Source organism: Dermochelys coriacea, chromosome 5 (assembly GCF_009764565.3).
Source record: "Dermochelys coriacea isolate rDerCor1 chromosome 5, rDerCor1.pri.v4, whole genome shotgun sequence".
Taxonomy (NCBI): Eukaryota; Metazoa; Chordata; order Testudines; family Dermochelyidae; genus Dermochelys; species Dermochelys coriacea.
This window is the reverse complement of record NC_050072.1, coordinates 44620137-44692225: the sequence shown is the minus strand read 5'-3', so window position 1 is coordinate 44692225 and position 72089 is coordinate 44620137. Positions and strand designations below refer to the sequence as shown.

General features: G+C 41.4%; 2 long non-coding RNA genes across 2 annotated transcripts; one reads left to right on the top strand and one right to left on the bottom strand.

Moving 5' to 3' along the window:
- Window positions 1–12421: 12421 nt before the first annotated feature.
- Window positions 12422–34086, bottom strand: LOC122460283. The gene is made up of 3 exons (XR_006281513.1): window positions 34016–34086; window positions 32346–32391; window positions 12422–12467 (listed from the first exon to the last, which is right to left on the bottom strand). It is a non-coding gene; the product is annotated as an uncharacterized LOC122460283 (long non-coding RNA).
- Window positions 34087–34314: 228 nt separating this feature from the next.
- LOC122460230 lies at window positions 34315–36044 on the top strand. The gene is made up of 2 exons (XR_006281397.1): window positions 34315–34445; window positions 34571–36044. It is a non-coding gene; the product is annotated as an uncharacterized LOC122460230 (long non-coding RNA).
- Window positions 36045–72089: the final 36045 nt, after the last annotated feature.

Genomic DNA, 72089 nt, shown 5'->3' with positions numbered 1-72089 from the left:
CTTTTAGCCTGTCTCACTTTATCCCTACATGTTCTGACCTCAATTAGGTAGCTTTCCTTGCTGATCCCTCCCATCTTCCACTCCCTGTATGCTTTCTGCTTCTTCTTAATCACCTCTCTAAGATGCTTGCTCATCCAGCTTGGTCTACAACTCCTTCCTATGAATTTTTTTCCCCTTTCTTGGGATACAGGCTTCCGATAGCTTCTGCAGCTTTGATTTAAAGTAATCCCAGGCCTCCTCTACCTTTAGATCCATAAGTTCTTCAGTCCAATCCACTTCCCTAACTAATTTTCTTAATTTTTGAAAGTCAGACCTTTTGAAATCAAAAACTCTAGTTGCAGATTTATTTTTGTTAATCCTTCTGTTCAGTTTGAACGGAATTAGCTCATGATCACTTGAGCCAAGATTGTCCCCTACAACCATTTCTTCTATGAGGTCCTCGCTACTCGCCAAAATTAAATCTAAAATGGCATTCCCTCTAGTCGGCTCAGCAACTACTTGATGAAGGAATCCATCAGCTATCGCATCTAGGAAAATCTGAGCCCTATTATTATTACTAGCACTGGTCCTCCAGTCTATATCTGGGAAGTTAAAGTCTCCCATGATCACGCAGTTTCCATTAGTATTTACTTGATTAAAAACATTAAAAAGGGCTCTATCCATATCCAAATTAGATCCTGGAGGTCTATAGCACCCCCAAGCACTATCGTAGGAGAGGCTTTACTAGTTATCTTCCCTAATGTAATTTTTGCCCAGACGGACTCTGTCTTATCCATTGCATCGCTTCTTATTTCTTTACATTCTACCTCATCATTGATATACAATGCTACTCCACCCCCTTTACCTTTGTTTCTGTCTTTCCTAAACAGCACATACCCTTCAATACCTGTAGTCCAGTCATGACTACTATTCCATCATGTTTCTGTTATCCCTATAATATCTAGTTTCACTTCCTGCACCAGTAGCTCTAGTTCCTCCATTTTGTTACCTAGGCTCCTTGCATTGGTGTACAAACATCTTAATTTTTGCTGTTTGGCCTTGCTCACATTTTGTACCCTATTAGGCACAGTCATTCTACAGCCAGTATAACCTATTAGACTAGTATCCACACCGCCCTTGCTCCTTATATACATTCTCCTACCCACGGCTGTATCCTTTCTTACTTCGTCTTCTTCCCTCTCAATGCTAAAATCTGGCGTGGAGATTACCTGGACATCTCCCAACCATCTCCCCCTAATTCCTAGTTTAAAGCTCTCTTTATCAGTTGTGCCAGCCTTGATCCTAGAAGTCTATTTCCTTCCCTACTCAGATGAAGTCCATCCTGAGAGAACTGTCCTCTGTCCGTGAATGCCTCCCAGTGGCCATACATCCCAAAGCCCTCCTTATAGCACCACTGCCTAAGCCATCTGTTGACAGTCATAATCTTGTCACACCTTTGTTGCCCTTCTCTAGGAACAGGAAGGATTAAGGATTTCTCTGGGAACAAGTCTGATTTGTCATCACTTGTGGGGGCATGTCTACACTTACCTCCGGAGCAATCGATCCAGGAGGGGTTGATTTATCACATCTAGTGAAGATGCGATAAATCAACCACTGAGCGCTCTCCCGTCGACTCCAGTACTCCACCGGAGCGAGAGGCACCGGCGGAGTTGACAGGGGAGTGTTAACAGTTGACCTACCCAGTGAAAACACCGCGGTGAGTAGATCTAAGTACGTCGACTTCAGCTTCGCTATTCATGTAGCTGAAGTTGCGTAACTTAGATTGATTCCCCCCCCCACGCCAGTGTAGACCAGGCCTGGGATAGATGGGAGCAGCTTCTCCCTGCAGCACAGAAGTCAGCATTCATTTACTACCCAGCTTACCAATGTTGTTCCTCCTAAGCTAATGGTGTCACTACTTCATGCTTATTAAAAACACTTGCAATAAAGCAGACCATGGGTGAGCAAAAGGGAGGTTGTTTCTTTATTTCTCTATTTAGACTGCAAGCCCCATGGGGCAGGGATGGTGTCTTCCTCTGTGTTCTGTGTAGTTTCAATCAGGCTGAGGTGATGCAGTCTAGATGCTGCATATTGAGCTGAATCTCATGGTAAGCTGTGTGAGAATGCGACAATGATGGCTGTGAGCTTTACTGTGCCACACTAGCTTCCTTTCGGCATTTTCAGCTGTGCCTCTCAGGGTTTCTGCAGCGTAAAGTGAGGGTGAGGAAAGCCTTCAGGGCCTTGATTCATCTCAAAGTATGTTTAATAAATGGAGGCTGTAGTATAGGCCCTTCATATATATGCTATAGGATTGTCCCCATTGGAAGATGTTTTGTTACTTGTTCTTAAATAGAATTAATAAGCTGTACTACATCCATCCAACTGAGTTTTCTTTTTTAGACAGCATCACACCAAGTTCAACCCTATTGCTTAAGATTTATATAGAAATAGTAGTAAGATTTTATTATTTCTGATGTTCTTCCTGACATTTTGGAGTCCATTTCTTACTTCTAGTTCTAGATTTTGGGGAGAAATATGGCTAAGGCTGGTTTTATATAAGTAGTATATCATTGGATGTTCTCCTCATCCCTTTTGGCTGCATCTGGGGATTAGCTGAGAGTCCAACACACTTTCTTGTGGTTGCTCACTCCATTGCTCTTTCTCTGTCTCACTCTCTCAGGACTTGACTGGACCCACTTCGTGACTGGGTCCTCTGACCAGGTCCCTGTAGTTCTCCCCTTCTGGGGGAGTATGGTATGCCACGTCTCTTGGGACCTCTGTCCCAGGCAGTCTTCCCTTAATGGTGCCACTTCCCCAGGGGCTGAAAAGGGAACCCAGGCCCACCCTCTACACTGGGTTCCAACCCAAAGACCCTACAACAAGCAGTCAAGGCCTGCACAGTCCTAAGCCTTACCACTGTATCCCTGGGCTACTTCCTACCTTGCCTTCTCTCACCCTGAGAATGACTACATCCTCTCTCTCTGTAGCCCCTTTCTACTCTCAGCTACCGGGCTTTATATAGGCCCCTCCTGTTCCTGTCTAGCTGAGCTTCATTTTGAATTAGCCCTCTTTGCTTCCTGGCTCCTTCTCCAGATGCAGCCTAGGCAGATAATTGGTCAACCCAGTCACCTTAACCCCTACAAGCCTTGTGGGAAGTGGATACCCCATCACATAGTAACACAGATAGTAGGTAATTTTTTTGGTACCATAACTCATTTTCGGGTGATTCACAAAAATGGTTACCAGAAAATCCATTTTCTAGACTTACCATTCAGCATGAAGCAAATGAGCAGACTCTCTTCCTTGGTAAAATGATCTTTCAGTCTATGATTTTTAATTTTCCTTACTCATCATTAGAATGTTTACATTTCCGTTTCTCCTGAAATATCTTCTTATTGCAGACCTTGAGTCATGTTACATTTAGACCCCAGTCCTGAAAAGGTTTAAGCACATGTTTAATTATCCCCTCTGTGAGGAATCCCACATAAATCAATGGAATTACTCAGTGTGTGAAGTTAAGCATGTGCTTAACTTTTTCAAGATTAAGGCCTTAAGAATCATACTGGTTAATTCAGATCAGAATTTATTTTGTTTTATTTATTTAATACCACAGGCCCTTTTAGGTATCCGTATCATATATATATATATATATATATGCTTTGCAAAATAAATAAATGACAAGGTATTTTTTTCAGAGTAGCAGCCGTGTTAGTCTGTATCTGCAAAAAGAACAGGAATACTTGTGGCACCTTAGAGACTAACAAATTTATAAGCTTATGCTCAAATAAATTTGTTAGTCTCTAAGTTGCCACAAGAACTGCCGTTCTTTTTAAGGTATTTTTTATATTTCATGCTAGCCTAGGGAACAAAGAACAAAAAATGACTAGAAAGTTGTAAGCAATATTTGTAATTAAGTTAACTGGGTAAATCAAACGGAGTCACAATATTTACTTACAATAAGCTTTGGACAATTGACTGTTGTTCAATAATGTCTACAGAAAATCCTATAAATTAAAGGACAAAGAGTAAATGGGGTTTATTTACTATATCTACATCACAGAAGGGTCATGAGGATTAAATAGTTAATGTTTATAAAATGCTTTGAGATGGAAAAGTGCTAAGCAAGTACTAAATATTTATTATTAGTAGTAACAATATGGGCCTTGTAATTCTAGAAATTATGCTCTCTTCATTGAACTATGGAGAAAATAAGGAAGAACAATAAATATATTGAAAGGGAAGGTAATGCAGCATCCATAATTAAATTAATATTTACCATAGATCAAAGGGAAACTGTAGTAAAGAAAAAGATACAGGATGTGAACTGGGGTTCCTTTCTTCAATGGATTGTATTCACTGAGAAAGAGAAGCTTTGCTTCTGGAAGTGAGGCCTGGTAAATACCGAGGCAGGAAATCTAACAGAATGAATCTCAGAGACTAAAATTTTTTTGTATTTTACTGCCTAATTTTTTGGTTGAATTTTAAAGTAAATAGAATAGCTCTCTCCACTCCATATCCCTACACCATTGAGGCACCAAATGTACTTTGGCTCAGGGGATAATTTTAAACATTTGAAATTTTATTTGACTTTCAATTTTCAGTCAGACAATACAGATAGCAATATAGGATTTGACATACTGAATCTGACCATTGTTTTATATAGTCAAGCATCTTACATATGGCACCTGCCAATATCTAATGCTTCAGAGATGAAAATCCCTGGATACTGTGGAAGGCACCCTTGGGGGGAAAAACTCCTTCCATTTTAATCCCTGAATCAATCCACTCAAGATCAGAAGCAAGACACTTGATAACCAGGATCAAAGATGCTAATTACTTAGCTGGAAAGTTAATTGAGGAATCAGCCCAAAGTAAATAATTACATTAGCAGAGTTGGTTGTTCACAGTAGCGCCATCTTGAATTTCACGGCAAATGGTGGCACTCATGATACTGTAAACTGTTCTGGCTGGATGACAATAACTAGAGGCTCCACCAAGCACAAACGAAAAAAAGAAAGGCAAGGCTCAATTCAAATGGAAAGAATATAGAATACAGAGAAAAGTTACTTAGCAAACATTTGCAAGCAGGGCAGTTTGTGCATGTCGGTTATTTGGTAAAAGTATGTTAGAAAATCAGTCATCCTTGGGACCTCTTCCCTTGGAGTCAAATGTATGAGAAAGTCAGTCATTTTTTACTCAGCACATCCTGAATTAAATATCTCAGCACAGGTGACAATAGAGTTTAAAGGATGGAAGGTAGTATCTGACAAGTACTCAATCGTGATGTTGGGGTAAAATAAAGAAGCAATACAAGGATGATATTAAAAATCAGCACTGTTAATTGGGGTCAAGTCACAGGATTTTCTTTCTTGGAAAACAAATGGTTATGTCTCTTCAACTTTTGGCAGAAGAGCCGAATGCGTAAGAGCAAAAACCAATTGAGACTGGTACAAGCCAACATGGCACCAAGTGAGATAAATGCTCATCTCATAATCATTAACTCCTGGCATAGCTACAGTCTTGCCATGCGATAAAGGCAGGAGATGGAATTATTTGTCAAAAAATAATTCTAAGGAACAAATGAGACAAGTATTGTTGCAGCTGTACTTGGCGGTGGCTGCTCTAATTCTTGTAGTAAAGTAGGTTCTCAGACAGGTGGGCCATGTCAAAGACAGCAGCATAGAGTACTTTAATATGTCTTCAATAATTATAAATAACAATAGGTAACCTAGTACAGTGATAGAATAAATACAGTAGGTTCCCTTAAAGAGCTTCCTTTTGTCTTTTCTACAATAGGTAAGGAGTTGCCCAGTAAGAGCCATTTTTCATCATGTGCAAAATAGGGAATGGTGCTAGTATTGTTGATACTTTACTGAATGTTAGAAAGTTAAAAGGAAATGTTTAAAGGGCACACACTGTTCGTTATTATCATTACGTTATAAAAGGAAATTTGAACAGTAAGGACTATCTTCTCAAAGGGTTGTACAACGGGTGCAGTCACAAATTCCTGCATTTGCACAAACAATATGGCTGACATGGGTACATAGCACTGAACAGGTACAATTTCCAATTGTGAGCATCTCAGTGTCAGTACATGTCTGCACATTCATTGCACCCTCTTGAGCATTTGGCCTAAAGGCACAAACAAGCCTTTTCTAGTTCACTTAGCCCCTCAAGTCTTCTTCAGGGATTTAGTGTGCAAATTGAGATTATCCAGTTAACAGGATAGCAGTTAGTTAATTGCATTGTTTATTAGGTATTCCCAGGCTGCCATCATACCTGATCAAGCCTGAACATTAAACGATTACCACCACCAATTAATGGTTAGCTGGATAAATAAATAACAAAGGTAATCTCTCACTCAATCATTTGACAGAGCTACAAATATTCTTTTAAATTCTTTTCTTTTTATAATGAAGAGAGAGGTGAGTAACTAGAATCCATTTATCAAGGTCAACAAACTCAAGTCTAATTAATTTGTAAGGATATGCCTACACTACAAAATTATGTTGAACTAAATTACATCCGTGTACAGCCACCCCACCTCACCTCGCTTCTGTATGTCTCCACTATGCTCCTTGTGTCAGTGAGTCATATCCTCACCGGAAGTACTTGTACTGATTGAATTGTCAGTGTGAGGCAACCTGGGATAGCTTCTGAAAGCCAGCAACAGGCAATGTAAGCAATGTAATGTCTACACTGACACTGTGTCAACACCAACCTAAGCACTACCTATGCATCTCATGAAGGTGGAGTTATTAAGTTGATGTAGCAGACGAGTTATATTGTCAGGAGTGACATTTTAGTGTAGATGTTTACAGAGTTGGGTCAATGTAAGCTGCCTTGCATTGCCCTAACTCTGTAGACCAGACCTTAGTGTCCCAGGTGAACAGTGTGAACTAACACCATTTGAACTAGCTAGACAATTTGGCCTGTTCATCCCTTGAATTAATTCAGCATGCCATTTGAGATGGTCATTACTACTAGCTGGCATTCTTGGCTTATTCCTAATAGATTATAATTACTTCTTTGAGAAACCATCAGTGATCTTGGACTGGATTGTCCTTTCCTACCTTCACCACTGAATACCCTGAGAATATCAATGTCAGATGCTGATATTCAAGTAAGGAAGATTGACTGGATTCTCTAGCTACTCTCCAAGATCCTGATTCTGCAACCTGCATCTCTGCAGGAGGACCCCCTTCGCTCATGCAGAGATTCATGGGCTTCCATTGGAGTCCACTCACATGGATGCAGTTGCTGAACTGGGGTCCAACTCTGTATTAGATCCATACCCTACAAATCCCAGTGAAATACTGGGAACTGTAAATAACAACTAACTGTAACAGAATACAGAATGGCCAGAGGATATAGCTGCATGTTTCTCAGGCTTTGTTACCCATGTGGCTAAATCCAGCTGCAGTGCTTTGAAAATGTTGAATTTAAAGTTTTTCATGTAGATGAGTGTAAGAATGAGGAGTGGATCACACTGAGATACCTAATGGCACAATTATTTCCCAAATCCTGCCCTACCTAGAGCCACTCTGAATCTATGGATCATGCCAATGTCTTTTCATTAATGTTAGAAGCAGACCACTGTAATGTGCTACTTCCAGAAATCATGTCCCCCCATCAGCAGAGCATGAAGAAGTTGTAGAATTAATAGAAAATGTTCTTGGAGGCAGGTTGAATTTAAAGAATGTGATTAATAAATAGTTACCCTGTAACAAATCCATGCTCATTGAGAACTTAACCATTGCCACCATGCTACACATGGTAGCCCTTCTGAATCTGATGAAGACAACAGGGTTAATACTCATATGCCTGCTCTAAAATACAGGCCCCTACCTCCTGAGCTACAGGAGAATCTCCGTTAGAAGAATAAGGCCTAATAATGAGATACAGTCGAACAGTCCAGGTTCCAGCCACTATTCATCAAGTGCCTTTTATTCTGGAGGTCACTAAAGGGCCGACCCCTATGAGTCGTAAGTAGAGAATTCCATAGCTAGAAGGCAGGAAATTCCTGTAATCTGTGTTATTGACATTTCCCCCGAGAAGCTAACATATACATAATATCCAAATATGTAATTATGCTGGAGAATACAGGTAAGTAGGAAATGTTATCTGAAGAATTAGCCCAGAAAATATATGTCAGCATCCCAGGCGTTACAGCTGCAGTCTAATTATTAGATTAGAAATGTCAACATAAAAGACGTATCAACAAATTAGGTTGAAGTCCAGTATGTCTGCATCACTGTGATTAAGTAAGCAGTTATACCCCCGAGCAGAATGACTGTAGGATAGAATTTACTTCCCGAAATGATCGAGCTCTTATCCACAAGTCATCCAAATAAGGGTAAACCTAAGTCCTTTGCCATCATAAATTAACTCCACTGCAAGCAATTGTGATCAGATTTTCAAAAGACCCAAGCATTCACCAGCTCCCATTTAGACACCTAAATGAAGTAACCAGATTTTCAAAACTGAGATCAGCAGTCAGCAGCAACTCCCATTTTAGTAATGGTTACTTATCTTTTCAGATCCTTTGTGACAGTTATTACCAACGAACCAGATGTGGGCGAGTGAAAAAATAATTAAATTCCTCAGGAGGCGTTTGGTAGAGCTGGTCAGCATTTTTTGATTTCAGTGGACTAGAGACTGGTGTCACTCCGAGGTCTTAGGCTGGTTCATTAGACCTTAATTTATAGATTCATAGATTATATGGCCAGAAGACACCATTGTGATAATTTAGTCTGACCTCCTGTATAACACAGGCCATAGGATTTCCATGATTTCCTGTTTGAACTGGAGTATATCTTTTAGAAAAACATTGTATCTTGATTTAAAAATTGCCAGTGATGAAGAATCTACCACAACCTTTCGTAAATTGTTCCAATGTTTAATTTCCCTCACTGTTAAAATTTGCACCTTATTTCCAGTCAGAATTTGTCTAACTTGTGGGACATTCATTCTCCCTCTGTGCTAAGGCTCCAACATATCAAATAGCTAGTAAAATTTCTTCTGTACAGAGGTGAATTCTGTATCCTAAGTCTCAGTTATTAGTGAGAAGGTTATAAAAATTCTTAATATCATCAGGGAGATAGTTCAAAGGATATTCCATTAATTTTTCAGGTAGTGAAGGGAGGATCCAATAGGATGTGTGGATCAGTACAGAGAATCTGCTAAAAGAACCAGTTATACACAAATAATCTTTATTTTTCCGCATTACAGAGGGCTTTCGCACAATCAAAGCTGTGTTGTGTCAAGATTTTTCCTCTGGAATATAAAATACATGGCGGCTCCATTGCATGTGGGATGAGACTGTCTTTGCTTTTAAAAGTCTGTTCTTTACACTTCTCTCAGGTCAGAGGTCCTGGCTAGGTGTGTGCACTTTGCACAGTAGGAGGGGGTCTGAGTCTAAGTGTGTTGGCCAAATTCCTGTTTGGGTAACTGCATTTTGCCTGTCTAAATCCTCCCTTAGTTTCACTTCCTCTCCCAACTTCACAACTCAGGCCCTTCTCTATGGCAAATCAGCCTCTGTGCGTTGCTGTGAGGAACTGCTTTGTGGAATCTATTGAGGAGTTATTTTATGTCGCCTTAAACATCTCTCTGGAAAAAAAATGACTTTCATAAAAAATCTGCAGCTGCTCTGAGCAAGTGAAAGAGAGAAGGTTGACAGGACTGGGGGAGGAGCAGTGATAGCTACATCACCAGATGCAAGCTGAGCTGAGGGAGGGTGGAAGCAGCTCTTGAATATGAAAGCATTTTTATTTGCTAGTAAGCAGAAAGGATTAGGAGGAAGGTTTTTTTTTTTAAAAGCCTTTCTCATGAATTTACAACAGGATTCACTCAGCCCAATGGCAGTTTTAGGAAGACTCTTCCTTGGCATTCATGGTACACCTGCATTCATCCCATTCTGTCAGTGCTGAGAACAGAGTATATCACGCAGCAGTCCTAACGCCAGAGCCAAGGGTTAAAATCACCCTGACTGTATACAATTAAACTATGTTCAAGTTTCAGTGAGTAACTGTTGTCATTGTTAAGGTCCTGTTTAAATGTGGCTTAATCAACCCTTTAGAAAAGGACTAAATCTAAACCAAAGTCCTTGCATACTTTGCTGTGAATTCCTGATTACCATGTACATCGGCAATGCCTGCACCTTGGCATTACTCACTACAATGAGCCCTTTTTGTTAACAATCAGCAGGAATTTGGTAGGTATTCACTACAGGGAGCCTTTCTGAGCTGACTGTAAGCCTCTGCTTAACTGCTCCTTATCAACCCAACTTGACAAACACCCAGGAGCCACTTTTAATGAATTCTTAAACCCTTTGCATTAATCATCTTCATGTGTCCATGGCTTGGCATTGGCCTGCCCTAACTTTATTTTCTGTGTGAACTAAGTGCTTATAAAAGGTGCTTGGCTGACAGCTCTGGAGTCTGAAGTCCTCTATCTATAGCACTGAGGGTATGTCTACACTACGAAATTAGGTCGAATTTATAGAAGTCGGTTTTGTAGAAAGTGTTTTTATACAGTCGAGTGTGTGTGTCCCCACACAAATGCTCTAAGTGCATGTAGTCGGCGGACTGTGTCCACAGTACCGAGGCAACAGTCGACTTCCGGAGCTTTGCACTGTGGGTAGCTATCCCACAGTTCCTGCAGTCTCCACCGCCCATTTGAATTCTGGGTAGAAATCCCAATGCCTGATGGGGCTAAAACATTGTCGCGGGTGGTTCTGGGTACATATCGTCAGGCCCCCGTTCCCTCCCTCCCTCCATAAGTGCAAGGGCAGTCAATTGTTTTGCGCCTTTTTTCTTGAGTTACCTGTGCAGACGCCATACCATGGCAAGCATGGAGCCCGCTCAGCTAACCGTCACCGTATGTCTCCTGGGTGCTGGCGGACGTGGTACTGCATTGCTACACAGCAGCAGTTTATTGCCTTTTGGCAGCAGACAGTGCAGTATGACTGGTAGCCATCGTCAATGTAGTCCTGGGTGCTCTTTTAACCGGGTGCCTGGGCAAATGTGGGAGTGACTCAGCCAGGTCATTTCCCTTGTTTCGTCTCATGGCGATTGAGTCCTACCGGCAGTGCACTGTCTTTTAATCTGCAGCTAGCAGAAGACGATGGCCAGTGGTCATACTGCACCGTCTTCTGCCAAGCACCCAGGAGGTGATGATGGCTAGCAGTCGTACTGCACATGCACAGTCTGCTGCCAGCATGATGTATAAAGATAGATGAAGTGGCTCAAAACAAGAAATAGACCAGATTTGTTTTGTATTCATTTTCTCCTCCCTCCCTCTGTGAAATCGACAGCCTGCTAAACCCAGTTTTGAGTTCTATCCTTGAGGAGGCCATTCAGTTTCTCACAAAGCCACTCCCTTTGTTGATTTTAATTCCCTGTAAGCCAATCCTGTAAGCCATGTCGTCAGTCGCCCCTCCCTCCGTCAGGGCAACAGCAGACAATCGTTCTGCACCTTTTTTCTGTGCAGACGCCATACCACGGCAAGCATGGAGCCCGCTCAGATCACTTTGGCAATTAGAAGCTCCTTAGGTTTCATGCGGCACTGCTTCGGGTCCCTGTTATGGCCTCTGTCCTTCATGCCCTGAGAGATTTTCACAAATGTTTTGGCATTTCGAAAACTGGAAACTAGTTCTGATAGCACAGATTCCTCTCCCCATACAGCGATCACATCCCGTACCTCCCATTCGGTCCATGCTGGAGCTCTTTTGCAATTCTGGGACTCCATCATGGTCACCTCTGCTGATGAGCTCTGCATGGTCACCTGCAGCTTGCACACTGGCCAAACAGGAAATTGAAATTCAAAAGTTTGCAGGCCTTTTCCTGTCTACCTGGTCAGTGCATCTGAGTTGAGAGTGCTGTCCAGAGCGGTTACAATGGAGCACTCTGGGATAGCTTCTGGAGGCCAATACCATCTAATTGCGTCCACAGTACCCCAAATTCTACCCAGCAAAACCGATTTCAGCGCTAATCCCTTTGTCGGGGGTGAAGTAAGGAAATCGATTTTAAGAGCCCTTTAAGTCGAAAAAAAGGGCTTTGTCATGTGGATGGGTGCAGGATTACATCGATTTAATGCTGTTAAATTCGACCTCAACGCCTAGTGTAGACCAGGGCTTAGAGTGCAAGTTTACACATGCCACTCTGCTGTGCTCAACACCTCCACGGGTGCCAGGGTAGTTTAGTTCATGTAAAAGCCTAAGGTAGGTGGTCTCCATTCTCATTTGGTTTCGCTGCTGAGACTGTCAAGGTGCTAGGTTTCATACAGAATTTCATGAGGTAACTGAAGCAGCATCAACTCCTGTGGAACTGCTGCTTTATGGCTGCTGTAGAGCAGCTGCTTGGTGGCTCAATCAGTGGTAGCACAGCTCCTGCTGGAGTCCCCAGGCTCCTCTCATTGTGAGGGGAGCCGCAGAACTGTCTGGCTCCCTCCTGCAGGCTCTCTGGTGAAGAAGGGTGACTGAAGTGTACCTGTGTATAAATTATACGTGCCATTATTGTGGTACTTACCACAGGACAAGTGCACAATTAACCACAATTGCAAGTATAGATGACCAGTTTGTGGTTTAGCTAATCATTTGTGTATGCAGTTACCACAGGGTGTATGCACACACAATTATACATGTACAAATGTGTCAGCCATCACACACAAACAGTTCTCAAAAATTATACCCTGGAGCCCCTGGCAGCTAAGGGATTAAGTATATTACAGTTTTCAGACATGCAGAGACTAGATTCAGATGCACAGACTTTATGAGCTGGGTCAGTTAACGGAAAAAGGTATCTCAAGCTACCTCACACCTATAGCTATGAGATATCTAATAAGCTATATCGGGTTACTCCGTTTGCACTCCACCCTCTAGTTGGCTGGCTCATCCATACTGCCCGACAGACAAGGATAGCAACGTCCTGCTGGTAATCACAGACATAAACATGGATGAAGCTGACCTTTTTGACTCTTGACTTTAATCAAAATCACAGGGAGCTCTGTGCAGGGCTATGTTAAAAAAAAGTAACTTTTCGGTAACAAGAGAGCAATTCCTGTGGAAGAAAACAAATACATTAATGATAAACCATAGCATTTTTGCAGAAAGTTAAAAAAAAACTTTTTTTAAAAAAAAAACAAGCACTTTCCAAGAACATTTTTGCAAATGCTTTAGGAAAAATATAAATTAAAATCCAGAGACTGGAGTCTCTGCTGCAGTCTGCTCTTTCCGCCCACATTTTAAAATGATTTCCTCCCTTTCTTTTAGCATACATTTCAACTCTCCTTCCTAATCCTTCTTGCCTCCTAAAACTAACTTAATACCTGTGCAAATAACTATGAGAAACACTGAACTTGTGGTATAACAAAGACGCAGAAAAATAAGAAGTGATCATTTTACTTCTGGAGCGGTTCTTTTATCTGCAGCTGATAAAAAGTTTCTAATTACTACATAACCTTTATGGTATGAATCTTCCCTTGGCAAGTTTTAATGGCCCTGTGAAAGTTATTACTCATAAGGCTGAAGTTCTTAATCAGTTCCGTTCTTTAAAACAGTTTTGATACATTAGAGCTGGAGACATTAATAAGAAGGTGGATTCCCTCCAAACCTACTGTGGAACACAGAAAAGTTGCAGGGAAACTTACTGGCGGTGCTGGTGTGATTGAGAGAAATTTATTGACTTACTGCATGATGACCCAAAATCTGGACAGGGTAGAAATAGATCTAGTCAGTGGATCAATACTCAGATTATTCACAGGACAGAAATGCATATGGTCACTGAATCAATACCCAAAATAAGAGAAGATGAAGCAATTCTTTGTAAGAAAATGCTTTTATATCTCTTATTAAACAATTCCCTGGAGCTGATCCTCAGCTTTTGTAAATTGTCATAGCTCTATTAACTTCAATGGCGACTTGACAGCTTACACTAGCTGAGGATCTGTCCTCGTGTTTTCATGCTCAGAGGGGATGGTATTTATCTATTTGTTCAGCTGCACAAAGTTCAATAAAATAACTGCTCTCTCTAATTGCTAATGGGTAAAGTTGCTGGCGCTTACATGGAGACATTCTGGTAACTGATAATTAAGCATCTAAGTAGATGAAAATGTCAGGAGAGAAAAATGATCTCTTCACCTCACTGAGTTCATTTTTAAAACTGTGTCAGTTCAGCTCATGTTGCTCCCCATACAGCCAGCCTTTCAGTCTGTCAATGAGCTATAATAAAGTCACTGAGCAGAGTGAAACTAAAGACAAAAGGAAAATGTGGGTAAAAGGATTCCCTTCCCCCTCTTTCTTCTCTTGCTTTAGACCTTCACTTCTACTGGATGAGGGCCGGGATGAATGTCCTTCACAACCCACCAACACTAAGTCTCCCTGTCAAGTATGGCCTTACAGTTTGCAGAACCATAGGCAATAAAACCACCCCGGGCCTCCTCAGAGTAGCATACTCTCTGCTCTGGCTTTGCTGACCAGGGGGGGAAATTAAGTTCCACACCACATCCTGTGACTAGATGGGAGGTTCAGCCTGACTAACGTATTGCTGGAGCTCTCAACCAACACGGGAAGCCCAAAAATGGGAGGCTCCAAGCAGCTGCTTGTGTTGATCATTATAGCAAGGTCCTGGACCCCAGTTAAGGGTGGCAAAGTTTCTTGGAGATCCTGGTCAGTACCACCAGCAAAGTCTCCATGCTGCTGTTCCACCCCAGCAGGTTCTGGGAGTGGTGTGGACCTGGTGTTGCTTCTGCTAGTGCTGATTGGGTGCATCAGGACAAGGATACTGACCAGCTAGAATTAGGAAAGGGAGAAGGAGCTGGGAGCAGAAAAGAGGACAAATTAAATTTTTGGAATTTCAGACACAGACAGAAGAGGCTCCAGACAACGGACAAGCAGTTTTTTGTGAAACACTGGCTGCCTGCCTGGCTTAATATTTGGCTTGGAGTAGTATCTGAGTCTGAACATGACAGTGCTCTGTAATTGTTTCCATACAATTAAGAGACTGCCCCTGTGGCTCCCTATTCTTCTCTGTAAAACTATAACCCTCTGCAATTCACACTAGTTCAGACCATTTACTCACTGCTCAGGATGTGTTGTGCTACTGGCTTCGAGTGGCTTTCTCTCCCATATATCAGTATATTTCTGAGGAAATGCAATGCAATGCATGCTTTGCATAGACCTTGCATCCTCAGGGCACATGTCCCCTCATCTGTCACATGACATTTCCTTTTTCCCCCTTATGCAAGCTGGTGCAATGTGGAGCATGTCAGTTTGCAAATCATCATTAGTTGGAAATACTACTGCATAGTTATGGAGATATTAGCACTTCTTCTTCAAACTCTCATGTTGCACTGAGCAAAAAAAAAAAAGTACTATTCTAACACCTCATCTCAGAGCTGGAGATGATGGATTTAAATTTCAGTCTGGGCTGATACTCGGCATAAAAAGATCCTTGGGAGTAACAATCCCCATGACCTTTGAGTTACAAGAGGACAAAATGAGCAGCGGATGCAACTAGTTACAAACGCTCCTTTTTCTTTTGCTCATGTGTAACCAGTCCAAAAGCATCTTTGATTGAAAATCAAGAAATCTGGCAGGTGATCCTGCCATTAAAGTTGAATTATTATGGGTATTTTTGTAAAAAACCACCTTCACCCAAATCTCCTAGCCTCAATGAAGCCTCATTAAAGCAACTGAGAGCCCACTATTCAACAAAGCCATGGTACAAAGCCCTCTGAAGTCAATGGAAGGACTCCTATTGTCTGCAATAACTTTTGAATCAGGCCCAAATTGGATAATGTTGACACATGAGGACAGGACAGTATTTTTCTATAAATGGTCATCAGTGACTTTACATAGCTTGCACAATAGGTAATAATGACCCAGTGGACTGGATTTATTTTGTAAATAGTATTCTTTTAAAATAAATTAATGAGTAAATATTGAATCCCAGAAACCAGAGCAACTTCAAAGAAAGCACTCAACTTGAACAGGGGCAAAACACACGTTTAAAAAAATTGTCTCAATCCAGATTTGTCCAACAGACCAGAACAGCTCTGCATTTAGAGAAGATTCTACCCAATTACCAACCAAACTGGAAAGGCTACTAGCATGTTGGTTTCTCAGGCTTCTACATCCTGTCTGATGTACAGAATGTACCAGGTTGTAGCTGTGCTGCAGAAAGGGATTTCGGTCTCCTTGACTGCCAGTCTAGCACCTTTCATGAATACTAAGTTCACACTCATACCAAAAGGTATGATACCAAAAGGATCTTGATTTACAATTGTGTTACTTCAGTTTTACATCAATGTAAATGTGGCTGCCACCATCTTGACACACTGGAGATTGACCTGGGGACCTCTAGAGTTAGGTATGAACTGGTACACCTTAAACTAAAACTTTCTCCCTGGGGCTGTAACAGACTCATATCTGCTGTGGATCAGGCACAGGGCGGGCATTGTAACGTACCTTCTCCAGTGGTTGAATAAGTCAATGGAGAATTAAATCAAAGGCGTTCCACTCATAAAACCAGAGTAACACAGTGGTGAATCAAGCCTAGGGTTTATAATTTCACATTGTTAAAAAATTACAGTTTTAAATCAATAAAAGACAAAAAAATCCTTGATTAAATAATGGGCGAAGTGTCTGACTGTGAATGACAAAAGCCAAAAGATAATTTTCAGTTGGCCCTGGGTTCTTAACTGATGCTGGTTTGACTCTGTAGCACAGGGCTTTGGCAACTTTGTCCCTCCTGTGACTGAAGAGAATTATTTAGACAGAGTATACTCCCAGGAAGTGGGGGTGGTGTGGAACTGAGATCTTCGGGCAGTGAGAGATTGCTATAGAAATTGCACAGAGATTGCACAAAGCATCTGGCTGTGTATTGGAAAAAACTCACACCTACTACCTATGAGCCACAATATTTAAAAGAACAATGACAAGTTAAAAGTCATGAGTTAGACTTTCATGCACTTTACACATGGGATTGCATGTGTAAAAGGCACTGTAATTTGTTACCTACTTTAGGCAGGCCAGGGTACCTGCTAAAGAAAAAGTAGAAGGCAGGTTTGGCAGCTTGGAGGTGGATCAGGACTGTGGGATCAGGGGTCAGCATACTTGCCTAAGTAGGGTTATAGTTGGAGAGTTCAGCAGTTTCCAGGGAATTTGAATTGGGGCATTTGTTGGGAGTGGTGGTGGAGGGGAAAGCAGTGTGAAGGGGGCCAGAACAGGTGCCAGTAGTGAGAGTAGGGTACTCTTCTTCAGCAGCTGTCTGGTGTTGTATGGCTGAAAGGAAAAACAAATACTTCCCGTGCCACCTTCCTTCTGTTCCCTTGGAGCTGGCAGCGGAATTATTTGCATACGCTCCCAGTGCAGTCAGTGTGGTAGGTGTTCCACTAATTGGGGAGGCATGAGTTAGGCCTGCTTGGTAAAACTGTGTCTGTGATATGTGTGGATTACTTTGAGGTTTGTGCCAAAGCTGTGATTGTGATATAAGGAGATATATGTTTTGCACCCTCCAATGTGTGTGAGCAAAGGGATGAGTTGCATGTGTACCTTCAGGATCCAGTATGGATCATTTCAGTGCAGAGTTGTGTATGTTCTGTAATTAGTAGGGCACAGGGGGTTTATTGCAAAGGGTAATGTCAGTAGCGATCTGGGATTGACAACAAGCTAAGCATTTATTATCAGCACACACTCCAGGTAAAGCGAGTATGGTCAGTGTCAGGTGTAGCAATACCAAATGATGGAGATGGTAGTTAGCTCTATTTGCTAGAGGCTCAGATCATTTCCATGTGCATGAATCACCAGAGAGTCCAGTAGATCACAACCTCCTAAGTCATCAGTTAAATGTTGCAGTGTGGGCACAACATGATGCTCATGCAGGTCACCTCTCTCCTCCCAAATCAGCATGTAGCCAGCAATCCCCATGTCCTGGTGCATTCCATGCTGTGGCCAAGTTACTTGCTCTGTTGGTTCCAAACTGCTGTGTCTTTGGACATACCACATTAATCTGCCCTGAGATCAGAAAATAGACACTTGTTCCCCCTATTCTCAATTCAAGCTTTGCCTATCACCTGTCCTCATTTCCTGCCACCTCCTCAGCCAGAACCCTTCTCCCTATTCCTGCCCCCCTCCCACTCACACAAAGTCCTCCGGCTCCTCTCTACCTGATACAACAAAACATGTGGCAAGACGGTCTGCTGACTTTTCTGCTGTGTTCACAGTAAATCTCATAAAATAAAAGCAGATTATATGTATAACAGAGATAATTTGTTGCAAGCAACATGATCTCTCAAATCTTTATTGCGCAGGTGTGCAAAGATTCAGACGAGAGACATCAGTGGTGGGTTGTTCACTGGGACAATGGTGTCTGCACATTCACTCATGCTACCCAGGCAAGCATAACATGGCTGCACAGAAACCCTCGCGTTTCTTGCACATGTGCCAATAAAGAAAACCTTTTCTTTATTGGCACATGTGCACCACTTCCAGACTGCACATTTATACAAGCAGAAAAGTGAACATATTCTTAAATACCATTCACAATCTGGGTCCCCAAAGACTTTGTGGGTGCCATGTACTACCTTGGGTAAAAAAGACTGATTGGGACCATTTTGATATGCATCACAGCAATAATTTGATCCCTAGCTCTGATTAAAAAAAACAACCAAAACCAAAACCCCACCTACAAACTTTTAGAAAAGTTGCTGTTTTTTCAGGTCCATCCCCTGTAAATGGTCACCCACTGCCCCAGATCCTGGTACATACACAGGGGACAATGAGAGGGGCCCAGACACCCCCAGAAATCCCAGCTCATATGAGGGGGGCAGAAAAAGGGGCTCAGGCCTCTTAGAGAGGCAAGAGTCCTCCAGATCAGGCCCACATATGGGAAGGCAGTATGTAGGGCTGACAGGTGCCCCTGCGCCTATTCTCCCCCATCTTCCTACCACTTGCCCCCACATCCTCCTTCCTCCACACCTCCGTCACCTGAGCCACCAACCTCTTCCCACTCTCCTATTACCCATCCCCACTAATCCCAGTCCCCATGACCCTTCTCCTCTCACTGCAACCCCAGATCTCTCCCACTATTCCCTCAATCCTCTGCCCTCTAATACCCCTCCCCTCTCTGGAAGCCTTCACATGGCTATTCTTCCTCCAAATATTTTGATTATATTTCCCCCAAATAAAATTGCCACCCATGACTTACAAACTGTGACAACCCCCAGACACTCAGTCCAAAAGTCCTTTTGTCTCAGATGGGGGCTTGTGATTGACTTATCCATAGTAACAGCCAGCAATCTCAACAAGGTCTGAGATTCATCCAGCCATTATCATCTCTCAGCTTAACAGTATTAGGGAGCAGAAGGAAACTGCTTTTTTGGGGCGAGGCAGTATCTGTAGATCAGGAACCCCTTGGTCAAATGACCCCAAATTTGAATCACTAATGCTACCTTGCACTCTCCCAAGGCACACCAAATTTCAAAGGATTTTGACTAAACATGTCTATTTTAGAGGACTTAAAGGTAAACCTTTAGACAGAAGTCAAGACACAACCTTAATCATAGTGGTGCTGCCCACTGAACTACATGGACTAAATTCTGCTCTCATTTAAACCAGCATAAATCTGGAATAGCTTCAGCATCAATCATTGAAGTTAATATAGATTTATGCTGTTTTGAGAGCAGAGTTTGGCCCTTTGACTGCATGCCCCCCACAATGGCAGCTTTACTAGTCCTTAGTGTTGAGGGTTAATGTATTTAGGTTTATTTGTTCTGAATTTTCAGTGCACTTTACTATGATATCTTAACTAAAATACCTTTGATGTGGGAGAATATATTTATTTTAGAACACCACATTTTAATGAATTGTAGCCCCTATACAGTTTGTGACTTTCCAAACTAGACCTGGGCAAATAATTGGTTATTCAGTTTCTTGGCAATTCCAAAAAACAACAAAAAAAGTTGTTCCCAGTCAAGCCAACATGATTTAAAAAAATAATCAAAAGATTAAAAAATTGGCTTGATCCAAACTGAAATGTTTTGTTTTGTTTTGGTTTTGAGCATTTAAAAATGTAATGTTTAAAAATAAAATTAAGATACATTTCTAAATGAAAAAGTCATTTAGAATAAAGAAAGTTTCAATTATTTCAAAATTTTTGTTTTGTTTTGTTTTTTGATTGAGACAATTTGGCAAAATTGACATAAATTAGCAAAATGTTTCAGCATCATGAAACTTGTATTTTTCACTCAAAAAAAAAAGAAAAAAAAAGAAAAAAAATGTTTGAAAAATTTTACCCAGCTCTATACAGGATCATAAAGTAACAGATTTCTCATTTCTGAGGCACTGTCAGCTACTATTGTACTATATGTACTATTATTCCTCAAGCTTTTGCAGAGGGCAGTTGTTAATTATTCCTCAATATGTAGGCTTCTGTGCTGTTCATACAACTAGGTGGTTATTCACAGGTTTATACTGATATACGTGCCTTTAATTTGGATGAAATACTTGAGCTTTTCATAACATTTCTGTCAAAGCAGAACATTTCTTGGTGAAAATGATTGTGAATGTTTTTTTTTTTTCTGTTTGTCGACCAGATCTGTTGCTTTATATGTTGGACTCCTCATTAGCTCTTAATATGCTACTAAAAGACAGAGTCTACCTTTTAGTAGCATGTGAAGATCTAATGAGGAGTTACCCACAAAACCCTGGCAGCACTATAAAGCACAGCATGAACTAAGAAAATGGCTTTCCTTGTGTATCCCAAAGGGATCATGCTGTTATTGAGCATTAAAGTTAGCTTAGCCCCAAATCATAAAACTTTGCTGCCTGGGAGAGTGTGATTAGAGTCAGGATGTGACCTTACCAGTGGAGCAGTTGGGGAGAAGGTCAAATAAGTGGGAATGTTTTGCTCTGCTCACTAATGCTTTATTATTCAGACTGTGATTTGAAAGGAAGTGGCTCAAATCATAAAGGGAAGCTTAAAGTCAAAATGGGAAAGAGATTCCTGGCAAGTATACGTGACGCCCCTCCCTTCCTCCGTTCTGATTATTAAGGTGCCTGTTACTTTCTAATGTACATAGGTGCCACCTCCCAACCTTCCTAGAAAAGCAATATGAATGTAGCAGACAGCTTTAAAGTACTGTTAAATGTGACAAAGCAGTGAAACACACAATCTCAGTAAAACTAGAGCAGGGAGGAGAAAAAGCCCTTCAATGAATAGCATTAGTCAGTTTATAATAAGAGAGGGACTTGTAATTTAGTCATGGTTGAATGTATTCCATTTCCTCTTCGTATTCACAGCCTCATTTTATAATTACGCTTTTGTGAAGAGAGAGGTATTGGGATTCTCTGGGGTTTTGGGAATATCCTTGCTTTATCCTGAAAACACCTGCCTATTCCCTCCATGGCACGGTTTCTAATCCTGCTCTGGATGTAGTGAGACAAAACGGGCTTCTAATTTCATGGTTGAAATGAGAAGAGATAATATCTGCTCAGCTCCCTGCATAAAAATTGCTGTCTAGTATAAACCTTTCAGAATTTTGCCTTTGTGTCCTCAAAAGAATCAGGATGTATATGTAGGATCTCTAAAAAAAAACCTCTGAAAATCAAACATAAGGATTGTTTGAGTCTGCATTAATCATTTTAGAAACACGCATGTCTTACACACAGCTTCCATTGCAAACTCCCTTTTCATTTTTAACATATGTTCTCTACATTTCCGAGTATCATACACTGTCAGTATATATAAGTGCAATATGACTCACGTCGACATCTTGTAAAGACCTGTGTGGTGTAACACTGGAAGCTACAGCAGTGCAGCAAGGGTCCTGAGAAGAAATGCTATGAAGTGGCCCCTTGAATGTAGATTTTTAAAGATTACCACATTTGTTCAGTGTTCAAAGACTTGCAAACCAAGCTCCAATAAGAAGCTGAGTCAGGAGAGGGTTAAAGAAATCAGTGGTGCCTGATGTTAACTTCTCTGCTCTTTTTCAGCTTTGTAAAAGATAAATGTTTCAGATTTCAATCTGTGGTTCCCAGCAGTACTTTGGGAACACTGCAGTAGGCCCACAAAAATCGCTAATGCTGATCCAACCCTAGATAATGCGTCTCAGCAGGAATGACATAATGCCCTAAAAGAAGACTATGATGTAATGCATATCTCAAAAATCAGAGCCAATTTCCGATATAAAGCCTTGAAGTCTAGCTGAAGGTAATGAACTAGCATTAATAGTACAACATGCAAAACTTTGAGGGTTTATGATCTTCTTTTTTAAAAAAGAGAAATGATTTCTTGAGGTTTAATGGGCTCATACAGAATGTATCAATTTCTAAAAAAGCATCTTTCTCTCTCAACACTTTCTTGTCAGCCTACTGCTTGCTGACGGCCATTAAGCATTTTGCCTTGGTCAGGATGCCCACAATACATGAATATGAATGCTGTAATTTATACCATTAATACTGTTGTTTATGCAGGTAAGGTATAAAGTGTATATAATATATTACAGTAAACCCTGCTTAATTAATACATTAGGAAAGGATTTATTAAAGTCACTAATGTCACATGGAAAATTAAAAAAAAAAGTGCTAAATTCAGACCTGGTGTTACACCCAAGGACAGCAGATCTGATTTTTGCCTCATTCTGTTTAGAAGCAATTCTATTTTCTGCTTTTTTCTTTTCTCTTGTTTTATTACTAAATACTTTGGCAGAAAAATGAGGCCCAGATGAAAGTTCTTCAGCTTCAGCTGTTTATTCCTCATTTAGAGCTCGATGCTGGAAGGTGCTGACCACCCTGGAGTTGCACTAACTGCAATGGAAATTCATCACTTCACTTCTCAGTGACTCTGTTCATCCTTCTAACATTTGGCTAGTGTAAGCTCTATGTATTTGTAACGTGCCTCGCACAATGAACCCTGATTTCAGTTGGGGCCCTGAGATGCAACTGTAACACAAATAATAATCAATATTGTACTGAGAATCTCTCATGATCAAGTCCTTGATCTATCGCCCAGTCTTGCAGTGGATATGCAGATAGATCTCCCACTGTTGTTAGAAGAGCTTTGCCTGTGTGAAGACTACAGGATCAGGCTGTAACTGGTGATAACCCTCACAGAAACCCTCTTCTACATTCAGATTCAAAATAGTTAGCTCGTTTCTGCAAAGCCTGGTTCCTGCTTTGAAGGTGCTAGCTAGAACTATGCAAATACTGAGGAAAATTATTTGTAAACATTTTGACAGCTTCTAAACAGAATGTAGCTCCATCTCTGTTCTGAGCCCTGCATAATAACTTTCTCTGAACATTCATGTTGCTGCTATGAATGTTTGCAGAGCGAAGTCTGGGCCTAGGGCTGAGATTCTTTTAATAACAAACAAACAAACAAACAAACACAAACAAAATCATTTAAAGATTAAAATAAATTTGTAGTGGGTGGAAACAAAATAGTTTATAAATGTTAGGTAACCCAACCAGAAAACATAAATAATACTGTGTGACTCAGATGACCAAGAATTCAGCTTGACTATCAAACTCAGTACTTGAAGGAATACTTTCAGTGAACCATTTGCAATTCAGCCACAGGTTGAAATGTATTATACAAGATATTTGTCAAACAATTTCAAATAGTGAACACATTTGTACAAATTAGAGTCTGTTCAAGGACAATTAACAAAGATGAGAAGGGACTAAACTTGTCATTGTGAATTGTTCACCTGATTCAGTATTAACACCAACCCGTGGTAATCGTTCAGTAGCTCACAAACCAGAAGATTTATCCTGCTCTCTCCAAGTGTGCTTGGAATTTGGGACAGGCAGACCATTCAAACCACCAGTCATCTTGTATTACAGTACTTATAAGCTATTTTTCCCTGCTGTGCTTTTAAAGGTTCTTATTTCTTCAGAATGAATCCTGATCCTATTCTAGTACCAGTCTCGGGAAAAAATTCAGGGCAAATTGCATGGCAGCCTCTGACATAAGTTGGCAGCTAGGATCTCAAGAATGCATTTTTAAAATCAGAACTTTTCAAGGATGGTCTCATTTGAAACCTGAAACTTTTTAGTATTCTGTGTGGAGATATTTCTTTTGTGCCATGTGTCATTCAGTTCATTTCAACCCTCTTCTCAAAGAGTCAGTCCTTCACAGCCAGCATGATGTTTAGTGCGAGGATCTCTTTGCTACAGGGAACTCATTGGTTGCCCTGTGGTTCTAACAATCTTTAATCAAGCCAGCCAAGGCAATTGATATATTTACATGTAACAATACTTTGATCTTTTAAATTGGAGGTATATATTTATGCTTCTCCAAGAAGCTCTGGGAGTACCAGAAAATGAAGTCTTCTATTTACTTACCTGCCAGATATGGTGCAGCTAATTAGGGCTTGTCTACACTTAAAATGCTACACTGCTGTAGCGTTCAATGTAGACACTCCTGTTCGTGTAGGTAATTTAGAGGTAATAGACCTCTCTGAGATGTGGTAGCTAGGTCTACAGAAGAATTCTTCCGTCAACCTAGTGCTGTCTACATAGGGCCTTAGTTCCATCTTAAATATACCGCTTAGGTCTGTGGATTTTCCACACCCCTGACTGACGTAGTTAAACTGACCTAATTTTCTAGTCTAGATCAGGCCTTAGTTTCTGCAGACAAGTAAATCAGTGACCTTGCTCGTACAATTAATAAACCACTGTGATTACCACAAATGGAGAAGGAAGTGCGCATCTATTTGTGTTAGCTCAAGTCTGGGCCTGTTCTTATTTCAGACTGTGGGGACTGCAGTTGGAGGCTATGTTTTGTGTTACAAACCTCTTTCTAAAAGAGACTGATCTGAGATGCATGGCATCATTAAATTTAGAACAATGCTAGCCAAGCACTATAGCTACACATGGAAAAGGTCACCAGCTGCTTCAAATTGTTTAAAAAAACTCATTGTCGTTAATAAATATCACGCTTTGCTAAGTGCACTGTTTGAGTAAAAGAAGATAGCCAGAAAGAGCGCTTAATTATCTTGCTGTAGGAACAAGGTGTAAGGGCATGAGGAAGACTTATCATTATAGAGGCAACATAGGCTAATGGACTGATCTTGAGGCTGAGAGACAGGAAGCCAGGCTTTCTAGTCCTGCTCTGCTACTGACTTGTGCGATTTTTGGGCAAGTCACTTAACTTTATCTGTAAAATAGGGAGTGTAATTCTTAACAGACTGATTTAACAGGAATATTGTGAGAATGAATGTTTGCATGGAGCTTTGAATATGTAAAACAAGTCAAGTGCTAAGAATTATTATAAGACCTTCCATATGTTTTCTTGATTTATGTATAGCTACTAAACTAAACTACTTCTAGCTGAGTTTAACACAAGAAGAGTTTTGCTGGGGAAAGGACACATCACAGGATGGACGAATGATTCAGTACTGCTACGATCAAGCCCCATCTAACTAGGAAACTGATCATTGTTAGCAATGGTTGTTCTCAACTTGTGCAGAAAACAATTTAACTGCCAGTGCAGGTTGGGCACAGCCATGTTACAAGAAGCAGAGCTGGACAGGAAATGATTTCTCCACCTTGTGAAAGTTTTCAAGATTTCAAATACTTTTCCTGTGCTGCACTGGGATGAATCCAAGATGTTTTGTATTTTTTTGTGACTGTCATATCAGAATAGCCAAGAGCTGAGTGATTAGAGCTCTCATATGGTGCTCAAGGTTCAAATCCTTCGTCTGCTTGATCTCTCTCTGAGCAGAAAGTTCATCTGAGAGCTGAGAAACCTTCCCAATGAAAGTTTCTTTGAAACTGACACATTTCCATGAAGTCTCACTTTTGATAAATCAGCATTTTCCGACAAAAAAATGGTTCACTGAAAAATTCCTGACCAGGTCTAACAAGAATTGAAACATAATCATTTTCAGTGCTGGTACAGAGCCCCCATTTCTGATAGCAATTTCTGAAGCCCTCATTTCTGTTGTTAGCAATGAGTCAATTTCCTTGGGCATGCTATTTCATTTGAATGACCATACAATGGTCAATGAGGCATTTCACGGCAGAATACCAGTGCTGAAATGCTGTTAGGTCTACAACACAGATGTCCGCAAGTGCAGCTCCTGGCTTGGTGGCAACAGTGTTGTAACAGTGAGGCTTGGGAGGGGTCTTTATTGTATCAACGTACAGCTATGCCTGCTTTTACATCATTTGCTGCACTGAGCCTCCATGGGCCTTTTCCTTGATGGAATGCCCTCTACTTAGAGATCCATCTTTGAGATATGATCTCCCTATGTCTGGTCTTTGTGTGGCTTAGTAGCAGGCTTAGTTTGCACCATTGCTGAATGAAGATCGAGGTGTTTCTGCTGGTCTTATCACAATGTTCTCTGAGTGTTTACCACTTCTGTGGCACTTTTGATCTGTCCCTCTCAAAGCTCTTCACAAATGCAAGTAGGTAGTTTTATTATTCCCATTATATAGCTGGGGAGAGTGAGGCACAGAAGGTATGTCTATGGAGCCCATGGCAATTAACCACCCAGCCTGGGTCGATAGACTTTGGCTAGCAGGGCTCATGCTAGTGCTCTAAAAATAGACCCAATTTAGATGCTTTGAAGTTGTGGCTTAGGCTGGAGCTCAGGCTCTGAGGAAGTGGGAGGGCTGGGTTGTTGACCAAGGCTAGGAGGAGCCTCACTGCCATGGGCTGCATAGACAGACCCAGGGAGTGCAAGAGATTAATCCAAGAGTCAGTGAAAGAGCCAGGAACAGAACCTGATTCCTGGACTGGGGCCATTTTCACTGAACCATGCTGCTTGACCTTGGTGGCTTCTGTCAGAAATGTACAACCCCCTTTTTGATCAACTTCTGGCAGAATTTAATTTACAGCAAACTTTAAACTATTGCAGAGGTTTATTCTTCTGGGATAAAGTCAACCTTCAGGTAAGCAGGTGCAAAGCTACTGATTCCAATAGCTTTGCACAAGGTTTGAATGTTAGCCCATTATGTCTAACAAATGTGTACACTCCTCTAGCCTACTGTCTCTAGGTAGGTTCACTTCACCTTAAAGGTACAGCAGAGAATAGAAGGGGCTTAGGGAAGATCAGCTGAGCTGGTTAGAAATATTCTAAAGAATGAGAAATTGCAGACACCTAGGATATTTAGCCTAGGAAGGAGCAGAAATAGAAAGGACTTGACTAAAATATTCAAAAGTCTGAAGGGCACGGTGACAACTGATCAGCCCCCTCCTGATTGTGTCCCATAATGCAAGTACAATGGGGCTCCATGGAATTAAAGGCAATACATTTAAAATGAATTAAAAGAAATATGACTTTACTCATTGTACAAACAGCCTGTGGACTTCCCTGCTGCAGAAGGTGAATGTCAAGTACTGATAGCTGGATTTTTAGAAGGTGCTGGATAATTTCATGTTCACGAACAAAATGTGCAGCTAAGATATTCAAGGGTCAGCTTTTGCTCATCAGAGTGGAAACTGGTTGCCTAGGGCTGGTCAGGAGATAGCTCACTTCCTTGTTCAGAATTGCACAGAGCACTAGATGCGCTACAGGTTTTTGTCCTTCTGAAACATTAAACTAAATATTACCTGGGATAGGATGCTGGACTAGACAAATTAATATATGTTCAATTAATTAATTAATATAAATTATTAATATTAATAATACCAATATGGTCCAGTACGACATTCAATGGGCTAAATCCTCAGCTGTGTCAAGCTCATTCCTGGCACAACTGGGAAAGGAGGGAAAGCAGCTCTAAGCCACCTTTCTGGTTTCCTAATCTTGGGGCAAACTATAGGTCAAAACATCCTCTGGCCTAGTTTAAAGCATCTTAATGGCTGCTCTAAGTCAGACCCAGTGTAATGGGCTGATAGACACCATGCTGCTGGCAGAGGATCATCCAAAGCACTGTGAGGTCTAATTCATTTCCATCGCTCTCTGCCCCTGTCATGCTCCTTATGTGTAGGGGGAAGAGCGGGTGGTATAGAGCTTGCTGAGTTAGCTTTACGCCACCTGAAGTTTTCTCTATATCAGGGGACACCTCAGATGCCCATTTACATATTCTGGCTGCTGTTCACTGCCTGAAGAGGGCAAAGTGCCAGAAGAGTGGCTATGGATCTCTCCAACATGTTGTCTGGCCAACAGAGCTATGCAAAGGACATGGCCCAACCCATCAGGAGATTTGCAACTTTACCATTTTGTAGTTACAAAGGGAATATTTGTACTTCTCTCTTACTGCTATCTTTTCTCCCATGGATTAACATTGTCCCATGCTTCTTGTAGGAATGAGGCAATAAGTTGAATACTCTGTATAGTCTAAGATGTCTAAAACCTTTCAAAAGATGCTGTATTTTAACTGGCTGCCTATTCCATTGCATCCTCTCAAGTTAGCTATGCTGTAAATATTTAAAAATAGGAAAGATTCACTGAAACCAGTGGAGACACTCCCGATTTCCCCTGGTGTCATCAAGAGTAGAATCTGGCCTCTTTCCCCTCTTACCCTTATCTGTACAGTGACTGGCCCACCCTTGGAGCTGTAGAAATAATAAATCACAGTAACAACTACAGAACACAAAGCGAAGGGCAGCACTGTTAATGATAAATTCAGAATTGAGCCAAATGAAAACAAGCATAGTAGGGGCAGAGGCCAGGAACCTGGAATGGGAAGAGATGCCTTTCAGGTCCCCTTAATTTAGCAAAACTAAATCCCTTTTTAAGTCCCAGAGTGCCATTTCAACAAGCTAAAATTCCATTTTTATTTTTTGTTGGGATGTGTAACTTTTTCAGCCCCTAGGATGCTGCAAAATAAACAGCTGCACTTAAAACAGTAGACACTTCAATTTAGGCTTTCAACATCTAAAAGGGAGTTGCATCAGGAGCTGTTGCTTCTGAGAGGCTCTGGCACAGACTTGAGCCTCCAGCCCTATGCTTGCTCATGGTAATGAATTAATGGTTTGGTTCTCTACAACACCAGTAGAGTACAGTAACTTCACTGAAGAAAAGTGTGACATTTGGGTGCACAGTTGCTGATCATTTCCTCTCAGAGATGGGCTGAAATGAATGATTTATAGTTATACACAGGGCTGGTAGCACTACCTATTATTTAAAGTTGCCTAATGCGTCCATTATAAAACCCTGTTTTCAGTTGCTTATAACTTTGCCATCCTTTAACCATCTGGGCTGAAATTTTCCATGCTGGTTACTGTTATGTTCACAGCATACAGACAGCAGAATTAAATAAAAAAATGCTCTTGCTGGAAGGTTGCAATGTAACACTACTTGATTTCTTAGAATTCAGAATAATCACACACAATAACTCAAACCCAGAGAGAGACAAAGCAGGCTGCTCCCTAAAACAGAGAGACACCGCTTAACCCACCTTACTGTAGGCTGGCTGGCTGCTGCAAACTGACTCTGATCACATGCTTTGTTACAGAGTCCCTAGCTTGCAGGCAGGAGGATCAGGAAACCCTTTAGGTTTTAAAGTGACCAATTGTAATTTTTCAATGCATGACAGATGCCTACCTCAGGTTAAGTGTTTTTGGAAAGTTTCAGCCAAAACAGTTCAGTTATTTCCAAGAGCAAGGCTAGGAAAAAAAACATTGTTTTGCCCATGTTAAAAAAAATTCTAGGTACCTTATCTCAGAGAAGCTCTAATACCCCCATGCTCTGGAGCAGGGACTTGAATTTTGGCCAGGGCATGTGTGTCAGGAATGTGCCTTTTGCCATCTTTGTGATAACACACCTAAATTTGTCCAAGTTATAAACCTTTGGAAAATCACAATTCACACATACTCAGTAGAGACTTGCTAGAACTTTGCAGCTACATTTCCCAAAGATTTTGAGCAGGGATAAGCAGGACTTTCCTGGTTTTGGGCTGCCGTGGGCCTGTGCTCTCAATGCCCCAACCCATGTGCTAGGTGTAGGTAGCATAGAAAAAGAAGCTGCCTGATATGAATGCAGAAGGGACTAGAGTTGGAGCTGGGGATAAGGGATGGGGAACCTATCAGGGAGGGAGGAGACTGGGCCTGGAGGCTGGCAAGGGAGAATGAAATTTGGACATAGAGGTGGGGGAAAGAATGAGACTGGCAGGGCAGGAGACTGGGAATAGGGGAGTGGGGGAAAAGAGGATGAGGGAAGGGGAGAAAGGTCTAAAAAGGAGCTGGGATGCCAGGGAAAAACAGTGGGGTAAAATTAAGGTTGCAAATACTACCTTACTTCTGGCATTTCCTAACTTCTGAGTGCTTGACTTTGCAACCTTAATAATATTCTTTTAAGGTAGGTTTTTTTCTGTGTAATTTAGTGTTTATTTTACAGTTTGGATGCCCTGGCAATCCACATACATTGCTGTGGTGCACTGAGCAGACCCACCAATAACTGTTACTTACACCTTCTTGTCAACTGTTTGAAATGGGCGATCCTGATTATCACTACAAAAGTTTTTTTTTCTCCTGCTGATAATAGCCCTCCTTAATTAATTGGTCTCATTAGAGTTGGTATGGCAACACCCATTTTTTCATGTTCTCTGTGTATATATATCTTCCTACTGTATTTTCCACTGCATGCATCCAATGAAGTGGGTTTTAGCCCACGAAAGCTTATGCCCAAATAAATTTGTTAGTCTCTAAAGTGCCACAAGTACTCCTCGGTTTTTTTGCTGATACAGACTAACACGGTTACCACTCTGAAACCTGTTACCACTAACTGTGGCTCACATGGGAACAGACATCTCTTCTTGCAGGGTTTCTGGTGCTTTTGCCCCCTTTGTCCAGAAGACATAAAGGGCCATATTCTGGGCTGTGGCTGAGTAGCAGTCAGGGGGCTGCAGAAGGTGTTTTATTTTGCACAGATGGCTTCAACCATGGGGCCATTCTAGTCCAGTCCCCAACATAAATTTAGAGCAGCCTTTTGGCTGCTTTAGTATGTTCCAGCAGTCAGTGACTCTCAGTAGCTATTGTGGCAGGTGGTCATAAGGGAATCCCAGCCATGTTCACTTTTCCTCATCTGTGATCCCCTCCCCAACTGCTGGGGTCATGGTGGTATAGGATCCACTACCAGGGCGCTGTGCTATCTGACTATTTGTCCAGCCCCCACAGCTTTTTAAGGCACAAGGAAGCTCAGGGTTGGGTCCTTTGTAACTCACAGAACTCTCTCAAGTGTTCTCATTTCATTTAGACATTTCAGACTGAGCCATGCAAGAGGTTATGCTTCATGCTATTTGTTAATGTATGTTTTTCTCACTAAAAACGTCACATGATAAATCCAACATCACAGTTTGGAAATGCATGAGAACATAAGAATGACCATACTGGGTCAGACCAAAGATCCATCTAGCCCAGTATCCTGTCTTCCAACAGTGGCCAGGTGCTTCAGAGGCATTAAAATGGGCGACAGGGGATGGATCACTGATGATTATCTGTTCTGATCCCCTGTTGCCCATTTTAATGCAACTCCTTACAAGTTGCAGGTTAAATATTTGTTTCATTTTTAAAGGGATACGATTTGTTGTACCTAACAACTGAATAGACCACAAGTAAGTGATGTATGTGAGAATGCTAAAGGGTGAGAGAAAGCATGAGTCAGAGAAGAGAGGAAGGAGGAGAAAAGAAGATGGCTACCATATTTTTGAATGAAGAATCCAGATTAATCCTACCTGTTTACTTCAGTGAAAAGAAACAAAATCCACTGACTGTTTATTTTGCCTTTTAAGTGGCCATATTCTGAATATGTAATGTGTGTGTGTGTGTGTGTTTTCTTGATGGCCCCAAGAAACTTCATGATAACACATTGATGAACATAATGTGAGTCTAGTGCATAAAATATTAACCACAGAAAATTGTGGAGATGCTCTTACAGTCAAGCACACAGATCATTTCGCTAGTACTAATAATTGGCTGTATCTTTCCTCTCGAAGGCACCCAAACTGCTTTGAATTTATATACAGTTAGCATCACTGGAACGTACACTTAGCACCAGTGCAGAGTAGTGGGGCCTTCAACTATAAGCTCTTTGGGACAGGGAACATCTTGTTCTGTGTGTGTAGAATCCTTAGCACAGTGGGGACCTGTTCTTATGAAAAATGAAGTGGGATCTCGAATGATCACACAGCACAGCCATAACCTCTGTTTTTAAGATCTCAGCTGAAAGACATACATGCACACAAACAAATAGCATGGACTTTCATTTATCTAACTTCTAATGGCTGAAGGGCTGAGTCAAGACTTCTGGGATTTGAACCCATGGCTCCAGGTTTAGTTATACCTAACAGAACTTCACGCTTCAATAACACCATGCTTTTTGCAACATAGGTTACAATGAGACTGGAAACAGCACAACATAAATCTGTTCTCAGGACAAGGTTTATAGGTAGAAGAAGAAACAGGGCATATACCTACCCTCTTCTTTTACAAATTGAAGATTTTTGCTGTGCTCTGCAGATTCCTTAAATGTTAAGTAGTTGTTAGAGTGTTACATTGTGGGTGTTTCGTTGATCCATTCCAGTCAGAAAATTATGAGAGAAGAAACCTGAGGTTAGTGTCACATTTATTATTACAGCAAATGGACAGCACAGATTCAGCACTCCTCAAAATGCATAGCTCCCTTAATATACATAATTGCTGATCCACTGTGGTCACCCTCTGGATTTGAGAAATCAAATATATAATCTACACTGAACACAGAGGAAAACAATGATACGTGGCAACATTAATTGATGTCAGTGGACTATGCCTTTTTGCTATACCCTGCAGTCTTAGCAGCTGTGGGCTTTGCTTTGCTTCTGTGAGCTCTAGAAATCCCCCTTTGGCCCAACTTATTGTGTCTGTTGGTGCTACATTTTCTTTTTATGACTCAGCATTGGAAATGTGCAGGGTCCTGCAGCAGCAGTTCTTTTGATGGTGATTGTATGGTATGTAGATTGTAATGGATTTTTTACCTTCAGTCCTTTCGGTATGATGTCCATCTGTTTGCATTTGGAGAGGAAGATGATGTCTGTCTGTATCTGTGCGAGTTTTTTCATGAAGTTGACAGATTTCCACTCTATATGGCTAAATTCAGTGCCTTGCATAATGACAGGTTTCAGAGTAGCAGCCGTGTTAGTCTGTATTCGCAAAAAGAAAAGGAGTACTTGTGGCACCTTAGAGACTAACAAATTTATTAGAGCATAAGCTTTCGTGAGCTACAGCTCACTTCACTTAGTAATGCATCCGATGAAGTGAGCTGTAGCTCACGAAAGCTTATGCTCTAATAAATTTGTTAGTCTCTAAGGTGCCACAAGTACTCCTTTTCTTTTTGTGAATACAGACTAACACGGCTGCTACTCTGAAATCTGATGGTGATGACTCAGTATTAAGCCAGTGAATTATCCAACAGCTTTTGCATCAAGAAGGGTCTGTTGAATGCAGTGCCACACATCAGCAGTCTGCTGTGTTTTACAGTCAGATGCATCATACAGCAGGACAGCTGCTGGGCAACCAAGAACGATGATTCTAAACAAGTCGGGCCAAATTCAATTATTTCAATGACATTACAACAAAGATGAGTTTGTCCCATTGAAGTCCACCTTCAGCATAACATGGGTCCTGGTCTGATGGAATAGTTCAAAAACAATTGCAGTCTCTGGCAATTATTCCACACTAGATTGTAAACTCTTCGGGGGAGAGGCTATCTTGTTTTCTGTTTAATATAGTGACTAGCACAATGTGGTCCTGGTCCATGACTAGGGCTCTCAGGCATTATGGCAATACAAATGATAATACATATCCTTTCCTCTCTTTCTCTCCCACTTATGAACTGTTATGCCCAACACCAGCTGTCACACACTACTTGCTAAACATGGCATTGCTTTTTCATGAAACAAGCATTTTCTCCTGCTGATTTGTGGTTGTCTGGCAAGGAATTAGCACTCAGCAGACAGGTTTGGAATTACCTTTAACTTTTCAATTGCAGTGTGATTACTCTGACTTCTCTTTGAGTTTCTTAAATGACAGTTTGGTAATTTTGCTGATTACAGTTGCCAGTCCATAAATGAAAATGTGTGATCTTAAGCAGGGTTTGGATTACTTACTAAATCCAGCAGGATAGCAGAACTTCCCTACTCATCAGACTATAAAAATCCTTTCCATCAAGTTGTGATGGGGTGTTCACCCCACACAAGCCTTGAATGGATTAATGAGGCTCTGGGGCCTGAGGGCAAGAGGCCCCCTGATATCTGCGAACCAATTTCAGCTGGCTTAAGCTATTTAAGTGTACCCTAATTCTTTATTGTCATGAACTGTATCTGTTAAGTATCATGCTATGTATAAGTGAAAAGTTTATAACTCACTGATTATTATGTAGGTGCAATGTAGGTACAAGCAATTGATGCAGAGACATAAACTGAAACTTTTAATTCTTAAAATGTGTTTGCCAGCCAACCAGGAATTACCCTACTTGAGACAGAGGAGTGTGGCTTCTCACCTGGGAGTTACTTCCAAAGTACTTTGAAAGACAATAAGGTACTTGCATACCACAAACAAGAGGTGGAGGTAAACTTCGCACTATCACAGTGTGGAGCAGATTGACAATCACATGTTCAGTTGTACTGGAGGGGACGGGAACTAAAAAGATTACATTTTGGCAGGCACAGTGCCAGTGGGAGAAGAAGCAGCATGACAATTCCTTCAAGACAGACTCCATTTTCCTCACCTCGCTGCTGAAAATGGACTGGGGGTAACCTTCAGAAACATCCATTTCAATGATTCAACAGACTATTAAAGAGATGGGTACAAGTCCCAAGTTATCTATCTTACACCTAAGAAGACAAAGGTACCAGGACTTTGATTTTAGGAGATGGATCCTGACTAGGAGTTTGGTCCATCATCTTGATGAAATCAGTACCTTGAACCAAGTCTACCTTGTTAAATTGTAGTCACTAGAAAGCATTTTATCTTTGTTTCTCTTTTAACCATTTTTGACTTTAATCCTTATACTTGTATCTATTTAAAATCTGCATTTTCAGAATTAAATAAATTTATTTTATTTTTAATTTAAACCATTCTATTGCTGTGTTTGACCTGAACTGTTTGGAAATTCCAGTTACCGGTAAACTGTTGAATATTGACTCTTTAAAGAAGCAACAAACCATAATGTTCCTCCGTTTGATCCAGGACAGAGCTGGATATTTCAGAAGACACGTTCTGGGGGAAATTTGATGTCACCGTACCAGTTGTAACCAAGGCTGCTGGAGACCAGTGGAAGTCTGTGATATTGCAGCCAGGTTCCTGGATCCAAAGCATTCGATCATGGCTGCTCAATTCATAGGCCTAGGGTGCATGCTTGTTGCTGACTGTGAGTAGCCTGTCAGAGAGCTACAATAGCAAAGCTTTTAAGGCACTAAAGGGCTACAGGGTAAGAGGTGACACAATTCTTTACTGATCCAGCTTGTACCCCAGAACATGACAGCTTCCAAGACATTTGCCCAGGGATGCAACTTATTACAGGCAGCTAACTATCTAGGTGCTGATTGTCTGTCTGGCAGGGGCGCCCTCAGACACTCTTCCCACGGTATACCCAAAACCCGCTCCTGCCAGCTCCCATGTGCAGGCACTCCCAACAGCTCCCCTCCCCCTACTTGTAGCAGCTCTTAAGGCTGTTGCTGAGTGAATACTGTGGGCAGAGCAGAGGGGACATGGGCAGTTGGGGGGAGGGGACATCTGGTACAGGAGCTGGCCCCATGGCAGCAGTGAGGAGCAGTAGTGCTGGCTGCCTTGCTGCCTGCTCAGGTTTGGTCTAGAAGCCCTCCATCATGATGGGGAAGGGGATGGCAGCAGGGCCAAAACTGAGTGACATTGTGACCTGGTGCATGAGGGCCACAGTGCTACTCAGGTTTGGCCCCATGGCCTCTCTTTCATGATAGAGGGTCTGAGGGCAAACCTGAGTGGGCAGTGGAGCAGCCAACACTGCTTCTCCTCAACTTGGCACCCCTGCCAATGGTACGCACTGTGCGTAACGTGTACAGCTGTGGGTACCACTGGTGACCAGCCTTACTTCCCCTGCCCCCACTTCTGTGCAGGGACCGAGCACAGTTGCAGTGCCAGTGCTGTGAGCTCTCCCTCCTGATCTTTGTAGGCACTAGCTTCCCAAAAGGGGAAAGGCAGTACAAAGTACACAGTGCTTGATGTGGCCGAAGAACTGGCAGTCCTCCCACTACAGCCCAGAGAGCTTTGGGAGGCATACTGCCTCTCTCAGGCACACTTTGTGCCATGGCCATTTGGGCTACCAAACAGCTATCAATGGTGAAATCTTTCAGCTACTACCTACCCTAGGTTAGATTTGAACCAGTGGCCTAGAGGTAAAATGTCTTGTAGCCTATTAGTGGAGTATCTACAGCCATAATTCTCCCACGCTGACACTTCTTGTATATCTGAATACAATAAAGGAAGGAATCACCACGGCTGGCAATTGTTTTCAATTCCTTATTAAACATGCACAAAGAGCTCTGCTCCAGTATTTCCTTGCTGGTGAGTTTCTAACTCCCTGGCTGCACTGCCATTGAACCTTTGGAGATAACACACATTCTCCTCTAGGTAAACTTTAATCTGTCTTTCATTTAAATATTAATTTGGAATTGCACATTGTAACCTGCCATATCCCTACTCTTGGTGAGGATTAGAATGATTGAGTCTCAGAACTTGTTTTAATCATGCATTTCAATACTGCTGAGACTTGCGGTCTGCCGCGTTCCTTGCACCAGCCAGAGTCTTTTGACATGCTAACAAAATTGAAATGAGTGCCTTCATCTTAGACAAGGATAATTAATCTTCAAACACTGTTTATCTTCGTCCAAAAATCCCCAGAATTCAGAACCAAATTAATTTAAAGTCTAAATCTGCTTTAACTAGTAATTGGTTAATCAGTGGGCTTGATGTGTAATTATATTCTTTGTTCACACTCCTTACAGGCTTGAATAGACCATATAATTCCTATGTTGCTTTCAGTCCCGTGATTAGACCATGTGACATATACATGCTGTATATACTGTGAGGCAAATTCCTCCCTGAAGTAATTTTCCTGATGTTGCTGGGCTTGCATATGAGGGATGAACTTGGTCACTCATTTTTAACTTCTAAAATGATTTCTTGTGAGTATTTGTTGTTGGTTTTGATTTTTACAATTCAGCTTAAAAATGTGCTGTGGGTTTTCAATTTTAGACCTTTGCTCATTCCCCATCAATGACACAATCTAGAGCGAGTTTTTATTGCCTTTACTTTGACTGGACACATCTCTCACAATTAGGGGATCCTCTTTTTCTTGAATCCTTGCTACCGTTCAAAGGGTGAGGGGACAAGGTAAATTCAAGAATTGACATTCCTATTTGCTTCGAAACAGAAGAGCCAGGAAATCTTCACCATGAAATATATACCCTTAGTTAATATATATTATCATAGTTTCATTGAAATCAGTGGGTCCATGCTGATTTACACCAGCTAAGGATCATGCCCAATGTATTTATATGACCTTGGCGGGGCTCAGTACTCATGGTTGATACACCTCACCACTGGGATTGGGTAAACCTGTGCAGTTGATTAGTAACAAACCTTCTTTGAGGTTCTGCAGGGGTGGGTTCACTCAGGACGACTGCATTTACCAAGTTGCACCAGTGTTCATAGAATCATAGAAGATTAGGTTTGGAAGAGACTTCAGGAGGTCATCTAGTCCAATCCCCTGCTCAAAGGAGGACCAACCCAACTAATAATCCCAGCCAGGGCTTTGTCAAGCTGGACCTTAAAAACCTCTAAGGATGGAGATTCCACCACCTCCCTAGGTAACCCATTCCAGTGCTTCACCACCCTCCTGGTGAAAAAGTTTTTCCTAATATCCAACCTAAACTCCCCCACTACAACTTGAGACCATTACTCCTCATTCTGTCATGCCACCACTGAGAACAGCCTAGCTTCATCCTCTTTGGAACCCCCCTTCAGGTAATTGAAAGCTGCTATCAAATCCCCCCTCACTCTTCTTTTCTGCATACTAAATAAGCCTTGTTCCCTCAGCCTCTCCTCATAAGTCATGTGCTTCAGCCCCCTAATAATTTTCATTGACCTTCGCTGGACTCCCACCAATTTGTCCACATCCTTTCTGTAGTGGGGGGCCCAAAACTGGATGCAATACTCCAGATGTGGCCTCAGCAGTGCCGAATAGAGGAAAATAATCACTTCCCTCGATCTGCTGGCAATGCTCCTACTAATGCAGCCCAGTATGCCGTTAGCCTTCTTGGCAACAAGGGCACATTGGTGAATCATATACAGCTTCTCATCCTCTGTAATCCCCAGGTCCTTTTCTGCAGAACTGCCACTTAGCCATTCGTTCCCCAGTCTGTAGTAGTGCATGGGATTCTTCTGTCCTAAGTGCAGGACTCTGTCGTCTCAGAGTTCCTTTGTCCTGCCCTGGGATGGTGAGCCCAGAGTCTTCAGTCATTCCTTTTTGCTGCTTACCACTGCTACTGGAAGAGATTAAAACTATCAGGCTAGCCCAGGCTAGATTACAGCAGTGAACCCTCCAGGCTAGATTAATGTCTCTTTGCCAGTGATTAGTCTGATTTAAAAGCTGGTGGAACAAATGTGTGGTGTTGTATCATGAAGAAACCCCCAGCAAATTATCATTCTGATAATCCATGAGAAAGAGAATGCTCTGCAAACAAGACCCTTAACTGATCTCAGCTGTCAGGTCCTAGCGGAAGGGCAGCTTTTCAAGCAGGTGGCCCAAGGCCATTCAGGCATTTACAGATCAAAACCATCATTTGAACTGCACTCAGTGCAAACAGAGGTTTTATGCTCACAGGGACTTGCTGCAGTATTTGTACACACTGATATACTTCTCCTAGAGACCTACCCACAAGCTCTGGTTGTTGTGAAGAAAGAGAGAGAGCAGGGGGGAAAAGAAAGGAGAGAGAAAGGGTGGGTAAGGGGAGCCCTGGAGTCCCCCCAGACAGCCTTAAGTGGCAATTGGAAGTGGAACCCTTCTCCACTCCTGCCTGGCAGCAATGGCAGGGGCTGGATCCTTCCTTCATGGTAAGCACCTATCTGTACCCAGAGCCCACTAGCATGAGATGTACTGAAGGAACTCTGGTTTAGATCCCTTCTCAGGATTTAGGGGTAGTGTCAATAAGCAGGCTTGAGGAGCACTTCAGCCTAATGGCATTAAAGGCTGTAAACAGAAGTAGAAATGAGTAGATCCCAAGCCTTGATTCCATTCAGCTGAGCTGATGAAGCAGCAGGACTAGCCTTGGCATAATTTCAAATGCCATTCAGCATCAAACTGAGAAACAATTATAGCTAAAATATAAGAGGAAATCTATGGATCACTTGTTCTCAGAATTTGCATTCTAGTTGCGCTCCCCAAAGGCTGATAGGAGGCTCCTTCTGCGCAAGAACATGCTTAAAAGTCTCCAGCAGAAGCAAATGATCAAACTTATCAATGCAACTGTCAACCAGCATCTGTCCTTCCTTCCTTCCTTCCTTCCTTCCTTCCTTCCAGGAAGCATTATCTTTTAAGATCATTGCCCTTAAAAAGGTTTCCTAGGGTTAGGTTTCTAATGGGAAAAGTCAGAGCATGCTATGAATATAGAAAGCAATTACTCCAATCATTTTAATCCATACAGCTAGGGAGTTCTGCACTCTCCCTCCCTCCTCCCCCCCCGTGACCCCTTTCCTGATCACTGCTGTTATCTCAGTTTTCTTATAATTGATATTCAGGTTCATAGAAATCCCTGACTTCTGCATTAACTTCCCTAGCTCATAAATTCTGCCATGTATGACTAGCCTAGTCTGCTCCACTTGCTACTCCTTGGTGACACCTATAGGAATCCCATTCCTCCACACCAGCTCCTAGAGAAGTCGGTACCAGTCATCCTGGCTAGCAGCATGCCAGTCTCATTCCTACTGAAGCAAGTTTCACAGCAGAACTCCCACATCCTTTCTGAGTGTGTGGGCACACAGCTATGCCCTCTCCTTACTGCTGCCTTTCTCACAGAAATGTCTGGACTGACTCATTCTGGCTCTTTTATAGCAATTCTGGCCTGTCTTGTTTTTCAGTGAGCTTAGCACCTCATTTTTGATAGTGACCTATCGATGTTCAGCCAATATCTACCATGCTAAGGATTGATCCAAAGCTCATAGATACCACTGGGAAAAACTTTCACCACTGGGGTTGGGTTCAGATCACTATTCTTTTACGTTCCCCGCCCCACTGAAACTGTTAACATAGATAAACCCATAGAGTAAGAAAAAGAAACAAACTCAACAATATCAGTTTCTTGCAATAAGTACCCATTGGAGTTAGCAATATCCAACGGCCAGTGAGCTGTCTTAACTGCACATAGTTGCCCAACAACCCATAGTGTGGTTTTCTCTTTTCTTAGACAAAGGATACCATGACATTTCCTGATGCTCAGTTACATCACGTCACCCAAGGCAGTGCGAGTCTGATCTCTGAGCACAACTGACTTCACATGTGGTTCTTCTGGTTTCTATTTAGGTTATCTTCAAAATATAATAGTTAAGTCACAGTAACCTTAATTACAGCAAGTAATCAAAGAATACAGATTCCTGGAAGTGATCATCTCTCATCTCATCAGTTTCCACTTCCCGAGTGGCATAGTTTTGTATAGGGGCAAGGCTTATATTAATTTGTTTTTACTGGGCACCTCAAACTTTGCCTGATACTGCTAGTCATATGTTTGTTAATGAATACTTGACAGAGATGGGAGAATGCCACAGATCCTTTAGTACTGCAGTGAGTATGGTAGGGTCCACCTCGGCTATCATCTATTGCACAGATCCTGAAGAAGAGCTCTTTGTCTCTTTTGCCAACAGAAGCTAGTCCAATAAAACATATTACCCCACCCACCTTGACTCTCTGAAGTGCTTTACAGACAGACAAGAAGGGATGTTCCCGATCCTGCACTCACATTTAAAGATGGAAAGCTAAGTGGAAGTTTATAAGAATTTTTCTTTGTTTTGCTTCACATGGATTTGAGTGAAAGAACCCAGTTTCAAATTAAAACACCCACAAAACTGAGTTTCATCAAAATCATGCAAAACCCTGAATTTTGTGTGGTTTGACACAAACCCCTAAGTTTCTACAGTACAGGAACCTTTTGACTAGGAGTCAAGAGTGTCCCAAGATCTGCCCACAATGCCAAACATGCTGGAAGTTTCTTCTAAATGGTTAGTAGTGAAATAGTTATCAATAGTAATATTTAAAGTAATGACCCTTAAGTTTCACAGTTAGTAACCTATTTTGAGGAAAAAGAAAAGGAGTACTTGTGGCACCTTAGAGACTAACAAATTTATTAGAGCATAAGCTTTCGTGAGCTACAGCTCACTTCATCGGATGCATTTGGACCGCATTTTGAGGAAAGGGGGTTGTTCCTACCTTTCTTATGCCTATAATTTGGGCTGGCTGCCTGAAGCCTTAGAATGGCAGTACTGTAACAGTTCATATTTGGATGGAGATCTTTGTGACAAGAAGAACTGGAAACTCATTTTTTCTTAAAAAAAAAGTTTGAATTCTGCAGAAGAGATGAAGTATTGCTGAGCCCAAGCATTCAAAAATCACTAGTCAGGCTTCTCTGGCAAAAATTCATGAGATTGGCTTAAAAATAGTGAGATTTTAAAAATAATACATTTGCAGTTCTTTTTGTTTCATTTCTACTTTTTGAGCATTTATAGGTCACATTTTTCAAGTTTCTTCCCCCCCACCAAACATGAGGGGATTAAAAAATGAAAGCTGAGATTCTTTATCTCCTTAATCACCTGACTCCAGGAGCTGAAGCTTTAAGAAAAACACAAAACATCACAAAACTTGCGATAACATTGCAAGAATTGGTACTGCTGGAAATAGAGCTATCATGGAAGTGTTAATATGTTGTCCACCTCATACTTGGCTCCACCTGAGATTTATTTTTATAATAAAGCTCCAAAGTAAATCTGTTCATAATATTTTAAAAAAACCAATTTTGAAATATCAAAGTGCTTTCCATTTCGTAGGATTTGAAATTAAAATTTTGTCACTTTTAACATTGAAAGCTTTATCAAAAATGACACGGAAACCTTTATTGAAAGGGTTATTGACATTTTTTGTTGACTGGAAACCACATGTTTTTGGTTATAAAAACCCAGTTTGATAACAATTTCAATAATGGCTTTGATAATGTTTTTGCTAATTCAGATGAAAATTTTGAACAAATGAACAACATTTCATGAAAATGTTTCCACAAGCCAAACAACTCTGAAAAAAATCAACATATTTGAATGAAGTGTTTTTAGTTTTTATTTATAATAAAAGGGCACATTTTGATGAAAAACACCTTGGGTTCAAAAAACGTTGGCCAATTTCAGATCTGATGGGTTTCATTGTAAACATTTTCCATGTCCAGTGGTCCTTGCACCAATCTCATATAGTTTATGGCTTGCAAGCATAATAGCCAATGTTCACCTTAATCCCTTCCCAGCAGATCATAGAACAATGGATGATGATCTTTATTTCCCACCTGCTCTGTAACACCAGGCACTCTGACGCTGGAATAAAATGAACATGTAAGATTCAGTGCATTGTTTAGTTTCCAAAGGTTTAGGAAGGGGGCATGGGAGGAAAGAGTTGACAAAACATCATATTGTTTATGATGGAATATTCTTTGTGTAAGAGACTGAACATGAGAGAATGTGGCAGCTTTAAGGAGCTGAACCAGCTCACACCAAAATCAGTGGGAGTTTTTCAATATTTTAGTGGCAGCAGAATCAGGCTCCATGTATAAGGATTGGTGGATGGCACATGTAAATGAATCCTGATTGCTCACTGCTGTTCTACAAGCTGCCTGTTTCCTTTGCGCTACTCTGTATGACTATAATTTGCAATCAGTTGATTTCAAAGAATTATTTGGAGTTCCCCAGTTGTTTATTCCAAATATCTCATAAGAACAGACTTTCTTATAAGATTTCCATTGTTTTCTGGTTTCAGCCAACCTGACTGCACTGTGAGAACAAGCTTTCTTGCAATACTTTCATACTTTCTTTTCCTGTCCCAGTTGAAAACAGGAAGTGCACAGCACAAATTGTATACCAGTATTTTAAGACAAGTATTTGTATCTCAAAACACTGCTGCTCTTGACCACATTGCCCCAAGCATGACCAAAGCACTCCCTGAATCACGCCACTCCCCCAAGAATTGCAGCCACATCTCCAGCATTCACTCGCTCCCCATTCATTTCAGAATTCAGTTCAAACTTATCTTCCCCATTTTTAAAACCCTTCTTAGACTTGCTCCTGGTGCATGTCAGGACAACTGGCTTCCTCTCTGTACTGTCACATAATCTCCCCACTGCGGATGGAAGATCCTTCTCTGCTGCCCCTGCCATCTGGAACAGCCTTTCTGTAGCTCTCTGTTTTTATCAGATCTCCATCTGCTCTCAAATCTCATATGGAAACGTATCTCTCCCCTCACCCTCTTGTACCTCTTCATTTCTCTTTTTGCTGCTGTCACTTTTTATTTTAAACTCTGGGGACACAGTTTGTAGAAAAGATGTTAGAATAAAGTTGTATTGAACAGTATAGCTGCAACCTATTGCTCATAGCAGAAGGCATATATTGGGAAACATGCATAAAATGATTGATTTCATTTTAAAATGACTAAGTACAAAAGATTCATATTTTAAGAGCACCCCAGGGAGCACGTTCATTGAGGATTATTGCATTTCTTGCATGGCTGAAATCCTTAGCCTTCAAGCCTTATACTTCTCTTTGTGCCTGAGGCATGCAGTGATCCCCCTAGAAATGCAGTGCCCCTGGAGTGGTCTTATTATTTAATTATAAAGACATTCTTTGGAAACTGTATTTATTTTCCCTGCAAGTTCAACCTCATCATAGGGCCGAATTTGCAGATAGAGACAAGTACATTATAATGGTAATGACTGATAGCTGAAGTTTTCTCAGGTTCAGATTGTTCCTTAATGTAGGCCATTTTTCATCATCTAGTGTTGTCTAATAATGATGTCATTTCCATTGCTTGAATTTTGAGGATGGAGCCACATATCATGGAGTTAAAATGACTGTTTATAGGTCAGCTAAATTGTGTCATTATCAGGTTAAGCCAGTTTTCGCTTTGCTCTGGGGACAAAATAGCAATTGGACTCTTCTAAAACTCATCAAACAAGAAGAGGATGCCAGGAATCCAAAGTTGCACTAGAGCTAAGCTGAAAAAAGAAGCTGTTTTTGTTCGAAGCTGTGATGGCCATCAGATAAAAATGGCAGAGTTGTGCCTGACAGAAAATAAGTCACATTGCTGATCATTGGATAACATTGATGTAGTATTTCACAATCATTTAACTGAGATTTCATGGCAAGATTAACAGTGAAGATTTTAAACAGTGAACACACATGAAGAAGAGCTTTTTTCTAAAACCCAGCTATTCTTGTCCGGCTCTTATGCTGATTGATTATAATTGGGCTTGAACTAAAATATGACCTCTAGATACAAAAGAAAATTATATACATTTAAAGGCGAACTAGCAAGCTGTTTTCAGAGTAGCAGCCGTGTTAGTCTGTATTCGCAAAAAGAAAAGCTTTTGTAACTTTTGTAAATATATTTTTTAAATCGTTTACAATCCCAAATTGTTAAATATATATGTAAGCATATCTGTACACACACACCATTCAAAACCCAACCCTGTGATATTCCATGATATTTACTTTAATGTAGTGTATTTAGAATTCATATTGCAATGAGTTATTTATGACAGGGCTGTAAATGGCATAGGTGCCGACTCAGTCAGTACTTGGAGACTGGGGCACCCATGGAAAAAAAATAGTGGATGCTCAGGACTCACCAGCAGCCCCACTGATCAGCTTCTCTCCTGCCCCGCTAGCGTCTCCTTCCCGCTGGTGATCAGCTGTTCAGTGGTATGCAGGAGGCATTATCGGGGAGGGGAAGAGCAGGGGCAGGAACAGATGGAGTGAGGGTGGTGCATGCTTAAGGCAGGAGGTGGACCGGGACTGGAAAAAGTGGGGCGGGGGTGAAGCAGGGACAGGAAGAGGTGGGATGGGGTGGAGCAGGGGTGGGAAGAGGCAGGGCAGGGGTGGGGCCTTGGGAAAGGGGTGGAGTGGGGGTGGGGCCTGTGGAGGAGTGAAGCAGGGATTGAGCAACCCTGGGGAAATGAGAAAGTCAGCGCCTCTGGTAAATGGGACATGGTTTTTGAGTAAAATCAGACCATTTTAATTATAAAAAGTTCTGACGTCCAGCCCCCCACAATACATGACAATGCTCTGGGGCTGGCCATACCATTTTTAGATTAGCAGGCAGCTGTTTATCTGAGATGGGGAATTTCTGAAAATACCTGTAATAAATTTTAAACGAGATTGGTTGTGCTTGAGCCCCTTCGGTGTTTACTTGCCCCCAGAAAACTCCTTGTCCCCAGCAAGCCAAATGTTTTCCAAGACTCAGTTAGACTTTCATGTGAAACTGAACTCTCACAAATCCTCCCAAATACGCCAGCCGCATTCACATAAATCTTTAGCTTTTATTTTGCAAAATGTGTAAAGTAGGTGACTCAGTTTGTAAATAATCAGTGAATTAATGTGTGCCCCACATATCGTTTGGTTTTAAACAATTCATCTACCCTAAAAGTAACTCAGTTATTGTGTACACAGTGCTTAGCATAAACTCAAGCTATACTAACTAACTTCAGTATTACTGGATGTGTCCTAGGTCCATACATTGAGACAGGACCAACACTAATTTCATGGTACCTTTTGGCAAAGCTTCAGAAGAGAGGTCAAGAATAACACAAAGATTAAGAGAAACAACATCTCACTCAGAAGATTTCTCAATTTTCAACCGGCCCTCCTTAAAATTTTCATAAACTAGGCTATGAAGCAAGGACCTTTGGATTTTAGCCCCTCAAATACCCAACTAGCTGCCCATACTACCTAGGAGGTAGAACCAGTACTGTCTTTAAGTTCTTTGTGCGGTTAAAATCATTATACAGCTAATAGGAGTTCTCAAGGAACTAGATGATGTGTGCTCTGATTGGCATATGGGGTCTGCTTTGTGCTGTTCTGCTGGAGCAGCTACATAGCTCTGGCCACTGCAAGTTTCCCTCTGTATTAGGGAATCCTTATGTGGCATAGAACTGCTGTAGCAGCTCCTCCACCACCCCTGCTTTGGCCACTGGGATTTGGAAGGTGGCTAGTGAATCCTGGCATGCCAGGATCCTCTGATGCCAGAATAGTCCTTGGGAGCTATTAGCACTCAGTGTAAGGTAGAGCCACCATCACTAGGTGACCAAAACTATGATTCCCCTTTTAGAATGGGTAATCAAGGCACAGAGTGTATGTGACTTACCAAAGTTAAAAGAAAAGAAGTACTTGTGGCACCTTAGAGACTAACAAATTTATTAGAGTGTAAGCTTTCGTGAGCTACAGCTCACTTCATCGGATGCATTTGGTGGAAAAAACAGAGGGGAGATTTATATATACACACAGAACATGAAACAATGGGTTTATCATACACTCTGTTTTCCACCAAATGCATCCGATGAAGTGAGCTGTAGCTCACGAAAGCTTATGCTCAAATAAATTTGTTAGTCTCTAAGGTGCCACAAGTACTCCTTTTCTTTTTGCGACTACAGACTAACACGGCTGCTACTCTGAAACTTACCAAAGTTATCAGCATAGTCTGTGTGGTATGTAGATTGTAATGGATTTTTTACCGCCAGTCCTTTCGGTATGATGTCCATCTGTTTGCATTTGGAGAGGAAGATGATGTCTGTCTGTATCTGTACAAGTTTTTTCATGAAGTTGACAGATTTCCACTCTATACGGCTAAATTCAGTGCCTTGCATAATGACAGGTTTCAGAGTAGCAGCCGTGTTAGTCTGTATTCGCAAAAAGAAAAGGAGTACTTGTGGCACCTTAGAGACTAACAAATTTATTAGAGCATAAGCTTTCGTGAGCTACAGCTCACTTCATCGGATGCATTTGGTGGAAATAAATAAATAAATAAATAAATAAATTTGTTAGTCTCTAAGGTGCCACAAGTACTCCTTTTCTTTTTGCGAATACAGACTAACACGGCTGCTACTCTGAAACCTTACCAAAGTTAGTTACTCTGCTTGTGGAAGAGCAGGGAACAGAGTCCTAATCTATGAGAGCAGGCTTTCTGCCACCATTTTCACACTGAGTAGTACCTTACTCCTCAAGTAATCCCACTGAGTAAAGTTGAGTAAGGATGGCAGAATCAGGCTCTGAGTCAGGCATTATGTTGTCCACTAGACCCTGGTGACTCGCCTATAACTTGCTCCAAATCTCTGTACTAGAGCTGGTCAATTGGATTTTTTTAATGAAAAATGGCTTGTTGACAGAACACCATTTTGCAAGAAAATGTCAGTTTTTGTTGAAACTTCGTGTATGTGTGGAAAAAATCCCACTTATAGCCTTTTCCTCCCATTCCAATGGTAAAATATAAAAAAAGTAAGAGAAAATGGAAAAGAAACCAAAAGTTTCTCCATTTAGGTTTTTCCATTGATGAAAGGGGAAAGGACATGAAAGTGGGTTATTTCCTTTTACTTTCTCACTTTTAAACTCTTTGTTTCTCATTTTCCTGTGGAAAAAAGGAAAAATAAGTAGAGAGCAAATGGATTTTTTCCCCTTCAAAGTGATTTAAAAATTGTTCAGAAAATTTTGGTCACAGAAAAATTTCACAGGAAATAAAAACATTTTAATTTTTTTCAAAATTTACTTACCTTTTCCCCCACTATCTCTACCCTTTACTTATATAGGGTAACAGTCAAACTGGATTAATGCTAATGATAAAATGTTTTGTGATCTACAGATGAACAAACACTATGTAAGTAGTATTACATTGTTACTAGCCAGAGCGTTTGGATGGGGTAAAAACCTTACTGTGGAGTTCTAATGCATCATGTAAGTAAACCCATTTGCTTCAATGAGACTATTTGTGTGTGGGACAAGAGTAAATGGGACATGAATAAAGATTGCACAATCTAGTCCTAGATGACTGGATTTTGTGAATTACGTGCTAGAGAAATACATTGTGGTCACTCAGCCACTCAGTCAACCTTAATTGGTCTTTGAAATTATGTTTTTTGGTTTTGAAATTATTTCTAACAGTCTGACTTGGCAAAATTAAGTAATATTCAGTCACATAGTATAAAATGTCAGGTTTCAGAGTAGCAGCCGTGTTAATCTGTATTCGCAAAAAGAAAAGGAGGCCTTGTGGCACCTTAGAGACTAACAAATTTATTTGAGCATAAGCTTTCATGAAGTGAGCTGTAGCTCACAAAAGCTTATGCTCAAATAAATTTGTTAGTCTCTAAGGTGCCACATAGTATAAAATGGAAAGTTATGTCTTTTTAGCCGAAAAAGCTGAAGATATTTCAACATTGTGCCTACAATATGGGAACACAAATATGAAAGATAATGGCCAGTATAGTTCTTTATAACAGTATCCTTGGGTTACTTTGGAATATTTTTAAAGGTGTTATAATAACAAGAGTAATTGTCATGGTATTTTAATGGCTTTGTGAGTCACAACAGAATAGATTCATATCCAAGTGTAATATAACAGAGAGTCTGATAACAAGGGCAAATGCATAAATTTCATACTCAAAATGTCATCTCAGTCAGAGACAAGACTGATGAGGAAAACTATTAGGCACATTGATTTGTTTTATTTATTTATCTATCTCTCCCCCCCTCCCCCGAATAGGTATTTTTGATGATCTCCTTAGAACATTAAACGAACAAAGTTCTAGAGAGAGTATGACACAGATCGAAAGTGCATAACATTGTCTTTATTTGTATCCATTCTCTTCCACCTTGGAGAACATTAGGGTTGGGTTTATTTTTACAATAATGGACACCAAAAAACTTTATTAATTCAAATGAAACATTGGTGTTATTTTGGTATAAAGGGCAGGTCTTAATTCTATGTGACAAATGTCCACATTATAAAAATGCCACCATACTTGGTACTAATTAGAATCCTTGTTAGTAATGTGAGCATAGAGACAAATAACTGTAGCTGGTCTAAAAGGTCTAAAAGAAAATGCTGATTTGATGGAATCAAAACATTCTGCAGGATCTCCTGACTCCTAATCGAATATCCTATTCACCGGACTATATTAGAAGTGCAAATGTTGAGTAGTCTTTATGTTAATTGAATCTTTAGACTTCTTGCTTAGGAGATTTGCATTTAGGCCATCACTTTTTGACAATTCTGATTGATCCTTTTGATGCTGACACCTGCCTCAGTCCCCCAACTCATTTCACATAAGCTGTCATCAGGCACCAGATAACAAATTTCAGTCACTAGCAATCTTAGTGGAATGTAACCCAATGATCTAAATATGAAAGTTTTTTATATTCCAATGAATCCTCTGTGCTCCCTAAATCCCATGTAATTGCTTTTGAGGATTTAATGTGTTTAAAAATACTGTTTTTCAGGGCAATGGACTTGTGCTGCTCAGACAGGCAGGCACTTTTAAAAATCCCATGCAATATATAAATAAAAAATTATTAGGTATGGAAGGGGAGAGGCCTATCTTAGTCCAGCTGACTTAATTGTACTGCCACATATGCACTACTCTTAGGCAAATACTCCCAGTTTTAAACATTTTCTAAATTGTATTTATATAGAACCCAGAGCTACAATTCACTGTATCATCTCAACATACTCTTCTGGTGATTTTTTTCTCTTCTTCATTTGAAAAAACTTATTAACAAAAATAAAGGGCATTAACACACACACACACACACTCTCTCTCTCTCTCTCTCTCTCCATTTCCTCATGGAAAATGCAAAACAAAACAAAACCCCCACACAAACCAAGAGAAACGAGAATAGTTCAGTTTCACCATGACATTAAACCTGTTCCATTTTGCAAGGGGGTGTCTGTTACAGAATGGTGGATAATTTCACATGCTTTATGTAGCACATGAAATTTAAAATCCTATCAACTTCAAAGGGAAGTTAGAGGGAGCTTTGGGCATCCAAGGAATGCAGACTAAGGGCTTGTTTTCACTACCACACTAAATTGGTGTCTCTGTGATCGATGCAGCGACATCGATTTAGCACATCTGTTGAAAAAGTGCTATGTCGACGGGATCGCGCTCGCCTGTCAACATAATTAATTCACCTCAACGAGAGGCAGAAGCTATGTTGGCAGGAGAGCGCCTCCTGCCAACTTAGTGCAATGTAGACATTGCATTAAGTCAATGTAAGTTACATTGCTCAGGGAGTGTTTTTTTCATACCCCTGAGTAATGTAACTTCCATCGACTTAAGCAGTAGTGTAGACAGTGTGTAAGTCTTGTCTACACTACCGTGTGGGGTCAAGCTAAGATACACAACTTCAGCTACGTGAATAGCGTAGCTGAAGTCAATGGACTTAAATCTACTTACCAGTGTCTTCACTGCGGTAAGTCGACAGCTGATGCTCTCCCGTCGACTCCACTTGCACTTCTCATTCTGGTGGATACCAGAGTTGATGGAAGAGCGCTCAGCGGGTGATTTATCGCGTCTATACTAGATGCTATAAATCGACCCCTGCTATCGCTGCCCACTGATCCGATCGATAGTGTAGACAAGACCTAAGACTACATGTTGACCCTATACAGTGGATTAAGGAGGACAGAATGACAAACTTAACTTTGAATTTGGTTTTAGTAACTAGCTTCTATCATATTATTAAGGTTAATTTACAGTTTATTTGGCATGCTAACTGCTTGCTGCAGGCAGTTTCATATATCTGTTATTGTTGTATGGCGTGTTGGGAAAATCCAACTGACCAGCAATTCTGGATGGATATCATAAATTCCAAATATTTGTTTCTTTCCCCTTAAAGTAAGATTTCCAAAAGTATTCAAACATTGACCAAACTAGCTTGTTATTGATGTCAAATTGACTTCAATCAAAGGAGAGTTAGACCAATGCTGAGCATTTTCCTATTGTTCAATATCCAAACCTCTTAAGACTAAAAAATTGAACTGGAAAACATGAGAACAAGATGTCACAAGATTTTTGGTATTTCTTGCTTCCAGCTGTATGGGAAATACCATGAGAACAGCCTTCTTTGCGGTATTTTGGCTACGACTTGTTGCAAATTTTCCATTAACACAGTATTTTAATGGAAAAATCAGATTTTCATGAAAATTTTCCCCACAACCGTGGGTCTTCCACAAAGCATCACCTCACCTCACCAAGAGGAGAGATGTAGTCCAGCCATGAAATCCTGCATAGAGTAAAAAAGGAGTAAGCGGCACCTGAACTATAACTCCCATGAGACACCATGACCGAATTTCTGAATCAAACAATTTTGGTTTTCAACCAATACTCCAATTTTTAATTTCTTTTTGCAACCCCCCTCCCCAATCAAAATTTTTCCTGGTGGGAGGGGATGGGAAACCACAAGATTTTCTGCTTAGCTGTAATTTCGATATTGCTACTTCCACTTACAAATGAAACCGAGCAATGCATTTTTTATTAGGTTTTCTGACTTTGTGATCCTTCAGAATGCTTTGGTTAAATATTGGGTAAAGATTCTGATTCATCTGTATTTTATTCATGCTGTTTTTCCCAAACTGATTCATCTACCCCCATTTTATTATGTGTCTAGCAAGTATATTTTGGAAATTCTCTCTAATAATGCAGTCAACATTCTTGAAATTATTTTATTTTTGTATCTTTTGAGATCTGCAATGAAATGGCTTCCATTTGGAACAAGTTACTACTGAAGTAGCAGAACTAAAAAATCCAGGATGACACATGACAAAAGTATTGAAAATCACCGTTAAATATTAACTTTCAGAAAATGACAAAAGAACAAAAGTTGCTAGAGCACAGAGTACTGTCAAAAAACTACCTCACTTGACTGTAAACAGAGTTTGCATGAGAAGTTTGAATATAGATGAAATGTTCTTCTGTTTACATGGCCCTGTGCTGTTAGAAACCTTGCTAAAGAGAAAAGCAAAATGAAATCACCAAAACCATTGGGCTTCCATAACTGTTTTTTGTTCAAAATGAAAATGATTGTGCCTTAAATCCTCCGCTACAATTCAGTATGACCCTAATTTTTTGAGCTCCAGGGCTGATGCTCCCTGGCATTGCCTGATTAGCTGAGCCCTTCATTTTATATAGGTTTGCAGGTGTTCCTGGAGAACATCATTAAATTGGAATTCCCTACTACTGCCTTTGTAAAATGAATATTTGCTATTCTGTGGGTGAATATATTGTGTGCTGCTTATAAAAAAACCTGTAAGTTTTCCATTAAGGTCAATGGAAAGCCTGCTAACTTCCTAGTCCATATAAAAGGTAAAAGTTTTAGCATTCAATACTTCCTATTTCACGCCCCTGTTTCCCTGGCCTTCATTAAGATCAGAGGTTGCCAACTCACCTTTAAGGTTCTGCACATCTCCTCTCCTCCTTTCTTCTCTATCTCATTTCTTCCTTAATTCCTGTTGCTTCTTCTAATCCAGGTAGCCTTTGATTGTATCACTAGACAGCCGTTGTGGCACAGTCTCAAGAATTATGGCTGCCTTGATAAATGTATTTATTAGCAGCTGTTTATGCAACCAGGATATGTCTGGAACAATCAGTTACAATGGTGTTCTTTCCGTTCCCTTTCAGATCAGCACAAGTGTCAAATAAGCATGTGCACATTCTTTGCTGCTTTTGTTGCAGATTATCTTCAGGCAAGAGACTACGTCCAGTTTTGAGAAGGCAACCTATTCATGCTGTCATAGCTGGAGGGATGAAGCTAAAATCAAGGGACAGTTTATCTAAGATCTATTTCCAGCTCCTGCTGTCCTTGTTGGGCATTCTTAGCTGGAACTCTGTGAAATGTAGTCGATTGAGCAGTGGTCTCCACTGAAAATATAAAAAAGTCCCAAATTCCCTGGCAATATCCATCTGGTCACTCCTATTAAAGGTCATTGCACAGGAAATTTTGAGATTGTTTAACTGTCTTCAGTTGGGGTATTCATACTACTTGGTCATGGAACTCATATTTTAATAGGTGTTCCCGAGTGATCCGCCATATAGGCCAACCCGTGGAGGGAACAGCAGGTGAGTTGTATGCTGGGGTTCGCTGTAGGGAAAAGGGAAGGAATCCTTCTGAAGCTACAGAACAACCTCAAAACAGCACTGAGATGGCAGTGGCCTCTGGAAGGGGCAATGGCCATTGGATCCATATAATGGCAGTCCACTGGTCCTTTCCCAAGCCTCTCCGCTCACCTGATATACTCAGGCCCTGATCCACTCATCGTGTAACAGTGCACAGGGAAATGATGTGGAGCTATGCTGTACACCATGCTGGGTGCAAACTCCTGTGTGTCCTTCCCTATTCCTGCCCACAGAACCATAGAAGTTCTGATGCCTGAGCCTGAATGTCTATCCTGCAGTCTTATAGCCCTGTAGAGCAAACCCTGCCAGTCTGAGTCAGCTGACATGGGCCAGCCCCAGGTGTCCAACTGCAGTGTAGACAGACCCTTAAGTTCCAGGCTCCATGATGGAGGGGCAGAGAGTTATTTAAATAAACATCAATGGAGGCCAAATCATAGTCACCTGTTTAGTCTCACCAAAGTTGGGTGAGCAAAATGAGCTGGAGTTAGCCCTAAAGGAAAGACAAAAAAAAATAGTATGATCAATTTAAAATGTATATAGTTGTTAAACAGAAAAAATAATTGTCATGTGTAATTAATACTAATCAGATTGCAGTGATAGGTCCTGACCCTGTAAACACTTGTGCCTGTGAATAATCTCATGTATTTCAATGTGGCTATTCATTAAAGTTAAGCCTACATGAGAGTTTGCAGGACTGGGGACTAAATGTGTATCCCTTTCCATCTACATAGAATTCATGGGTTCTAAAAACAGCTATTGGCATATTTGGTATCATTAAATAGAGACTTGTCTTATTGGCGAGGAAAGGGAGATAAGGTCAGGCAGTTTAATATGCATTCAGCTTAGAAATTTGCCAATTTTGACTTTGCTAATGATATTATTACAGTTTCCAGCGACCTTCACAGATGCAGAGAATAGCTGAGGCTGGGGGGCAGGTTGGAGAGATCCAGCTGCCATAGTTTATGTGTCTCTGCTGCCAAATCACAGATGACAAAGGCTGGATTAATAGAAAACAAGTTGACATTTATAAGGAGAAAAAGTGGAGAATTCCATTTACCTGGGCAGCCAAAATGCAGATGATGTTGACATTTAAGGGAAGATAAATATAAACAGTGTATTCCAAAATTAATTAGTAATTTGTAGCCATACACCTCTCAGCTTAAACAACTAAAGGAGTGCAGATAATTAGAATACATTGTCACCTTTTTCTATGGCAGCTACTGTTCAATGCACAAAATGTAGGAATTAGGATGCCTTTTTTTTTTTCTTTCTGAGACTGGGATTTGGGGATTCAAATAGTGACAGCCATTCACCAGGACAGATTGTTGCATGATCACAGATCATTTGTATTACTATCCAGCAAAGAAGTGTGTGATGGTTGGAACACATGAAATACTTCATGGTGTAAGAATGATGAGATAAGTGATCAGTTGTTGACAAAGACACAGAGAAGGGGATTAACTGACCTGCAGCAAATATATTGCATTAGAAACTGTATGGCACTGTAGGTTGTTGTGTTAATGTTTTGACTTGGTTGGAGCTTTAAGATTCACTAATAAAAAACAAAAGTTGCTACTATAGTGTTTACTGTACTTATAAACTTCATCGCACATTGATAACATTCAATATTAAGGCCAACATTTTTAAACCTGAATGCCTAAGTTAGGCACCTAAATCCAAATAAGTGGCCTGATTTTCAGAAGTGTTTATCACCTGCAACTCCCTTTGACTTCTGCACTCAGTAGGGTTGGATAAATTAATATCTGAGTGGTGGCTCTAGGATTTTAAAACGGTTTTTCTTTGGTATAACAAAATGTGTGGGTGAGGCTGTCAATAGCATGATCCTATCCACAAGTGCAGGTTAGAAAAAGGTTTATCTTGGGGCTGTAAGAGCTATAGAACAGCTGGGTATTGTACGAGAAGGACAGGACACAAATCTGGGTAATTTGTGAACCCAAAGACTTAAACTATTTTCATGAAGTTAGATTTGCTTTGTAAACATTCAGGAAGATTATATTAAATAGGGACTTTGAAATTTGCCAAGGGGTGTGCTCATTCACCCATTCCAGCAGGACACACATCTTTTACAGACTGGACTAATCAATACATAAACTCAAAAGTGCAGGGAGATTGTAGGATTAGAAGGGAAATTTCACCATATGTTACAAAGCATACAGGAAAGAAGTTTTAAAGAACAGTATTGTGCATGTGTCATATATTTTTATGTGAAACATGGCAAAGATGAAAAGTTATTCATCTATTTTTGATGAAAAAAGTTATTCTTCTATTTTTATGCTTCAGAAACGACCTGGCTCTGATTCTCACTTTTGCTAACTGCTATAATATCTTCAGTTGGAACATCTGTCTTGCTGAAAACTTTAATGAGGAAAATGCAAGAACATGGGAAGCTGTAATACTTATCCTGGGTTATTAAACTTTGCCAGACATGGATTTTATAGTATTATAGAAATTAGAGAAATAAAAGACCCAGATCACTTTGTGCATCTTTCTGCCAATGCCAAATCATTTCCTATATTATGCTGAAAAACAAGGAGTCCGGTGGCACCTTAAAGACCAACAGATTTATTTGGGCATAAGCTTTTGTGGGTAAAAAACCCCACTTCTTCAGATGCATGGAGTGAAAATACAGATGCAGGCATTATTATACTGACACATGAAGAGAAGGGAGTGACCTCATAAGTGGAGAACCAGTGTTGACAGGGCCAATTCGATCAGGATGGATGTAGTCTACTCCCAATAATGGATGAGGAGGTGTCAATTCCAGGAGAGGCAAAGCTGCTTTTGTAATGAGCCAGCCACTTCCAGTCCTTATTCAGGCCCAAATTAATGGTGTTAAATTTGCAAATGAATTTTAGTTCTGCTGTTTCTCTTTGAAGTCTGTTTTTTTGTTCAAGAATAGCTACTTTTAAATCTGTTATAGAATGTCCAGGAAGATTGAAGTGTTCTCTTACTGGCTTTTGTATGTCACCATTCCTGATGTCCAATTTGTGTCCATTTATTCTTTTACGTAGGGACTGTCCGGTTTGGCCAAGGTACATGGCAGAGGGGCATTACTGGCATATGATGGCATATATAACATTAGTAGATATGCAGGTGAATGAGCCTCTGATGGTGTGGCTGATGTGGTTGGGTCCTCTGATGGTGTCGCTAGAGTAGATATGGGGACAGAGTAGGCAACGAAGTTTGCTACTGGGATTGGTTAGTGATTCTGTGGTGTGGTATGTAATTGCTGGTGAGTATTCGCTTCAGGTTAGAGGGCTGTCCGTAAGTGAGGACTGGCCTGCCTCCCAAGGTCTGTGAGAGTGAGGGATCATTTTCCAGGATAGGTTGTAGATCATAGATAATGTGCTGGGGAGGTTTTAGCTAGGGGCTGTACGTGATGGCCAGTGGTGTTCTGTTATTTTCCTTGTTGGATCTGTCCTGTAGTAGGTGATTTCTGGGTACCTGTCTCGCTCTGTCAATCTGTCAATATATATATATATATATATATATATATAATTATTATTATATATTATATCTATTATGTTGCGTATATTGTGTGATGGGTTGGACAGCCCCATCTGGGATGCCACCTGATGTGCTGGGGTTTAACTAAGCCTCCCCTGCTCAATCAGCCTGGGTTCCCTCTTACTGCTCTGCTGAATTAGGCTCTCCGGCCTCTCGCAGCACACACACAGGTAGGGCCACATCCTGCTGCAGTCACAGACTGAAGTCAGCTCTGTGTGAGAGGACTCATCTAGCACTCACGTGCACACCCCTTTTGGGAGATAAACCCAAAGGTATATTGTCTTGCGTTGTATAGAAAAATCTGCTCAGCGCAAGCTCATAAAAATTCACCCTCTTCCTCAATGTGAAGAGAGATATGCACACATTCTTGCCCCCCCCGTTAGAAATTGCACAAACTTGGTTTAATAATAAACAGAACAAATTTTATTAACTATAAAAGGCAGATTGGTTAAGGGGATAGCAAACAGAACAAAGCAGATTACTAAGCAAATAAAACAAAACATGCAAACTAAGCTTGATTGACTAAAGAAATTGGCTACAAATAGTAGCCCTAAATATTGTCACAGGCAGATTACAGGGACTCTTGAAAGCCAACAGCATTGGCCTGCAGCTTTAAACTTTAGGTATTTCCACTCACAGACTGGACGCCCTTCCAGCCTGGGCTCAACTCTCCTCCCTCCCGTTCAGTTCTTGTTTCCAGGTGTTTTTCCCTGGGGGGGAGGCAGAGGAGAATCACAATGATGTCACTCCCCTGCTTTATATAGCTTTTGTGTATGGCAGTACAGGTACAGAGGGTTAAACAGTTGCAACTTAAAGTTTGGCCCCTGTGGGCAGTCTGATCAAAAGTGGGCCTAGTGCCTGGCCCAGTACAGACTGGCTTCAAGCAAATAGGAGCTTGCAGATTTCCAGGCTCATCTCTCACTGGGGCCCCTCTGCACTGGCTCCCTGCCCAGCTGCTGCTGCTGTCACATAAGTCCCGCACCCAGCTGTAATGGCCAGCAGTCACAGCCTGTTCCATACGTGGCTGGGCATACAGTTCCTGGGGATTCTTCTCTGCATCTGGCTTTTCTAGGGCTGCCATGTCTGATGTATGAAAAAATGGGACATCCAAGATGCTGCTGAGGCCCATAAAACTGGACAGCTGGCAGTGTATACTAAGCAACCTCAAAGATTTCCAAGGACAGTTACCTGAAAAGAGGGACAATCCTTGGAAAATCTGAACAGATGGCAATCCTAGGCTTCTCTGCAACTTGCGTCTTGCCATGAGGTTACCACTTCCTCCCAGACCCTGGCCACTTTCCCAATCTTTCCCTTTTACCCGGCGAGGGGAAAGAGAAGTGCAGAGGGGATGGGGGTTGATGGGAGTTGTAGTCCCATCACAAAAGGTCTATCACAAAAGACTAACAGAGATTTCAGGGGGTGTTGAATCAGGTGTTTTATTCACACACTTGTTTTATTTCTCCAAACAGCATCAACTTGATAATTCAAATTTTCCAGTCAATAAAATATACTTTTCGCAACCTACATGAATCATGATCTATGGAACTGGAAGGGCTGTTATTGAGAGGACACCAGTGGAACAGGGAACGTGGGCCATTAGTATGGAAGTAACTCAGCCATATAGCCAGAGCAGTGCACAGGTGCACAGGGTTTAACAATGTTCTACTTCTTCAACTTAACCCTCATTCGGCTTCACTCTTTGCTAATTAAACATGTTGGCATGTTGTTTCAGCTGTGAGATCTCTGCAGTGCGGCAGCTGGCAATGGGCACCATGGAATTGGTCTGAAGCCCCTCAGAGCTCTGGATTTTGCAGGCACAAACCTAGCCCAGTGGTGGAAGCAGGAGTTCAAGGATGACAATAGCAAGAAAGTAAGACTGATACTTTGCCTTACTGGGGAACAAAGTAGAGAGGTCTTCACCACTCTGAAATTCATCCCTGCTCAAGCTTCACAGCGGTCCTGTGACAGATTTTCATTCCACCTCTTTTCTTTGCTGGTTTCTTTGCAGCCTTTTTCACCTGGAAGTCCTGTTTTAAGGCTTGCAACTTGTCCTGGGCATAGGCCTGGGTTGCCACCTGGTTAGTGATTTGTGCTTTTAGTTGCTCAATTTCTCCCCCAGCCATTGGGTACACACACCTTTCCCTTCTTTACCACTCCTCTTTCTGTCCCAACAACATTTGATACCACATGGCTGCTGCAGTTCAAATCAATTCCACAGCTGCCCCTAGGTTTTCGCCCTTCTGCTTTTCATACTTGGCATACAGGTTTAACAAATCCTGCCAAGAATGCACGCTGCTGTGAAGCTCCGTCATGGAACCCCAGGGATTGTATCCCACCTTGGCGAGAGCCCTCTCCAGCCGGGAGAGGTGTTTACCTCCCTTTGAAAGAGGCAGCAGGGTCCCATCCCTCTTTGCTGCCTCCCCCATGGCTCAGGCATCAGGTTCACCTGCCTCCTACGATGCCAGCTGACCGGGCAGCCAGACTACTGTGTCCATCCTCCCTAATGCCCGTACATCTGGCCTTGAACCCATTGTTGATGCCATTGCTCACGACTGTGGGACTCCTGAGTCCGCAGCTATACCCTTCTGTTTCCTGAACATGTTGTTACAATTTGTTAGTATAACTTTTAAGATTTTTTAATTACTTGAGATTTTACGTTGCTTACATCTGCACTGGGGCTAACAATGCTTACCCTTCCTAGGCCTGAGGGAGAGGCGTTAAGCCTCCCTCCGTATTACTTGGTTCAATATTTCCAAGGGTTCATACACCAAAACACTTCCCAGGCAGAGTGAGACACCTTTTGTTTTTGTTTTATGCCCAGTCCTACTATGACTGGTGGTGTATGCACCAAAGATTATATGCGTGGAGCGAGACACCCTGAGTCCTCCCCTCCTATTACCTGGACTTCTACAACCAGAAGTATACCCACCTGCACCCTATCCCTGCCAACGGGGGTGGAGAGAGGAATGCTAAACCTCTCTCCAGTTCTCAGACCTACTACGGCTGAGAGTGGGCACACCTTTAATTATAACATTTTTAACATGTAAAACCAACAGTGCCGGACAAAGCAAACATGAAATACAAAGGGCAAAACAGTTGGTGTGCTCCGCAGGGATACGACCCCTCCACAATTCTCCACCAAAACTGTGACAGATTTTTGTTACCAGTCTGCCTAAGGCCACAGTTGATCAGGCTGGGGCCACAGAATTTTTTTTGGGGAGGAGATGACGAGGTAAACCAAGTGTCTAAGTTTTAAAGCTTTCTTAATAAAATAATAAAACAACAGTGGAGAGTGATGGGTGCTCCCCACGTTACTCAGAGGAAGGAAGGAAGGAAGCATTAGTATCCCAAGCCCTAACCCACTTTCATATTCACACACGTACTACCAGAGGCTGGCCAGGCCTGGGTGTAATGTAAGGAGAAGGGGGGTGGATGGGAGTTCTTGTCCTGGACCCAGGTTGTCCAAGGTCCGCTGCAAATCTCCGAGTTGCTTCAGATCTCAGGAGGGTTTTAAGTCCTGGGCTCCTGGGGGTGGGGGTGGTGTTCCACTCAGGGACCTATGCTTCTGGTGCTCTTTGTGCTAGTCCAAACCAGCTTGCGGTGACCTCCTTGGTTTCCCAAAACATCTTGATTCTGGAGACTTTGTTTTCCCTTCTATTGGCCTTCGCTGTTGCTGTCTTATTTGTTTTTACTGTTTTTGCTGCTATTTTTGCAGCTCTGCTTAACTTAGTTCTCCTCTTCTCACAGCTGGGCAGCTGCTGATTTCTTGTCGAGCCCATGACCTTGGGCCAGGGCCAACATCTTATCTTCACACAGAGATAGCTGAAGTGTTGAGTTAACCCATTTTCTGCTCTTCTTCTTTCTCTCTCCCCTCCGCCCCCGGCCTCTTGTATTCTGCAAAGGAAACTTCCACTCTCCACTCACACACCTTTAATCCTCCCCAAATGCTTTGCAATGCTTGCAAGAATGTTAGCCACATACAATGCTAATCTGCCTTCCCCGGAGACTCCCTGAGGGAGGGGGCCATTGGGGTGTCACAATCCTAGGAGCCCTGGTAATCTATTGGTCTCCAATGCAGAACAAAACATGGAGGCGGCATAGGTGGTTCACTAGAGAACAATCTGAAGAGCAGGAGATAGACACCTGTGTAATTTTCAGAGTGGATGACATTTTAGTCTGTATCAGCAAAAACAAAAAGGAGTACTAGTGGCACCATGAAGACTGACAAATTGTCTCTAAGGTGACACTAGTACTCCTCATTGTTTTTATTTTTTGTGTAATTTGTGGGACTTTAACAGACTCTTTCATTCAGAACAGGTTTGTCTGCAGCACTTGGGCTCACCACCCGCAGGAGAATTGTTCTGGGAAGGTGATCTTACATTAGAGAGATGCTCGGACATGGGGCATACAGCAGAAGCCTACAGAGAAAGGAGGAAGCCCTAGAAGCTACAATGCCCCCCGAAGAACAGCGAGACAGCAGTAACAGAGAGCAGGTGATCAGGGTGCCATATTTTGAACAAACTATAGATATGGGTCAGTGGGACAATGTTTGGACTCAGATCCACATTCTTCCAAAGTTCAGAAATGTCTGATCCCAAGTTGGTTCTGGGTTATTTAGAGAAAATAAAGTCACTGCATTTCCCCCCATTTTGGGAAAAAGAGACATCATTTCTTCCTAGATGCTCATAATGTAGATTCCTCCCTGTTTCTGTTATAGTTTGTTTCCCCGGAGCTAGCGGAAGTGATAACTAGCAATCTGTTGGGCAAATAATGCTGATGATTTTGCATTCGGAAAGGCAATTTTGAAGACTAGGATTGAATTTATGACTATGTTTTGGTAACCATGTAAACAAAGAGGACATACGCCCAATTTTGATCTCACTGCTACTGGTTTTACACTATTTCGGAGCTGTGACCAGGTGCCTGGATTGGCTGCACTGAGAATGACACGCTTAGGGCAGACTGCAAGAAATAGGGCAGACAATCCCCAAAACTGCTGATTTATTCTATAATTAGATTCACCAAGCCAGTAACAAAGAGCTTCTGTACTACCACACTGGTTAATGAGAAGCCAAAACCCAGTCTCCCGTTAGGCATTCCAGCCATTGGCCCCCATCTAGATAGTCAAGTCAAATATAGCAAGGAGCTACTGAAAACCTGATTCACCATATGTGAGGTTCAATGATCCCAAAAGACCAGATACTTATTCCCAGGTCACTGTAAGTCTCAGATCTTACCCAGTAATCACAAGGATGCCAATCCTTTAGTAATTAAAGGTTTAATAATAAAAGGAGAAAGACAGAAAGAAGAGAGGTTTCAGAGTAGCAGCCATGTTAGTCTGTATTCCCAAAAAGAAAAGGAGCCGATGAAGTGAGCTGTAGCTCACGAAAGCTTATGCTCAAATAAATTTGTTAGTCTGTAAGGTGCCACAAGTACTCCTTTTCTTTTTGAGAAAGAAGAGAGTTATACATGTTAAAAGATCAATATACAGGTGTGTAAAGTCCTTTGGTCAGTTTCATAGCAGAGATGGTGAGGATGCTGATTTGTAAACGTCTTTCTGGAAACAATTAAAAAGTTTATAGTCCAAATGACAGTCCAGGTGTAGAAATTATTTGAGTTCTTCCATGCATTTTCCAGGTATTCCAAATATTTATTTGGAAGATCTCCATCTTATGACTTATACTTTCCCTGTTCATAGTTTAAGCAGACTAGAGATGGGAGGATCAGGCGCGAGGCTTCTCCTTTATAGCTCTTCTAGCAGACAGACAAGCCTCCTCACAGAAATTGTCACAGCAGGACCTTCCCCTGAGGAAGAATAGGCAATGCAGATCGCCTGTGGAACGTTGCTTTGAAGCTAATTTTGTATTTCCTATTAGGTAAACTAGTTACATTCATACACAGATAAACTAGTTACATTCATTCACCCATTATAACACAGATAGTTAAGCTGAAGACAATGTAGATATTATTATTAGTTTCCTGCAGTACACTTAGCATCTATCCTTGATTTCTATTATTTCAAATGAATTAGTTGATGATTGCTAGTCTAGTACATCTCTCCGAAATTCACATAGTGTCTTGATTACAATTGTAATGCCTCCCGTTAAGTTGTTGGGGATCATGCACAGGTTGGCTGGTCTGTCAGTGTCACAACAGCTCATGTGGCTACAAGTGCTGGAGACAGGAAGGAAGGTGTGATTACAATACATTGATAGAATGCTACAAACATACTGAGAAGCAAAGAGAGATCTTACTGCCAAGATGGCTGCAGCCTTGGGTGGCGAGGTCGGGGTGAGCTTGCAAAGCTGATATGCTGGTGGATCTGCCCCGTGATCACCTGAACTCTGAAGAGGAAGTTATTCTGCAAAAAAAAAAAAAAAGATGGATTCAATGGCTCTATCATGTGATTTGGAGACAATGGTGAGATCTTGATTTAGGAGCCTTGTTCCTGTGGTGCCTGAGGATTTGAGCTGCAGAGGACAATAAAGGACTGATTTTTTTTTTTGGCATTATTGAAAAACAAAGGAAGAAATGGGGAGAAAGGGATGCAGCATCTAAGAATACATTTTTTTCTTTACCAAGCCTTTTTTTTTAATATCCCAAAAGATTTATAGGGAATTACTTGAGAGCAAATTTCCAGTAATAGCATTCCAGCATGGAGGTTCACAATTTAGGAAAGCACTGTAACAGTAGATCCTTGGGGAGTATTACTCAGAATCACAATGGAGGTACTTAATTGTTCAGACAGCTATCTAACTGAAACATTCTATTATATTTTACACACACACATAGAGAGAGAGAGAGAGAGAGAGAGAGAGCAAGAGTGAGAGTCACATGAGTATTTGGTGGTAAGTTTTACATAGTAAACTATACATAAGGAATAATTTATGGGTTAAGCATACAGTGGGTGTGAACTGCACAGGAAATTTGTAGATTTTACATGCCTACCCAGCAAAGATAACTTTGATATTTTAAGAAAGAAAAATCAGAAGTTTACTTGTTGCAAGGCAAGACATACATCTGGCTTTGGACTTTCCCATGATAAGAAGGATGGCCCACCTGCCTCTGAAAGAAGAGAGGAGAACTGCGTCAGCATTTACTGGAAATGCTAACCATGTTAATACTATAGCTCTGTTTTGTTTGTGCTCTAATCACTGTCTGGCTTTTTTCAGAAAGTAGGGTCATCTGTAGCACCACTCTGAAGTATCTGTGTTACCCTATGGCATAATGTAAAGGCCCAAAAGAACCGGATTCTCATTAGTAATGGGTGGGGCACTGGTATAGATTATTTGTTGGATTTTTTTGTATCTGTTTATTGTTGTCACTGACAATGTAACAACAAACATTGGGAGAGAAAGAGAGAGAGATTATTAATCTACTATTCACAGAAAGCAGCTAACTAGCTATATCAGTAACTTAATCTTTTATGATTCTAGAGACTGTTCAGTGTTCAAACATAAAAAGAGATAAAGAACCAAGACACTGTAACATTCAGGCACTATTCCTTCCTCCACTTATATAGGGTCCTTCCTCATTAAACACTTCCTGAAAACAGAGCTCCAGAGTTTCTGGACATCACTCTATACATAATCATACAAAACCCCTCCTTTTGTGAAGCTAGTGTAACACTGTGGGCCAGAGTCTGTCCTCTTTACTCCAGTGCAAGTCTAGAGGAACTCAATTTATTCCAACAGAATTAATCAGAATTTGTACTTGCATAAATGAGATTGGCGTGTGCCTAAATGATTCACTTCAGTAGTGGCACCACTAGTTTTTAGCCAGAAGGGGACAGAAGATTGCTAAGGTAAGATTCTTGATCTTGAGAAAGAGCAGTGCATCATATTGGGAGTACCTCCCCCTGCTTACGGGAGTGGGCCATGAGTTCAGGGAAGACACAGGAAGTAGAATGGTAACACAAAGTGAAAGGAGGAGTGGAAAACCAGGCTACTTGAATCTTCCCAACCAGTAATCTTGAATTCCTTCTTCGGGCATATGACCAAGATGGAGGTCAGAAAGGTTAGAGAAACCTCATTTTCAAATGCAAAAGCACTTGTGTCCTCCAAAATATTAACAAACACACATTTAAAGATATCCCATATCACCGGAAAGAAAGCACCCTTTTCCTTTTGCCACTGACTGATGCAGACAATGTAACAAAACTTCTTTTGGTGATTTCAGTGGCCTTCAAGAAATGAGCAGGTGACCACAGTCCCTTGGCTAATGAAAGGAGCCATTACCTCACAGAGACTATCATTACATTTATCACCTTTGTTACCACTCCCAGAGGCCAAGAACTGAATGGGCTGAAGGACAGAATGGGCTGTCACCCTCAGAGGTGGCTGAGGGGAGGTGAATTGATGAAGTGGTGAGGAAACATTTGCATTGTTGCCTGCCATGTTGCAACTGCTCCAAAGAAAGAAGACCTCAGTCTCTCAGACTGTCACTCTAGCATCTTCCATTAGTACTAAACTATTCTATGAAGATGTAACTAATTACACTGATATTTTAAGATGTGTGCATCTGCTTTAAGAGGGAATGCAGGATAAAATGAATGTTGCAGCAGCTTGGTATATTGGAGGTGCTGCCTAACTAGGAAACAAATAGAAGGAAACAAGTGTAAGAGATATAAAAAGGAAAACCACCACCACCATATTTTTGGCTGATTTTTCTTGGCTTGGTGAGCTTTCTATCATGCTGCACAGTGACATCATTTGTAACATCCGGCTTTCGGCTGCCCAGTGTCAGACTGTAAAGCAGTTTCTACTCTGCTGTAATACTGGTGTACCTTCCAGACTTTTCATGTTCAATATTCAGACCAAACAGTTAAAGATGACCTCTCTCTGCCTCCTTGTGTTTTATTCCTGTGCTGTTGGTGTCACCAATTATGTGATTGGAGCCAACTTTTTAAAGAGTTGGCTCGGATAAGGGAACGCAGAAGGAAATGACAGTCTAGGGAATTGCTACAAAGCCTTCTACAAAGGAGAGTGATTGTTACAAATAGACATGGACAACACATTCACTAACGCTTTCTGGACAACTATGTGCAATCCCATTCCCTTCCAAAATAATAACAAAAAGTAAAGATCAATCTATGTACTGTTAACAATTCAGTTTATCCATAATAAAATGTTAGTGAGCAAAAATCAGGCTGATTGATAGCGGTCAAACAAATGCAAGCTTAAGCTATATGCCAACTGGATGCTTCTATGGGCTAATACCGAATATGTGACATATGTGACACTTGCTGGTCTGAGGGGAGGAGTCAGAAAAATGATGCAATAGACACAGAGCAAATCTCCAACAGTGATTGCCAACCATTCCCATGACCCTCCTTGTATCTCTCTCTTGCTCTCTCCTTTATATCTTGGGCCATGGTGCTGAATCCTGAAGAGACCATACTTGATATATGCTATGTCAGTGGTTCTCAACCTATTTACCATTGTGGGCCGCATATACAGCCCACAATATGGTATGTGGGCTGCATTCAATAATACCTGTATGGCTCTGAGGATCTTACATGGGACGCAGGTCTCTGCTGATTGGGCCACAAGTGGCCTATTGGCCGCAAGTTGAGAACCATTGGGTATGTAGTCATTTCTGGGGAATGAATTTGGACTACAAATATTTTACCTAGAATTTTATGGCTATGAGGCAAGTTGAGTCAAAATTGCAAAATTTTGTAATAACTCTGGCTCATAGTTAAGTCAATAGTTATTAAAAATATCAGTTGGGTCTGATGAAAAGTGTATAGTACAGTGGAATGACTGAATGAATGAAAGAAAAAACTTAGACTATTTCTTTTGTTGTGACAGAATGACATGAACTTAGGCTATATTAACTGATAAACAGAGTGATTGTTATTCCTGCTATGTTGTAGATGACTGGGCTCATGACTGGAATTATACAAATCATAAGGAGATGTCAATGTCTATAACAGAGGTAACCCTGAGCCAGAACTAGTCAGTTGAGACAGTTCTAGTAGAAATCTATTTGGCAAAGACAGCAGGGGAAAAAATTAAGATCAACTAGTTTGAGACAAGCTGCCAACTTCATAAGTGCCTAGCTCCAGATCATGTGAACTGGCATAGCTGTATTGGTTTCAATGGAGCCAGGCTGATTTACACCAGTTGAGAATCCTGTCCCTAATGTTTAACCTGAATTTTAGCAGCAACTTCTTTGCATGTAACTGGAGCGGAGATCTTGGGTTTATAGCATATATTGACATATTTGCTTCTTCAGCCAGACAAACTATGCACTAGAGGCAATTGTCAATGTCACTGGTGGTTAAGCAGGGGGAAGAGAGAAACAGGCAGCTCTGGATGCTCTACCAGAATGAGGTAATTCTGAATGAGACGATACAGTGCTGTAAATGTTCCCCCTCTGTCAGTGCTTAAGGAACTACTGATGTAACTGATCTCATAGATCAGAATGGTATTGACTTAAACAACTTGCCCTGTCATTCTGATTTAGGAGAAACAGCATGCATTACTGCTTCTTCCACAGCACACCCACCACCACTGTATTAACTATGGCTCCAATTTGGCTACATTATTCAAAGAGAGAATTTGCGGTCTTGTTTTGGATGATAATTTATGCAAGTAACTAGAATAACAAAGGTACAAACTGTAGTCATCACATTGTTCTTGAAACCCTTGCTCTAGGAATCTCCTAATGTGTTTTATTAAAGTCCAGTGGATATGATGTGCCTAGAATATGAAATAGGCACAGAAGATAAGTTTAAATAAATGAAATGTTGTGAATGGTCACTAGCTGTGACACTAGCTGATCAGGTCATGGTAGAGTGTATTCACTTGTATATTAAATCAAAGTGACTGTAAATGTATAAATGTTTTGGGTGTTTAAACTTCATAAAATGAATGGGCTTTACTTATCTATTCCTTTCATAATATAAAAAGAAAAGGAGTACTTGTGGCACCTTAGAAACTAACAAATTTATTAGAGCATAAGCTTTCGTGAGCTACAGCTCACTTCATCGGATGCATCCAATGAAGTGAGCTGTAGCTCACGAAAGCTTATGCTCTAATAAATTTGTTAGTCTCTAAGGTGCCACAAGTACTCCTTTTCTTTTTGCGAATACAGACTAACACGGCTGCTACTCTGAAACCTTTCATAATATAATAGCAAACATTTATATGGTAAATACCTTTACAACTAAATTACCTGCCAAAGAAACTTTGTGAAATGCTAATGAAGGATTAAGGACTTTAACAGAAAATGCTAATTTCAAAGCCAGTAGCCATCATGTATATGGTTGGAGGTCAAAAGTCTAAGTGCATTCCTCATGCATCGTCATCGAAGGAAAAGCCCATGTGGTTAGAGAAACTGTCAGCTTGTCTTCTGTGAGAAGAAGATATAAATATGGATTCAAAGAAAGTTCATTTTTCTCTGGACTGTTTGGATTCTAACAGGGCAGAATAACTGAATGAGAAGATGGAGGTCCCCAGAGTTATTCTGGGTAACCCTGGAAAAGACTTTTGGGAAATTGGTGTTTATTACAACACTGCCATCGTTTGGAGTTACAAACTGTAATTTACCTGCTATCAGATTTTACCCACTTTAACCTCTCAATAACTCTCATTCTTTTTTCTTAGCTAATAAACTATAGCTAGTTTAGAATAGAATTGGCTGCTAGTGTTGTCTTTGGAGTACCAATTGATTTGGGATGAGTGATTGATCTGGGATTGGTCTCTTGGAACTGGGAGAAACCTGATACTAGGTAACCTTTTAACACAAAGTTCAGTTTGTCTGGGTAGCAAGATAGGCTGGAGAGGCTAAGGCGACTGTCTGTGACTCCATGGTAAGACTGGTATAGTAATCCAGGAGCTCACATTTGTTACTGGCTTGGTGAAATCTAATTATAGAACATACCACCAGTTTGGGGTGTCTGCCCTTGTTTTCTGACCGTCTGCCTGAGATAGTCACTGAGAGTGACAATAGCATACTAGCTCCTTTCCCCTGTTCTCATGGTATGCTCTGGTTCATGGATCCTTAACCTGGAGTAGCCACAAACAGAGGTTAGTGGATCATGACTATCCTGCCACTCCTATATTTCTAAATGGGTTGTGGGTCCTGGCTAGAACTCAGCTAGATGGGAGAGGAGACCTGGTATGGAAGAGGTTTAAAATTGCAGCTCTAGCTCAGCCACACTTTTTGGACTAGATGCAGGAATTACTGGGTAAGATTCTGTGGTCTGTTATACATGAAGTCAGAGTAGATAAGCTAAGGGTCACTTGTGACCTTAGAATCGATTACATTTACTATGACATTCACTGCATGCTCTCTCTTTTCCAGTGAATCTTTACAAAATTTCTTTCCTCTGGTCAGTGTAATGATTTGCTGGGGGTGGCAGAGAGTACAAACACAAAACATTTCATTAAAATAAAACCCCACACTCTGGATGTTTTACTGTGACCGAACTGTGACCTTAAATTCCTCGTGACTGGGTCTGACCATCTGCCCACTCTGTCTCTCTCTCCATCCCTTCTGGGGTAAGTGAACAATAGGTTGCTTTTTCCCAGAGTGGTGTTCACCTCATAAAAATAAATCAATTAGTCTATCTAATCTTGACATTTACTGCTCTCCTAACCATGGTAGGTAAAGGTCTTCAGCATTATAACTGGTTTCAGAGTAGCAGCCGTATTAGTCTATATTCGCAAAAAAGAAAAGGAGTACTTGTGGCACCTTAGAGACTAACACATTTATTTGAGCATAAGCTTTCGTGAGCTACAGCTCACTTCATCGGATGCATCCGATGAAGTGAGCTGTAGCTCATGAAAACTTATGCTCAAATAAATGTGTTAGTCTCTAAGGTGCCACAAGCATTATAATTGAGTGCCTACTTCAGCACTGTTAGTACAAATTGGCCTCACTGGGACTGTTGACTAGGATGTTAAGGACTTAGTGGACATAGAAAAGTAATTAACGTCTCACTTCTAGAGGAGAGCTTCCCAAACCAAGACTGTGTGGATGGGGTGGAGAAGCTGGCACAGCAGCTGCCCTTACTGTATTTATTTTATTGCTAAATTGATGTCTTCAGTTTCTAGGACTGTCATTTTGGTGCCTTCCATCACTACTCAAGTACCACAACTTCAAAGAAAAAAATACTAGACCCAGTGCCTTTTCCCTCTTTGGACCCATTGACAGCAGCCATACAGACAGGCACAATTTTAATGTAGGCTGGAATAAAGCTGAGCAATATCATGATATAAGCAGCCAATGTATAGTCTGAGTCACCGCAGAATGTCAGGAGGAAGGGAAACATTCTTTCAGGTTCAATTCAAATGTTTGAACTCAGTGCTCAGAGAGTGAAGTGAACTGAAGGTGAACTTAAGTGAAATCTGGGGTGCTTGGTGCTGCCAGGAGGAGAATCACTGCTCGGCTCCCTCCCAAGCTTGAAACAAGGTCAGAACACTCAGCGTGCACTGGGAGTTGGTTGTTTTGCAAAAGGAGAAGGTGTTTTGTAAACTGGCTACGCAAGTGGTGTCGGAGAGAAGGCTTTGGCTTCTTTGACCATGGGATGGTGTTCCAAGAAGGAGTGCTAGGCAGAGATGGGCTCCACCGAATGAAGAGAGGGAAGAGCATCTTCACAAGCAGGCTGGCTAGCCTAGTGAGGAGGGCTTTAAACTAGGTTCACCGGGGGAAGGAGACCAAAGTCCTGAGGTAAATGGGGACATGGGATACCAGGAGGAAGCAAAAGCAGGAAAACACAAAAGGGGAGGGCTCCTGCCTCATACTGAGAAAGAGGGACGATCAGCGAGTTATCTCAAGTGCCTATACACAAATGCAAGAAGCCTGGGAAACAAGCAGGGAGAACTGGAAGTCCTGGCACAGTCAAGGAATTATGATGTGATTGGAATAACAGAGACTTGGTGGGATAACTCACATGACTGGAGTACTGTCATGGATGGATATAAACTGTTCAGGAAGGACAGGCAGGGCAGAAAAGGTGGGGGAGTTGCATTGTATGTAAGAGAGCAGTAGGACTGCTCAGAGCTCTGGTATGAAACTGCAGAAAAACCTGAGAGTCTCTGCATTAAGTTTAGAAGCATGAGCAACAAGGGTGATGTCATGGTGGGAGTCTGCTATAGAACACCAGACCAGGGGGATGAGGTGGACGAGGCTTTCTTCTGGCAACTAACTGAAGTTACTAGATCGCAGGCCCTAGTTCCCATGGGAGACTTCAATCACTCTGATATCTGCTGGGAGAGCAATAGAGCAAGTTTTTGGAAAGTGTAGGGGACAATTTCCTGGTGCAAGTGCTGGAGGAATCAACTAGGGACAGAGCTCTTCTTGACCTGCTGCTCACAAACCAGGAAGAATTAGTAGGGGAAGCAAAAGTGGATGGGAACCTGGGAGGCAGTGACCATGAGATGGTTGAGTTCAGGATCTTGACACAAGGAAGAAAGGAGAGCAGCAGAATACAAACCCTGGACTTCAAAAAAGCAGACTTTGACTCCCTCAGGGAACTGATGGGCAGGATCCCCTGGGAGAATAACATAAGGGGGAAAGGAGTCCAGGAGAGCTGGCTGTATTTTACAGAATCCTTATTGAGGTTACATGGACAAACCATCCCGATGTGTAGAAAGAATAGTAAATATGGCAGGCGACCAGCTTGGCTTAACAGTGAAATCCTTGCTGATCTTAAAAACAAAAAAGCAGCTTACACGAAGTGGAAGATTGGACAAATGATCAGGGAAAAGTATAAAAATATTACTCAGGCATACAGGAGTGAAATCAGGAAGGCCAAATCACACTTGGAGTTGCAGCTAGCAAGAGACGTTAAGAGTCACAAGAAGGGTTTTTTCAGGTATGTTAGCAACAAGAAGAAAGTCAAGAAAAGTGTGGGCCCCTTACTGAATGGGGGAGGCAACCTAGTGACAGAAGATGTGGAAAAAGTTAATGTACTCAATGCTTTTTTTCCCTCTGTCTTCACAAACAAGGTCAACTCCCAGACTACTGCACTGGGCAGCACAGCATGGGGAGAAGGTGACCGGTGCTCGGTGGAGAAAGAAGTGGTTAGGGACTATTTAGAAAAGCTGGACGAGCACAAGTCCATGGGGCTGGATGCGCTGCATCTGAGAGTGCTAAAGGAATTGGCGGATGTGATTGCAGAGCCATTGGCCATTATCTTTGAAAACTCATGGCGATCGGGGGAGGTCCCGGACGACTGGGAAAAGGCTAATGTAGTGCTCATCTTTAAAAAAGGGAAGAAGGAGGATCAGGGGAACTACAGGCCAGTCAGCCTCACCTCAGTCCCTGGAAAAATCATGGAGCAAGTCCTCAAGGAATCAATTCTGAAGCACTTAGAGGAGAGGAAAGTGATCAGGAACTGTCAGCATGGATTCATCAAGGGCAGGTCATGCCTGACTAATCTAATTGCCTTCTATGACGAGATTACTGGCTCTCTGGATGAAGGGAA